Below are 72,089 nucleotides of genomic sequence, written 5' to 3' on the forward strand. Positions count from 1 at the left end.
TGTCATAATGCAAAATTCCATTATGATGTCATAATGCAAAATTCCATTATGATGTAATAATGTAAAATTCCATTATGATGTCATAATGTAAAACTTCATTATGATGTCATTATGTACATTCAATTATGATGATATAAAGCAAAATTCCATTATGATGTCATAATGCAAAATTCCATTATGATGTCATAATGCAACATTCCATTATGATGTCATAATGCAACATTCCATTATGATGTCATAATGCAACATTCCATTATGATGTCATAATGCAAAATTCCATTATGTCATAATGTAAAATTCCATTATGATGTCATAATGCAAATTTCCATTATGATGTCATAATGTAAAATTCCATTATGATGTCATAATGTAAAATTCCATTATGATGTCATAATGCTAAATTACATTATGATGTCATAATGTAACATTCCATTATGATGTCATAATGTAACATTCCATTATGATGTAATATAAAATTCCATTATGATGTCATAATGTAGCATTCTATTATGATGTCATAATGTAAAATTCCATTATGATGTCATAATGTTAAAATTCCATTATGATGTCATAATGCAAAATTCTATTATGATGTCATAATGTAAAACTCCATTATGATGTCATAATGCAAAATTCCATTATGATGTCATAATGTAAAACTCCATTATGATGTCATAATGTAAAATTCCATTATGATGTCATAATGTAAAATTCCATTATGATGTCATAATGCAAAATTCCATTATGATGTCATAATGTAACATTCCATTATTATGTCATAATGTAACATTCCATTATGATGTCATAATGCAAAATTCCATTATGATGTCATAATGTAACATTCCATTATGTTGTCATAATGCAAAATTCCATTATGATGTCATAATGTAAAATTCCATTATGATGTCATAATGCAAAATTCCATTATGATGTCATAATGTAAAATTCCATTATGATGTCATAATGTAAAACTCCATTATGATGTCATAATGCAAAATTCCATTATGATGTCATAATGTAATATTCCATTATGATGTCATAATGCAAAATTCCATTATGATGTCATAATGTAAAACTCCATTATGATGTCATAATGTAAAATTCTATTATGATGCCATAATGTAACATTCCAATATGATGTCATAATGCAAAATTCCATTATGATGTCATAATGCAAAATTCCATTATGATGTCATAATGTAAAATTCCATTATGATGTCATAATGTAAAACTTCATTAAGATGTCACAATGCAAAATTCCATTATGATGTCATAATGTAACATTCCATTATGATGTCATAATGTAAAATTCCATTATGATGTAATAATGCAAAATTCCATTATGATGTCATAATGTAACATTCCATTATGATGTCATAATGTAACATTCCATTATGATGTCATAATGCAAATTCCATTATGATGTCATAATGTAACATTCCATTATGTTGTCATAATGCAAAATTCCATTATGATGTCATAATGTAAAATTCCATTATGATGTCATAATGCAAAATTCCATTTTGATGTCATAATGTAAAATTCCATTATGATGTCATAATGTAAAACTCCATTATGATGTCATAATGCAAAATTCCATTATGATGTCATAATGTAACGTTCCATTATGATGTCATAATGCAAAATTCCATTATGATGTCATAATGTAAAACTCCATTATGATGTCATAATGTAAAATTCTATTATGATGTCATAATGTAACATTCCAATATGATGTCATAATGCAAAATTCCATTATGATGTCATAATGCAAAATTCCATTATGATGTCATAATGTAAAATTCCATTATGATGTCATAATGTAAAACTTCATTATGATGTCATAATGCAAAATTCTATTATGATGTCATAATGTAACATTCCATTATGATGTCATAATGCAAAATTTCGTTATGATGTCATAATGTAAAACTCCATTATGATGTCATAATGTAAAATTCTATTATGATGTCATAATGTAACATTCCAATATGATGTCATAATGCAAAATTCCATTATGATGTCATAATGCAAAATTCCATTATGATGTCATAATGTAAAATTCCATTATGATGTCATAATGTAAAACTTCATTATGATGTCATAATGCAAAATTCTATTATGATGTCATAATGTAACATTCCATTATGATGTCATAATGCAAAATTCCGTTATGATGTCATAATGTAAAACTCCATTATGATGTCATAATGTAAAATTCTATTATGATGTCATAATGTAACATTCCATTATGATGTCATAATGGAAAATTCCATTATGATGTCATAATGCAAAATTCCATTATGATGTCATAATGTACATTCAATTATGATGTCATAATGCAAAATTCCATTATGATGTCATAATGTAACATTCAATTATGATGTCATAATGCAAAATTCCATAATGATGTCATAATGCAAAATTCCATTATGATGTCATAATGCAACATTCCATTATGATGTCATAATGCAAAATTCCATTATGATGTCATAATGCAACATTCCATTATGATGCCATAATGCAACATTCTATTATGATGTCATAATGTAACATTCCATTATGATGTCATAATGCAAAATTCCATTATGATGTCATAATGTAACATTCCATTATGATGTCATAATGCAAAATTCCATTATGATGTCATAATGTAACATTCAATTATGATGTCATAATGTAACATTCAATTATGATGTCATAATGCAAAATTCCATTATGATGACATAATGCAATATTCCATTATGATATCATAATGCAACATTCCATTATGATGTCATAATGCAAAATTCCATTATGATGTCATAATGCAAAATTCCATTATGATATCATAATGTAAAACTCCATTATGATGTCATAATGCAAAATTCCATTATGATGTCATAATCTAATATTCTATTATGATGTCATAATGCAAAATTCCATTATGATGTCATAATGTAAAACTCCATTATGATGTCATAATGTAAAATTCTATTATGATGCCATAATGTAACATTCCAATATGATGTCATAATGCAAAATTCCATTATGATGTCATAATGCAAAATTCCATTATGATGTCATAATGTAAAATTCCATTATGATGTCATAATGTAAAACTTCATTAAGATGTCACAATGCAAAATTCCATTATGATGCCATAATGTAACATTCCATTATGATGTCATAATGTAAAATTCCATTATGATGTAATAATGCAAAATTCCATTATGATGTCATAATGTAACATTCCATTATGATGTCATAATGTAACATTCCATTATGATGTCATAATGCAAATTCCATTATGATGTCATAATGTAACATTCCATTATGTTGTCATAATGCAAAATTCCATTATGATGTCATAATGTAAAATTCCATTATGATGTCATAATGCAAAATTCCATTTTGATGTCATAATGTAAAATTCCATTATGATGTCATAATGTAAAACTCCATTATGATGTCATAATGCAAAATTCCATTATGATGTCATAATGTAACGTTCCATTATGATGTCATAATGCAAAATTCCATTATGATGTCATAATGTAAAACTCCATTATGATGTCATAATGTAAAATTCTATTATGATGTCATAATGTAACATTCCAATATGATGTCATAATGCAAAATTCCATTATGATGTCATAATGCAAAATTCCATTATGATGTCATAATGTAAAATTCCATTATGATGTCATAATGTAAAACTTCATTATGATGTCATAATGCAAAATTCTATTATGATGTCATAATGTAACATTCCATTATGATGTCATAATGCAAAATTTCGTTATGATGTCATAATGTAAAACTCCATTATGATGTCATAATGTAAAATTCTATTATGATGTCATAATGTAACATTCCAATATGATGTCATAATGCAAAATTCCATTATGATGTCATAATGCAAAATTCCATTATGATGTCATAATGTAAAATTCCATTATGATGTCATAATGTAAAACTTCATTATGATGTCATAATGCAAAATTCTATTATGATGTCATAATGTAACATTCCATTATGATGTCATAATGCAAAATTCCGTTATGATGTCATAATGTAAAACTCCATTATGATGTCATAATGTAAAATTCTATTATGATGTCATAATGTAACATTCCATTATGATGTCATAATGGAAAATTCCATTATGATGTCATAATGCAAAATTCCATTATGATGTCATAATGTACATTCAATTATGATGTCATAATGCAAAATTCCATTATGATGTCGTAATGTAACATTCAATTATGATGTCATAATGCAAAATTCCATAATGATGTCATAATGCAAAATTCCATTATGATGTCATAATGCAACATTCCATTATGATGTCATAATGCAAAATTCCATTATGATGTCATAATGCAACATTCCATTATGATGCCATAATGCAACATTCTATTATGATGTCATAATGTAACATTCCATTATGATGTCATAATGCAAAATTCCATTATGATGTCATAATGTAACATTCCATTATGATGTCATAATGCAAAATTCCATTATGATGTCATAATGTAACATTCAATTATGATGTCATAATGTAACATTCAATTATGATGTCATAATGCAAAATTCCATTATGATGACATAATGCAATATTCCATTATGATATCATAATGCAACATTCCATTATGATGTCATAATGCAAAATTCCATTATGATGTCATAATGTAACATTCCATTATGATGTCATAATGTAACATTCCATTATGATGTCATAATGTAAAACTCCATTATGATGTCATAATGTAAAACTCCATTATGATGTCATAATGTAAAATTCCATTATGATGTCATAATGCAAAACTCCATTATGATGTCATAATGTAAAATTCCATTATGATGTCATAATGTAAAATTCCATTATGATGTCATAATGTAAAAAAAATTCCATTATGATGTCATAATGAAAAACTCCATTATGATGTCATAATGCAAAATTCCATTATGATGTCATAATGTAACATTCCATTATGATGTCATAATGCAAAATTCCATTATGATGTCATAATGTATAACTCCATTATGATGTCATACTGTAAAATTCTATTATGATGTCATAATGTAACAATCCATTATGATGTCATAATGGAAAATTCCATTATGATGTCATAATGCAAAATTCCATTATGATGTCATAATGTACATTCAATTATGATGTCATAATGCAAAATTCCATTATGATGTCATAATGTAACATTCAATTATGATGTCATAATGCAAAATTCCATAATGATGTCATAATGCAAAATTCCATTATGATGTCATAATGTAACATTCCATTATGATGTCATAATGCAAATTCCATTATGATGTCATAATGTAACATTCCATTATGTTGTCATAATGCAAAATTCCATTATGATGTCATAATGTAAAATTCCATTATGATGTCATAATGCAAAATTCCATTTTGATGTCATAATGTAAAATTCCATTATGATGTCATAATGTAAAACTCCATTATGATGTCATAATGCAAAATTCCATTATGATATCATAATGTAACATTCCATTATGATGTCATAATGCAAAATTCCATTATGATGTCATAATGTAAAACTCCATTATGATGTCATAATGTAAAATTCTATTATGATGTCATAATGTAACATTCCAATATGATGTCATAATGCAAAATTCCATTATGATGTCATAATGCAAAATTCCATTATGATGTCATAATGTAAAATTCCATTATGATGTCATAATGTAAAACTTCATTATGATGTCATAATGCAAAATTCTATTATGTCATAATGTAAAATTCCATTATGATGTCATAATGCAATTTTCCATTATGATGTCATAATGTAAAATTCCATTATGATGTCATAATGTAAAATTCCATTATGATGTCATAATGTAAAACTCCATTATGATGTCATAATGCAAAATTCCATTATGATGTCATAATCTAATATTCCATTATGATGTCATAATGCAAAATTCCATTATGATGTCATAATGTAAAACTCCATTATGATGTCATAATGTAAAATTCTATTATGATGCCATAATGTAACATTCCAATATGATGTCATAATGCAAAATTCCATTATGATGTCATAATGCAAAATTCCATTATGATGTCATAATGTAAAATTCCATTATGATGTCATAATGTAAAACTTCATTAAGATGTCACAATGCAAAATTCCATTATGATGCCATAATGTAACATTCCATTATGATGTCATAATGTAAAATTCCATTATGATGTAATAATGCAAAATTCCATTATGATGTCATAATGTAACATTCCATTATGATGTCATAATGTAACATTCCATTATGATGTCATAATGCAAATTCCATTATGATGTCATAATGTAACATTCCATTATGTTGTCATAATGCAAAATTCCATTATGATGTCATAATGTAAAATTCCATTATGATGTCATAATGCAAAATTCCATTTTAATGTCATAATGTAAAATTCCATTATGATGTCATAATGTAAAACTCCATTATGATGTCATAATGCAAAATTCCATTATGATGTCATAATGTAACATTCCATTATGATGTCATAATGCAAAATTCCATTATGATGTCATAATGTAAAACTCCATTATGATGTCATAATGTAAAATTCTATTATGATGTCATAATGTAACATTCCAATATGATGTCATAATGCAAAATTCCATTATGATGTCATAATGCAAAATTCCATTATGATGTCATAATGTAAAATTCCATTATGATGTCATAATGTAAAACTTCATTATGATGTCATAATGCAAAATTCTATTATGATGTCATAATGTAACATTCCATTATGATGTCATAATGCAAAATTCCGTTATGATGTCATAATGTAAAACTCCATTATGATGTCATAATGTAAAATTCTATTATGATGTCATAATGTAACATTCCATTATGATGTCATAATGGAAAATTCCATTATGATGTCATAATGCAAAATTCCATTATGATGTCATAATGTACATCCAATTATGATGTCATAATGCAAAATTCCATTATGATGTCATAATGTAACATTCAATTATGATGTCATAATGCAAAATTCCATAATGATGTCATAATGCAAAATTCCATTATGATGTCATAATGCAACATTCCATTATGATGTCATAATGCAAAATTCCATTATGATGTCATAATGCAACATTCCATTATGATGTCATAATGCAACATTCTATTATGATGTCATAATGTAACATTCCATTATGATGTCATAATGCAAAATTCCATTATGATGTCATAATGTAACATTCCATTATGATGTCATAATGCAAAATTCCATTATGATGTCATAATGTAACATTCAATTATGATGTCATAATGTAACATTCAATTATGATGTCATAATGCAAAATTCCATTATGATGACATAATGCAATATTCCATTATGATATCATAATGCAACATTCCATTATGATGTCATAATGCAAAATTCCATTATGATGTCATAATGTAACATTCCATTATGATGTCATAATGTAACATTCCATTATGATGTCATAATGTAAAACTCCATTATGATGTCATAATGTAAAACTCCATTATGATGTCATAATGTAAAATTCCATTATGATGTCATAATGCAAAACTCCATTATGATGTCATAATGTAAAATTCCATTATGATGTCATAATGTAAAATTCCATTATGATGTCATAATGTAAAAAAAATTCCATTATGATGTCATAATGAAAAACTCCATTATGATGTCATAATGCAAAATTCCATTATGATGTCATAATGTAACATTCCATTATGATGTCATAATGCAAAATTCCATTATGATGTCATAATGTATAACTCCATTATGATGTCATACTGTAAAATTCTATTATGATGTCATAATGTAACAATCCATTATGATGTCATAATGGAAAATTCCATTATGATGTCATAATGCAAAATTCCATTATGATGTCATAATGTACATTCAATTATGATGTCATAATGCAAAATTCCATTATGATGTCATAATGTAACATTCAATTATGATGTCATAATGCAAAATTCCATAATGATGTCATAATGCAAAATTCCATTATGATGTCATAATGCAACATTCCATTATGATGTCATAATGCAAAATTCCATTATGATGTCATAATGCAAAATTCCATTATGATGTCATACTGTAAAATTCTATTATGATGTCATAATGTAACATTCCAATATGATGTCATAATGCAAAATTCCATTATGATGTCATAATGCAAAATTCCATTATGATGTAATAATGTAAAATTCCATTATGATGTCATAATGTAAAACTTCAATATGATGTCATAATGTACATTCAATTATGATGATATAAAGCAAAATTCCATTATGATGTCATAATGCAAAATTCCATTATGATGTCATAATGCAACATTCCATTATGATGTCATAATGCAACATTCCATTATGATGTCATAATGCAACATTCCATTATGATGTCATAATGTAACATTCCATTATGATGTCATAATGTAAAATTCCATTATGATGTCACAATGTAAAATTCCATTATGATGTCATAATGCAAAATTCCATTATGTCATAATGTAAAATTCCATTATGATGTCATCATGCAAATTTCCATTATGATGTCATAATGTAAAACTCCATTATGATGTCATAATGTAAAATTCCATTATGATGTCATAATGTAAAATTCCATTATGATGTCATAATGCAAAATTCCATTATGATGTCATAATGTAACATTCCATTATTATGTCATAATGTAACATTCCATTATGATGTCATAATGCAAAATTCCATTATGATGTCATAATGTAACATTCCATTATGTTGTCATAATGCAAAATTCCATTATGATGTCATAATGTAAAATTCCATTATGATGTCATAATGCAAAATTCCATTATGATGTCATAATGTAAAATTCCATTATGATGTCATAATGTAAAACTCCATTATGATGTCATAATGCAAAATTCCATTATGATGTCATAATGTAATATTCCATTATGATGTCATAATGCAAAATTCCATTATGATGTCATAATGTAAAACTCCATTATGATGTCATAATGTAAAATTCTATTATGATGCCATAATGTAACATTCCAATATGATGTCATAATGCAAAATTCCATTATGATGTCATAATGCAAAATTCCATTATGATGTCATAATGTAAAATTCCATTATGATGTCATAATGTAAAACTTCATTAAGATGTCACAATGCAAAATTCCATTATGATGTCATAATGTAACATTCCATTATGATGTCATAATGTAAAATTCCATTATGATGTAATAATGCAAAATTCCATTATGATGTCATAATGTAACATTCCATTATGATGTCATAATGTAACATTCCATTATGATGTCATAATGCAAATTCCATTATGATGTCATAATGTAACATTCCATTATGTTGTCATAATGCAAAATTCCATTATGATGTCATAATGTAAAATTCCATTATGATGTCATAATGCAAAATTCCATTTTGATGTCATAATGTAAAATTCCATTATGATGTCATAATGTAAAACTCCATTATGATGTCATAATGCAAAATTCCATTATGATGTCATAATGTAACGTTCCATTATGATGTCATAATGCAAAATTCCATTATGATGTCATAATGTAAAACTCCATTATGATGTCATAATGTAAAATTCTATTATGATGTCATAATGTAACATTCCAATATGATGTCATAATGCAAAATTCCATTATGATGTCATAATGCAAAATTCCATTATGATGTCATAATGTAAAATTCCATTATGATGTCATAATGTAAAACTTCATTATGATGTCATAATGCAAAATTCTATTATGATGTCATAATGTAACATTCCATTATGATGTCATAATGCAAAATTTCGTTATGATGTCATAATGTAAAACTCCATTATGATGTCATAATGTAAAATTCTATTATGATGTCATAATGTAACATTCCAATATGATGTCATAATGCAAAATTCCATTATGATGTCATAATGCAAAATTCCATTATGATGTCATAATGTAAAATTCCATTATGATGTCATAATGTAAAACTTCATTATGATGTCATAATGCAAAATTCTATTATGATGTCATAATGTAACATTCCATTATGATGTCATAATGCAAAATTCCGTTATGATGTCATAATGTAAAACTCCATTATGATGTCATAATGTAAAATTCTATTATGATGTCATAATGTAACATTCCATTATGATGTCATAATGGAAAATTCCATTATGATGTCATAATGCAAAATTCCATTATGATGTCATAATGTACATTCAATTATGATGTCATAATGCAAAATTCCATTATGATGTCATAATGTAACATTCAATTATGATGTCATAATGCAAAATTCCATAATGATGTCATAATGCAAAATTCCATTATGATGTCATAATGCAACATTCCATTATGATGTCATAATGCAAAATTCCATTATGATGTCATAATGCAACATTCCATTATGATGCCATAATGCAACATTCTATTATGATGTCATAATGTAACATTCCATTATGATGTCATAATGCAAAATTCCATTATGATGTCATAATGTAACATTCCATTATGATGTCATAATGCAAAATTCCATTATGATGTCATAATGTAACATTCAATTATGATGTCATAATGTAACATTCAATTATGATGTCATAATGCAAAATTCCATTATGATGACATAATGCAATATTCCATTATGATATCATAATGCAACATTCCATTATGATGTCATAATGCAACATTCCATTATGATGTCATAATGCAAAATTCCATTATGTCATAATGTAAAATTCCATTATGATGTCATAATGCAAATTTCCATTATGATGTCATAATGTAAAATTCCATTATGATGTCATAATGTAAAATTCCATTATGATGTCATAATGCTAAATTACATTATGATGTCATAATGTAACATTCCATTATGATGTCATAATGTAACATTCCATTATGATGTAATATAAAATTCCATTATGATGTCATAATGTAGCATTCTATTATGATGTCATAATGTAACATTCCATTATGATGTCATAATGTAAAACTCCATTATGATGTCATAATGTAAAACTCCATTATGAGGTCATAATGTAAAACTCCATTATGATGTCATAATGTAAAATTCCATTATGATGTCATAATGTTAAAATTCCATTATGATGTCATAATGCAAAATTCTATTATGATGTCATAATGTAAAACTCCATTATGATGTCATAATGCAAAATTCCATTATGATGTCATAATGTAAAACTCCATTATGATGTCATAATTTAAAATTCCATTATGATGTCATAATGTAAAATTCCATTATGATGTCATAATGCAAAATTCCATTATGATGTCATAATGTAACATTCCATTATTATGTCATAATGTAACATTCCATTATGATGTCATAATGCAAAATTCCATTATGATGTCATAATGTAACATTCCATTATGTTGTCATAATGCAAAATTCCATTATGATGTCATAATGTAAAATTCCATTATGATGTCATAATGCAAAATTCCATTATGATGTCATAATGTAAAATTCCATTATGATGTCATAATGCAAAATTACATTATGATGTCATAATGCAACATACCATTATGATGTCATAATGCAACATACCATTATGATGTCATAATGTAACATTCTATTATGATGTCATAATGTAACATTCCATTATGATGTCATAATGTAAAACTCCATTATGATGTCATAATGTAAAACTCCATTATGATGTCATAATGTAAAATTCCATTATGATGTCATAATGCAAAACTCCATTATGATGTCATAATGTAAAATTCCATTGTGATGTCATAATGTAAAATTCCATTATGATGTCATAATGTAAAAAAAATTCCATTATGATGTCATAATGAAAAACTCCATTATGATGTCATAATGCAAAATTCCATTATGATGTCATAATGTATAACTCCATTATGATGTCATACTGTAAAATTCTATTATGATGTCATAATGTAACATTCCATTATGATGTCATAATGAAAAATTCCATTATGATGTCATAATGCAAAATTCCATTATGATGTCATAATGTACATTCAATTATGATGTCATAATGCAAAATTCCATTATGATGTCATAATGTTACATTCAATTATGATGTCATAATGCAAAATTCCATAATGATGTCATAATGCAAAATTCCATTATGATGTCATAATGCAACATTCCATTATGATGTCATAATGCAAAATTCCATTATGATGTCATAATGCAAAATTCCATTATGATGTCATACTGTAAAATTCTATTATGATGTCATAATGTAACATTCCAATATGATGTCATAATGCAAAATTCCATTATGATGTCATAATGCAAAATTCCATTATGATGTAATAATGTAAAATTCCATTATGATGTCATAATGTAAAACTTCATTATGATGTCATTATGTACATTCAATTATGATGATATAAAGCAAAATTCCATTATGATGTCATAATGCAAAATTCCATTATGATGTCATAATGCAACATTCCATTATGATGTCATAATGCAACATTCCATTATGATGTCATAATGCAACATTCCATTATGATGTCATAATGCAAAATTCCATTATGTCATAATGTAAAATTCCATTATGATGTCATAATGCAAATTTCCATTATGATGTCATAATGTAAAATTCCATTATGATGTCATAATGTAAAATTCCATTATGATGTCATAATGCTAAATTACATTATGATGTCATAATGTAACATTCCATTATGATGTCATAATGTAACATTCCATTATGATGTAATATAAAATTCCATTATGATGTCATAATGTAGCATTCTATTATGATGTCATAATGTAACATTCCATTATGATGTCATAATGTAAAACTCCATTATGATGTCATAATGTAAAACTCCATTATGAGGTCATAATGTAAAACTCCATTATGATGTCATAATGTAAAATTCCATTATGATGTCATAATGTTAAAATTCCATTATGATGTCATAATGCAAAATTCTATTATGATGTCATAATGTAAAACTCCATTATGATGTCATAATGCAAAATTCCATTATGATGTCATAATGTAAAACTCCATTATGATGTCATAATTTAAAATTCCATTATGATGTCATAATGTAAAATTCCATTATGATGTCATAATGCAAAATTCCATTATGATGTCATAATGTAACATTCCATTATTATGTCATAATGTAACATTCCATTATGATGTCATAATGCAAAATTCCATTATGATGTCATAATGTAACATTCCATTATGTTGTCATAATGCAAAATTCCATTATGATGTCATAATGTAAAATTCCATTATGATGTCATAATGCAAAATTCCATTATGATGTCATAATGTAAAATTCCATTATGATGTCATAATGCAAAATTACATTATGATGTCATAATGCAACATACCATTATGATGTCATAATGCAACATACCATTATGATGTCATAATGTAACATTCTATTATGATGTCATAATGTAACATTCCATTATGATGTCATAATGTAAAACTCCATTATGATGTCATAATGTAAAACTCCATTATGATGTCATAATGTAAAATTCCATTATGATGTCATAATGCAAAACTCCATTATGATGTCATAATGTAAAATTCCATTGTGATGTCATAATGTAAAATTCCATTATGATGTCATAATGTAAAAAAAATTCCATTATGATGTCATAATGAAAAACTCCATTATGATGTCATAATGCAAAATTCCATTATGATGTCATAATGTATAACTCCATTATGATGTCATACTGTAAAATTCTATTATGATGTCATAATGTAACATTCCATTATGATGTCATAATGAAAAATTCCATTATGATGTCATAATGCAAAATTCCATTATGATGTCATAATGTACATTCAATTATGATGTCATAATGCAAAATTCCATTATGATGTCATAATGTTACATTCAATTATGATGTCATAATGCAAAATTCCATAATGATGTCATAATGCAAAATTCCATTATGATGTCATAATGCAACATTCCATTATGATGTCATAATGCAAAATTCCATTATGATGTCATAATGCAAAATTCCATTATGATGTCATACTGTAAAATTCTATTATGATGTCATAATGTAACATTCCAATATGATGTCATAATGCAAAATTCCGTTATGATGTCATAATGTAAAATTCTATTATGATGTCATAATGTAACATTCCATTATGATGTCATAATGGAAAATTCCATTATGATGTCATAATGCAAAATTCCATTATGATGTCATAATGTACATTCAATTATGATGTCATAATGCAAAATTCCATTATGATGTCATAATGTAACATTCAATTATGATGTCATAATGCAAAATTCCATAATGATGTCATAATGCAAAATTCCATTATGATGTCATAATGCAACATTCCATTATGATGTCATAATGCAAAATTCCATTATGATGTCATAATGCAACATTCCATTATGATGTCATAATGCAACATTCTATTATGATGTCATAATGTAAAACTCCATTATGATGTCATAATGTAAAATTCTATTATGATGTCATAATGTAACATTCCAATATGATGTCATAATGCAAAATTCCATTATGATGTCATAATGCAAAATTCCATTATGATGTCATAATGTAAAATTCCATTATGATGTCATAATGTAAAACTCCATTATGATGTCATAATGCAAAATTCCATTATGATGTCATAATGTAACATTCCATTATGATGTCATAATGCAAAATTCCATTATGATGTCATAATGCAACATACCATTATGATGTCATAATGCAACATACCATTATGATGTCATAATGTAACATTCTATTATGATGTCATAATGTAACATTCCATTATGATGTCATAATGTAAAACTCCATTATGATGTCATAATGTAAAACTCCATTATGATGTCATAATGTAAAATTCCATTATGATGTCATAATGCAAAACTCCATTATGATGTCATAATGTAAAATTCCATTATGATGTCATAATGTAAAATTCCATTATGATGTCATAATGTAAAAAAAATTCCATTATGATGTCATAATGAAAAACTCCATTATGATGTCATAATGCAAAATTCCATTATGATGTCATAATGTAACATTCCATTATGATGTCATAATGCAAAATTCCATTATGATGTCATAATGTATAACTCCATTATGATGTCATACTGTAAAATTCTATTATGATGTCATAATGTAACATTCCATTATGATGTCATAATGGAAAATTCAATTATGATGTCATAATGCAAAATTCCATTATGATGTCATAATGTTACATTCAATTATGATGTCATAATGCAAAATTCCATAATGATGTCATAATGCAAAATTCCATTATGATGTCATAATGCAACATTCCATTATGATGTCATAATGCAAAATTCCATTATGATGTCATAATGCAAAATTCCATTATGATGTCATACTGTAAAATTCTATTATGATGTCATAATGTAACATTCCAATATGATGTCATAATGCAAAATTCCATTATGATGTCATAATGCAAAATTCCATTATGATGTAATAATGTAAAATTCCATTATGATGTCATAATGTAAAACTTCATTATGATGTCATTATGTACATTCAATTATGATGATATAAAGCAAAATTCCATTATGATGTCATAATGCAAAATTCCATTATGATGTCATAATGCAACATTCCATTATGATGTCATAATGCAACATTCCATTATGATGTCATAATGCAACATTCCATTATGATGTCATAATGCAAAATTCCATTATGTCATAATGTAAAATTCCATTATGATGTCATAATGCAAATTTCCATTATGATGTCATAATGTAAAATTCCATTATGATGTCATAATGTAAAATTCCATTATGATGTCATAATGCTAAATTACATTATGATGTCATAATGTAACATTCCATTATGATGTCATAATGTAACATTCCATTATGATGTAATATAAAATTCCATTATGATGTCATAATGTAGCATTCTATTATGATGTCATAATGTAACATTCCATTATGATGTCATAATGTAAAACTCCATTATGATGTCATAATGTAAAACTCCATTATGAGGTCATAATGTAAAACTCCATTATGATGTCATAATGTAAAATTCCATTATGATGTCATAATGTTAAAATTCCATTATGATGTCATAATGCAAAATTCTATTATGATGTCATAATGTAAAACTCCATTATGATGTCATAATGCAAAATTCCATTATGATGTCATAATGTAAAACTCCATTATGATGTCATAATTTAAAATTCCATTATGATGTCATAATGTAAAATTCCATTATGATGTCATAATGCAAAATTCCATTATGATGTCATAATGTAACATTCCATTATTATGTCATAATGTAACATTCCATTATGATGTCATAATGCAAAATTCCATTATGATGTCATAATGTAACATTCCATTATGTTGTCATAATGCAAAATTCCATTATGATGTCATAATGTAAAATTCCATTATGATGTCATAATGCAAAATTCCATTATGATGTCATAATGTAAAATTCCATTATGATGTCATAATGTAAAACTCCATTATGATGTCATAATGCAAAATTCCATTATGATGTCATAATGTAATATTCCATTATGATGTCATAATGCAAAATTCCATTATGATGTCATAATGTAAAACTCCATTATGATGTCATAATGTAAAATTCTATTATGATGCCATAATGTAACATTCCAATATGATGTCATAATGCAAAATTCCATTATGATGTCATAATGCAAAATTCCATTATGATGTCATAATGTAAAATTCCATTATGATGTCATAATGTAAAACTTCATTAAGATGTCACAATGCAAAATTCCATTATGATGTCATAATGTAACATTCCATTATGATGTCATAATGTAAAATTCCATTATGATGTAATAATGCAAAATTCCATTATGATGTCATAATGTAACATTCCATTATGATGTCATAATGTAACATTCCATTATGATGTCATAATGCAAATTCCATTATGATGTCATAATGTAACATTCCATTATGTTGTCATAATGCAAAATTCCATTATGATGTCATAATGTAAAATTCCATTTTGATGTCATAATGTAAAATTCCATTATGATGTCATAATGTAAAACTCCATTATGATGTCATAATGCAAAATTCCATTATGATGTCATAATGTAACATTCCATTATGATGTCATAATGTAACATTCCATTATGATGTCATAATGCAAATTCCATTATGATGTCATAATGTAACATTCCATTATGTTGTCATAATGCAAAATTCCATTATGATGTCATAATGCAAAATTCCATTTTGATGTCATAATGTAAAATTCCATTATGATGTCATAATGTAAAACTCCATTATGATGTCATAATGCAAAATTCCATTATGATATCATAATGTAACATTCCATTATGATGTCATAATGCAAAATTCCATTATGATGTCATAATGTAAAACTCCATTATGATGTCATAATGTAAAATTCTATTATGATGTCATAATGTAACATTCCAATATGATGTCATAATGCAAAATTCCATTATGATGTCATAATGCAAAATTCCATTATGATGTCATAATGTAAAATTCCATTATGATGTCATAATGTAAAACTCCATTATGATGTCATAATGCAAAATTCCATTATGATGTCATAATGTAACATTCCATTATGATGTCATAATGCAAAATTCCATTATGATGTCATAATGTAAAACTCCATTATGATGTCATAATGTAAAATTCTATTATGATGTCATAATGTAACATTCCAATATGATGTCATAATGCAAAATTCCATTATGATGTCATAATGCAAAATTCCATTATGATGTCATAATGTAAAATTCCATTATGATGTCATAATGTAAAACTTCATTATGATGTCATAATGCAAAATTCTATTATGATGTCATAATGTAACATTCCATTATGATGTCATAATGCAAAATTCCGTTATGATGTCATAATGTAAAATTCTATTATGATGTCATAATGTAACATTCCATTATGATGTCATAATGGAAAATTCCATTATGATGTCATAATGCAAAATTCCATTATGATGTCATAATGTACATTCAATTATGATGTCATAATGCAAAATTCCATTATGATGTCATAATGTAACATTCAATTATGATGTCGAAATGCAAAATTCCATAATGATGTCATAATGCAAAATTCCATTATGATGTCATAATGCAACATTCCATTATGATGTCATAATGCAAAATTCCATTATGATGTCATAATGCAACATTCCATTATGATGTCATAATGCAACATTCTATTATGATGTCATAATGTAACATTCCATTATGATGTCATAATGTAAAACTCCATTATGATGTCATAATGTAAAACTCCATTATGAGGTCATAATGTAAAACTCCATTATGATGTCATAATGTAAAATTCCATTATGATGTCATAATGCAAAACTCCATTATGATGTCATAATGTAAAATTCCATTATGATGTCATAATGTTAAAATTCCATTATGATGTCATAATGCAAAATTCCATTATGATGTCATAATGTAACATTCTATTATGATGTCATAATGCAACGTTACATTATGATGTCATAATGCAAAATTCCATTTTGATGTCATAATGTAAAATTCCATTATTATGTCATAATGTAACATTCTATTATGATGTCATAATGCAAAATTCCATTATGATGTCATAATGTAACATTCCATTATGATGCCATAATGCAAAATTCCATTATGATGTCATAATGCAACATACCATTATGATGTCATAATGTAACATTCTATTATGATGTCATAATGTAACATTCCATTATGATGTCATAATGTAACATTCCATTATGATGTCATAATGCAAAATTCCATTATGATGTCATAATGCAACATACCATTATGATGTCATAATGCAACATACCATTATGATGTCATAATGTAACATTCTATTATGATGTCATAATGTAACATTCCATTATGATGTCATAATGTAAAACTCCATTATGATGTCATAATGTAAAACTCCATTATGATGTCATAATGTAAAATTCCATTATGATGTCATAATGCAAAACTCCATTATGATGTCATAATGTAAAATTCCATTATGATGTCATAATGTAAAATTCCATTATGATGTCATAATGTAAAAAAAATTCCATTATGATGTCATAATGAAAAACTCCATTATGATGTCATAATGCAAAATTCCATTATGATGTCATAATGTAACATTCCATTATGATGTCATAATGCAAAATTCCATAATGATGTCATAATGCAAAATTCCATTATGATGTCATAATGCAACATTCCATTATGATGTCATAATGCAAAATTCCATTATGATGTCATAATGCAAAATTCCATTATGATGTCATACTGTAAAATTCTTATATGATGTCATAATGTAACATTCCAATATGATGTCATAATGCAAAATTCCATTATGATGTCATAATGCAAAATTCCATTATGATGTAATAATGTAAAATTCCATTATGATGTCATAATGTAAAACTTCATTATGATGTCATTATGTACATTCAATTATGATGATATAAAGCAAAATTCCATTATGATGTCATAATGCAAAATTCCATTATGATGTCATAATGCAACATTCCATTATGATGTCATAATGCAACATTCCATTATGATGTCATAATGCAACATTCCATTATGATGTCATAATGCAAAATTCCATTATGTCATAATGTAAAATTCCATTATGATGTCATAATGCAAATTTCCATTATGATGTCATAATGTAAAATTCCATTATGATGTCATAATGTAAAATTCCATTATGATGTCATAATGCTAAATTACATTATGATGTCATAATGTAACATTCCATTATGATGTCATAATGTAACATTCCATTATGATGTAATATAAAATTCCATTATGATGTCATAATGTAGCATTCTATTATGATGTCATAATGTAACATTCCATTATGATGTCATAATGTAAAACTCCATTATGATGTCATAATGTAAAACTCCATTATGAGGTCATAATGTAAAACTCCATTATGATGTCATAATGTAAAATTCCATTATGATGTCATAATGTTAAAATTCCATTATGATGTCATAATGCAAAATTCTATTATGATGTCATAATGTAAAACTCCATTATGATGTCATAATGCAAAATTCCATTATGATGTCATAATGTAAAACTCCATTATGATGTCATAATGTAAAATTCCATTATGATGTCATAATGTAAAATTCCATTATGATGTCATAATGCAAAATTCCATTATGATGTCATAATGTAACATTCCATTATTATGTCATAATGTAACATTCCATTATGATGTCATAATGCAAAATTCCATTATGATGTCATAATGTAACATTCCATTATGTTGTCATAATGCAAAATTCCATTATGATGTCATAATGTAAAATTCCATTATGATGTCATAATGCAAAATTCCATTATGATGTCATAATGTAAAATTCCATTATGATGTCATAATGTAAAACTCCATTATGATGTCATAATGCAAAATTCCATTATGATGTCATAATGTAATATTCCATTATGATGTCATAATGCAAAATTCCATTATGATGTCATAATGTAAAACTCCATTATGATGTCATAATGTAAAATTCTATTATGATGCCATAATGTAACATTCCAATATGATGTCATAATGCAAAATTCCATTATGATGTCATAATGCAAAATTCCATTATGATGTCATAATGTAAAATTCCATTATGATGTCATAATGTAAAACTTCATTAAGATGTCACAATGCAAAATTCCATTATGATGTCATAATGTAACATTCCATTATGATGTCATAATGTAAAATTCCATTATGATGTAATAATGCAAAATTCCATTATGATGTCATAATGTAACATTCCATTATGATGTCATAATGTAACATTCCATTATGATGTCATAATGCAAATTCCATTATGATGTCATAATGTAACATTCCATTATGTTGTCATAATGCAAAATTCCATTATGATGTCATAATGTAAAATTCCATTATGATGTCATAATGCAAAATTCCATTTTGATGTCATAATGTAAAATTCCATTATGATGTCATAATGTAAAACTCCATTATGATGTCATAATGCAAAATTCCATTATGATATCATAATGTAACATTCCATTATGATGTCATAATGCAAAATTCCATTATGATGTCATAATGTAAAACTCCATTATGATGTCATAATGTAAAATTCTATTATGATGTCATAATGTAACATTCCAATATGATGTCATAATGCAAAATTCCATTATGATGTCATAATGCAAAATTCCATTATGATGTCATAATGTAAAATTCCATTATGATGTCATAATGTAAAACTTCATTATGATGTCATAATGCAAAATTCTATTATGTCATAATGTAAAATTCCATTATGATGTCATAATGCAATTTTCCATTATGATGTCATAATGTAAAATTCCATTATGATGTCATAATGTAAAATTCCATTATGATGTCATAATGTAAAACTCCATTATGATGTCATAATGCAAAATTCCATTATGATGTCATAATCTAATATTCCATTATGATGTCATAATGCAAAATTCCATTATGATGTCATAATGTAAAACTCCATTATGATGTCATAATGTAAAATTCTATTATGATGCCATAATGTAACATTCCAATATGATGTCATAATGCAAAATTCCATTATGATGTCATAATGTAAAATTCCATTATGATGTCATAATGTAAAACTTCATTATGATGTCATAATGCAAAATTCTATTATGTCATAATGTAAAATTCCATTATGATGTCATAATGCAAATTTCCATTATGATGTCATAATGTAAAATTCCATTATGATGTCATAATGTAAAATTCCATTATGATGTCATAATGTAAAACTCCATTATGATGTCAAAATGCAAAATTCCATTATGATGTCATAATCTAATATTCCATTATGATGTCATAATGCAAAATTCCATTATGATGTCATAATGTAAAACTCCATTATGATGTCATAATGTAAAATTCTATTATGATGCCATAATGTAACATTCCAATATGATGTCATAATGCAAAATTCCATTATGATGTCATAATGCAAAATTCCATTATGATGTCATAATGTAAAATTCCATTATGATGTCAAAATGTAAAACTTCATTAAGATGTCACAATGCAAAATTCCATTATGATGTCATAATGTAACATTCCATTATGATGTCATAATGTAAAATTCCATTATGATGTAATAATGCAAAATTCCATTATGATGTCATAATGTAACATTCCATTATGATGTCATAATGTAACATTCCATTATGATGTCATAATGCAAATTCCATTATGATGTCATAATGTAACATTCCATTATGTTGTCATAATGCAAAATTCCATTATGATGTCATAATGTAAAATTCCATTATGATGTCATAATGCAAAATTCCATTTTGATGTCATAATGTAAAATTCCATTATGATGTCATAATGTAAAACTCCATTATAATGTCATAATGCAAAATTCCATTATGATGTCATAATGTAACGTTCCATTATGATGTCATAATGCAAAATTCCATTATGATGTCATAATGTAAAACTCCATTATGATGTCATAATGTAACATTCCAATATTATGTCATAATGTAAAAAAAATTCCATTATGATGTCATAATGAAAAACTCCATCATGATGTCATAATGCAAAATTCCATTATGATGTCATAATGTAACATTCCAATATTATGTCATAATGCAAAATTCCATTATGATGTCATAATGTAAAACTCCATTATGATGTCATAATGTAAAATTCTATTATGATGTCATAATGTAACATTCCAATATGATGTCATAATGCAAAATTCCATTATGATGTCATAATGCAAAATTCCATTATGATGTCATAATGTAAAATTCCATTATGATGTCATAATGCAAAATTCCATTATGATGTCATAATGCAAAATTCCATTATGATGTCATAATGTAAAATTCCATTATGATGTCATAATGTAAAACTTCATTATGATGTCATAATGCAAAATTCTATTATGATGTCATAATGTAACATTCCATTATGATGTCATAATGCAAAATTCCATTATGATGTCATAATGTAAAACTCCATTATGATGTCATAATGTAAAATTCTATTATGATGCCATAATGTAACATTCCAATATGATGTCATAATGCAAAATTCCATTATGATGTCATAATGCAAAATTCCATTATGATGTCATAATGTAAAATTCCATTATGATGTCATAATGTAAAACTTCATTAAGATGTCACAATGCAAAATTCCATTATGATGTCATAATGTAACATTCCATTATGATGTCATAATGTAAAATTCCATTATGATGTAATAATGCAAAATTCCATTATGATGTCATAATGTAACATTCCATTATGATGTCATAATGTAACATTCCATTATGATGTCATAATGCAAATTCCATTATGATGTCATAATGTAACATTCCATTATGTTGTCATAATGCAAAATTCCATTATGATGTCATAATGTAAAATTCCATTATGATGTCATAATGCAAAATTCCATTTTGATGTCATAATGTAAAATTCCATTATGATGTCATAATGTAAAACTCCATTATGATGTCATAATGCAAAATTCCATTATGATATCATAATGTAACATTCCATTATGATGTCATAATGCAAAATTCCATTATGATGTCATAATGTAAAACTCCATTATGATGCCATAATGTAAAATTCTATTATGATGTCATAATGTAACATTCCAATATGATGTCATAATGCAAAATTCCATTATGATGTCATAATGCAAAATTCCATTATGATGTCATAATGTAAAATTCCATTATGATGTCATAATGTAAAACTTCATTATGATGTCATAATGCAAAATTCTATTATGATGTCATAATGTAACATTCCATTATGATGTCATAATGCAAAATTCCGTTATGATGTCATAATGTAAAACTCCATTATGATGTCATAATGTAAAATTCTATTATGATGTCATAATGTAACATTCCATTATGATGTCATAATGGAAAATTCCATTATGATGTCATAATGCAACATTCCATTATGATGTCATAATGCAACATTCTATTATGATGTCATAATGTAACATTCCATTATGATGTCATAATGCAAAATTCCATTATGATGTCATAATGTAACATTCCATTATGATGTCATAATGCAAAATTCCATTATGATGTCATAATGTAACATTCAATTATGATGTCATAATGTAACATTCAATTATGATGTCATAATGCAAAATTCCATTATGATGACATAATGCAATATTCCATTATGATATCATAATGCAACATTCCATTATGATGTCATAATGCAAAATTCCATTATGATGTCATAATGTAACATTCCATTATGATGTCATAATGTAACATTCCATTATGATGTCATAATGTAAAACTCCATTATGATGTCATAATGTAAAACTCCATTATGATGTCATAATGTAAAATTCCATTATGATGTCATAATGCAAAACTCCATTATGATGTCATAATGTAAAATTATATTATGATGTCATAATGTAAAATTCCATTATGATGTCATAATGTAAAAAAAATTCCATTATGATGTCATAATGAAAAACTCCATCATGATGTCATAATGCAAAATTCCATTATGATGTCATAATGTAACATTCCAATATTATGTCATAATGCAAAATTCCATTATGATGTCATAATGCAAATATCCATTATGATGTCATAATGTAAAATTCCATTATGATGTCATAATGTAAAACTTCATTATGATGTCATAATGCAAAATTCTATTATGATGTCATAATGTAACATTCCATTATGATGTCATAATGCAAAATGCCATTATAATGTCATAATGTAACATTCCATTATTATGTCATAATGTAACATTCCATTATGATGTCATAATGCAAAATTCCATTATGATGTCATAATGTAACATTCCATTATGTTGTCATAATGCAAAATTCCATTATGATGTCATAATGCAAAATTCCATTATGATGTCATAATGTAAAATTCCATTATGATGTCATAATGTAAAACTCCATTATGATGTCATAATGCAAAATTCCATTATGATGTCATAATCTAATATTCCATTATGATGTCATAATGCAAAATTCCATTATGAAGTCATAATGTAAAACTCCATTATGATGTCATAATGTAAAATTCTATTATGATGCCATAATGTAACATTCCAATATGATGTCATAATGCAAAATTCCATTATGATGTCATAATGCAAAATTCCATTATGATGTCATAATGTAAAATTCCATTATGATGTCATAATGTAAAACTTCATTAAGATGTCACAATGCAAAATTCCATTATGATGTCATAATGTAACATTCCATTATGATGTCATAATGTAAAATTCCATTATGATGTAATAATGCAAAATTCCATTATGATGTCATAATGTAACATTCCATTATGATGTCATAATGTAACATTCCATTATGATGTCATAATGCAAATTCCATTATGATGTCATAATGTAACATTCCATTATGTTGTCATAATGCAAAATTCCATTATGATGTCATAATGTAAAATTCCATTATGATGTCATAATGCAAAATTCCATTTTGATGTCATAATGTAAAATTCCATTATGATGTCATAATGTAAAACTCCATTATGATGTCATAATGCAAAATTCCATTATGATGTCATAATGTAACATTCCATTATGATGTCATAATGCAAAATTCCATTATGATGTCATAATGTAAAACTCCATTATGATGTCATAATGTAAAATTCTATTATGATGTCATAATGTAACATTCCAATATGATGTCATAATGCAAAATTCCATTATGATGTCATAATGCAAAATTCCATTATGATGTCATAATGTAAAATTCCATTATGATGTCATAATGTAAAACTTCATTATGATGTCATAATGCAAAATTCTATTATGATGTCATAATGTAACATTCCATTATGATGTCATAATGCAAAATTCCGTTATGATGTCATAATGTAAAACTCCATTATGATGTCATAATGTAAAATTCTATTATGATGTCATAATGTAACATTCCATTATGATGTCATAATGGAAAATTCCATTATGATGTCATAATGTAACATTCAATTATGATGTCATAATGCAAAATTCCATAATGATGTCATAATGCAAAATTCCATTATGATGTCATAATGCAACATTCCATTATGATGTCATAATGCAAAATTCCATTATGATGTCATAATGCAACATTCCATTATGATGTCATAATGCAACATTCTATTATGATGTCATAATGTAACATTCCATTATGATGTCATAATGCAAAATTCCATTATGATGTCATAATGTAACATTCCATTATGATGTCATAATGCAAAATTCCATTATGATGTCATAATGTAACATTCAATTATGATGTCATAATGTAACATTCAATTATGATGTCATAATGCAAAATTCCATTATGATGACATAATGCAATATTCCATTATGATATCATAATGCAACATTCCATTATGATGTCATAATGCAAAATTCCATTATGATGTCATAATGTAACATTCCATTATGATGTCATAATGTAACATTCCATTATGATGTCATAATGTAAAACTCCATTATGATGTCATAATGTAAAACTCCATTATGATGTCATAATGCAAAATTCCATTATGATGTCATAATGTAAAACTCCATTATGATGTCATAATGTAAAATTCTATTATGATGCCATAATGTAACATTCCAATATGATGTCATAATGCAAAATTCCATTATGATGTCATAATGCAAAATTCCATTATGATGTCATAATGTAAAATTCCATTATGATGTCATAATGTAAAACTTCATTAAGATGTCACAATGCAAAATTCCATTATGATGTCATAATGTAACATTCCATTATGATGTCATAATGTAAAATTCCATTATGATGTAATAATGCAAAATTCCATTATGATGTCATAATGTAACATTCCATTATGATGTCATAATGTAACATTCCATTATGATGTCATAATGCAAATTCCATTATGATGTCATAATGTAACATTCCATTATGTTGTCATAATGCAAAATTCCATTATGATGTCATAATGCAAAATTCCATTTTGATGTCATAATGTAAAATTCCATTATGATGTCATAATGTAAAACTCCATTATGATGTCATAATGCAAAATTCCATTATGATGTCATAATGTAACATTCCATTATGATGTCATAATGCAAAATTCCATTATGATGTCATAATGTAAAACTCCATTATGATGTCATAATGTAAAATTCTATTATGATGTCATAATGTAACATTCCAATATGATGTCATAATGCAAAATTCCATTATGATGTCATAATGCAAAATTCCATTATGATGTCATAATGTAAAATTCCATTATGATGTCATAATGTAAAACTTCATTATGATGTCATAATGCAAAATTCTATTATGATGTCATAATGTAACATTCCATTATGATGTCATAATGCAAAATTCCGTTATGATGTCATAATGTAAAACTCCATTATGATGTCATAATGTAAAATTCTATTATGATGTCATAATGTAACATTCCATTATGATGTCATAATGGAAAATTCCATTATGATGTCATAATGCAAAATTCCATTATGATGTCATAATGTACATTCAATTATGATGTCATAATGCAAAATTCCATTATGATGTCATAATGTAACATTCAATTATGATGTCATAATGCAAAATTCCATAATGATGTCATAATGCAAAATTCCATTATGTCATAATGCAACATTCCATTATGATGTCATAATGCAAAATTCCATTATGATGTCATAATGCAACATTCCATTATGATGTCATAATGCAACATTCTATTATGATGTCATAATGTAACATTCCATTATGATGTCATAATGCAAAATTCCATTATGATGTCATAATGTAACATTCCATTATGATGTCATAATGCAAAATTCCATTATGATGTCATAATGTAACATTCAATTATGATGGCATAATGTAACATTCAATTATGATGTCATAATGCAAAATTCCATTATGATGACATAATGCAATATTCCATTATGATATCATAATGCAACATTCCATTATGATGTCATAATGCAAAATTCCATTATGATGTCATAATGTAACATTCCATTATGATGTCATAATGTAACATTCCATTATGATGTCATAATGTAAAACTCCATTATGATGTCATAATGTAAAACTCCATTATGATGTCATAATGCAAAATTCCATTATGATGTCATAATGTAAAACTCCATTATGATGTCATAATGTAAAATTCCATTATGATGTCATAATGTAAAATTCCATTATGATGTCATAATGCAAAATTCCATTATGATGTCATAATGTAACATTCCATTATTATGTCATAATGTAACATTCCATTATGATGTCATAATGCAAAATTCCATTATGATGTCATAATGTAACATTCCATTATGTTGTCATAATGCAAAATTCCATTATGATGTCATAATGTAAAATTCCATTATGATGTCATAATGCAAAATTCCATTATGATGTCATAATGTAAAATTCCATTATGATGTCATAATGTAAAACTCCATTATGATGTCATAATGCAAAATTCCATTATGATGTCATAATCTAATATTCCATTATGATGTCATAATGCAAAATTCCATTATGAAGTCATAATGTAAAACTCCATTATGATGTCATAATGTAAAATTCTATTATGATGCCATAATGTAACATTCCAATATGATGTCATAATGCAAAATTCCATTATGATGTCATAATGCAAAATTCCATTATGATGTCATAATGTAAAATTCCATTATGATGTCATAATGTAAAACTTCATTAAGATGTCACAATGCAAAATTCCATTATGATGTCATAATGTAACATTCCATTATGATGTCATAATGTAAAATTCCATTATGATGTAATAATGCAAAATTCCATTATGATGTCATAATGTAACATTCCATTATGATGTCATAATGTAACATTCCATTATGATGTCATAATGCAAATTCCATTATGATGTCATAATGTAACATTCCATTATGTTGTCATAATGCAAAATTCCATTATGATGTCATAATGTAAAATTCCATTATGATGTCATAATGCAAAATTCCATTTTGATGTCATAATGTAAAATTCCATTATGATGTCATAATGTAAAACTCCATTATGATGTCATAATGCAAAATTCCATTATGATATCATAATGTAAAATTCCATTATGATGTCATAATGCAAAATTCCATTATGATGTCATAATGTAAAACTCCATTATGATGTCATAATGTAAAATTCTATTATGATGTCATAATGTAACATTCCAATATGATGTCATAATGCAAAATTCCATTATGATGTCATAATGCAAAATTCCATTATGATGTCATAATGTAAAATTCCATTATGATGTCATAATGTAAAACTTCATTATGATGTCATAATGCAAAATTCTATTATGATGTCATAATGTAACATTCCATTATGATGTCATAATGCAAAATTCCGTTATGATGTCATAATGTAAAACTCCATTATGATGTCATAATGTAAAATTCTATTATGATGTCATAATGTAACATTCCATTATGATGTCATAATGGAAAATTCCATTATGATGTCATAATGCAACATTCCATTATGATGTCATAATGCAACATTCTATTATGATGTCATAATGTAACATTCCATTATGATGTCATAATGCAAAATTCCATTATGATGTCATAATGTAACATTCCATTATGATGTCATAATGCAAAATTCCATTATGATGTCATAATGTAACATTCAATTATGATGTCATAATGTAACATTCAATTATGATGTCATAATGCAAAATTCCATTATGATGACATAATGCAATATTCCATTATGATATCATAATGCAACATTCCATTATGATGTCATAATCCAAAATTCCATTATGATGTCATAATGTAACATTCCATTTTGATGTCATAATGTAGCATTCCATTATGATGTCATAATGTAAAACTCCATTATGATGTCATAATGTAAAACTCCATTATGATGTCATAATGTAAAATTCCATTATGATGTCATAATGCAAAACTCCATTATGATGTCATAATGTAAAATTCTATTATGATGTCATAATGTAAAATTCCATTATGATGTCATAATGTAAAAAAAATTCCATTATGATGTCATAATGAAAAACTCCATTATGATGTCATAATGCAAAATTCCATTATGATGTCATAATGTAACATTCCAATATTATGTCATAATGCAAAATTCCATTCTGATGTCATAATGCAAATATCCATTATGATGTCATAATGTAAAATTCCATTATGATGTCATAATGTAAAACTTCATTATGATGTCATAATGCAAAATTCTATTATGATGTCATAATGTAACATTCCATTATGATGTCATAATGCAAAATTCCATTATGATGTCATAATGTAACATTCCATTATTATGTCCTAATGTAACATTCCATTATGATGTCATAATGCAAAATTCCATTATGATGTCATAATGTAACATTCCATTATGTTGTCATAATGCAAAATTCCATTATGATGTCATAATGTAAAATTCCATTATGATGTCATAATGCAAAATTCCATTATGATGTCATAATGTAAAATTCCATTATGATGTCATAATGTAAAACTCCATTATGATGTCATAATGCAAAATTCCATTATGATGTCATAATCTAATATTCCATTATGATGTCATAATGCAAAATTCCATTATGAAGTCATAATGTAAAACTCCATTATGATGTCATAATGTAAAATTCTATTATGATGTCATAATGTAACATTCCAATATGATGTCATAATGCAAAATTCCATTATGATGTCATAATGCAAAATTCCATTATGATGTCATAATGTAAAATTCCATTATGATGTCATAATGTAACATTCGATTATGATGTCATAATGCAAAATTCCATTATGATGACATAATGCAATATTCCATTATGATATCATAATGCAACATTCCATTATGATGTCATAATCCAAAATTCCATTATGATGTCATAATGTAACATTCCATTTTGATGTCATAATGTAGCATTCCATTATGATGTCATAATGTAAAACTCCATTATGATGTCATAATGTAAAACTCCATTATGATGTCATAATGTAAAATTCCATTATGATGTCATAATGCAAAACTCCATTATGATGTCATAATGTAAAATTCTATTATGATGTCATAATGTAAAATTCCATTATGATGTCATAATGTAAAAAAAATTCCATTATGATGTCATAATGAAAAACTCCATTATGATGTCATAATGCAAAATTCCATTATGATGTCATAATGTAACATTCCAATATTATGTCATAATGCAAAATTCCATTATGATGTCATAATGCAAATATCCATTATGATGTCATAATGTAAAATTCCATTATGATGTCATAATGTAAAACTTCATTATGATGTCATAATGCAAAATTCTATTATGATGTCATAATGTAACATTCCATTATGATGTCATAATGCAAAATTACATTATGATGTCATAATGTAACATTCCATTATTATGTCATAATGTAACATTCCATTATGATGTCATAATGCAAAATTCCATTATGATGTCATAATGTAACATTCCATTATGTTGTCATAATGCAAAATTCCATTATGATGTCATAATGTAAAATTCCATTATGATGTCATAATGCAAAATTCCATTATGATGTCATAATGTAAAATTCCATTATGATGTCATAATGTAAAACTCCATTATGATGTCATAATGCAAAATTCCATTATGATGTCATAATCTAATATTCCATTATGATGTCATAATGCAAAATTCCATTATGAAGTCATAATGTAAAACTCCATTATGATGTCATAATGTAAAATTCTATTATGATGTCATAATGTAACATTCCAATATGATGTCATAATGCAAAATTCCATTATGATGTCATAATGCAAAATTCCATTATGATGTCATAATGTAAAATTCCATTATGATGTCATAATGTAAAACTTCATTATGATGTCATAATGCAAAATTCTATTATGATGTCATAATGTAACATTCCATTATGATGTCATAATGCAAAATTCCGTTATGATGTCATAATGTAAAACTCCATTATGATGTCATAATGTAAAATTCTATTATGATGTCATAATGTAACATTCCATTATGATGTCATAATGGAAAATTCCATTATGATGTCATAATGCAACATTCCATTATGATGTCATAATGCAACATTCTATTATGATGTCATAATGTAACATTCCATTATGATGTCATAATGCAAAATTCCATTATGATGTCATAATGTAACATTCCATTATGATGTCATAATGCAAAATTCCATTATGATGTCATAATGTAACATTCAATTATGATGTCATAATGTAACATTCAATTATGATGTCATAATGCAAAATTCCATTATGATGACATAATGCAATATTCCATTATGATATCATAATGCAACATTCCATTATGATGTCATAATGCAAAATTCCATTATGATGTCATAATGTAACATTCCATTATGATGTCATAATGTAACATTCCATTATGATGTCATAATGTAAAACTCCATTATGATGTCATAATGTAAAACTCCATTATGATGTCATAATGTAAAATTCCATTATGATGTCATAATGCAAAACTCCATTATGATGTCATAATGTAAAATTCTTTTATGATGTCATAATGTAAAATTCCATTATGATGTCATAATGTAAAAAAAATTCCATTATGATGTCATAATGAAAAACTCCATTATGATGTCATAATGCAAAATTCCATTATGATGTCATAATGTAACATTCCAATATTATGTCATAATGCAAAATTCCATTATGATGTCATAATGCAAATATCCATTATGATGTCATAATGTAAAATTCCATTATGATATAATGTAAAACTTCATTATGATGTCATAATGCAAAATTCTATTACGATGTCATAATGTAACATTCCATTATGATGTCATAATGCAAAATTCCATTATGATGTCATAATGTAACATTCCATTATTATGTCATAATGTAACATTCCATTATGATGTCATAATGCAAAATTCCATTATGATGTCATAATGTAACATTCCATTATGTTGTCATAATGCAAAATTCCATTATGATGTCATAATGCAAAATTCCATTATGATGTCATAATGTAAAATTCCATTATGATGTCATAATGTAAAACTCCATTATGATGTCATAATGCAAAATTCCATTATGATGTCATAATCTAATATTCCATTATGATGTCATAATGCAAAATTCCATTATGAAGTCATAATGTAAAACTCCATTATGATGTCATAATGTAAAATTCTATTATGATGCCATAATGTAACATTCCAATATGATGTCATAATGCAAAATTCCATTATGATGTCATAATGCAAAATTCCATTATGATGTCATAATGTAAAATTCCATTATGATGTCATAATGTAAAACTTCATTAAGATGTCACAATGCAAAATTCCATTATGATGTCATAATGTAACATTCCATTATGATGTCATAATGTAAAATTCCATTATGATGTAATAATGCAAAATTCCATTATGATGTCATAATGTAACATTCCATTATGATGTCATAATGTAACATTCCATTATGATGTCATAATGCAAATTCCATTATGATGTCATAATGTAACATTCCATTATGTTGTCATAATGCAAAATTCCATTATGATGTCATAATGTAAAATTCCATTATGATGTCATAATGCAAAATTCCATTTTGATGTCATAATGTAAAATTCCATTATGATGTCATAATGTAAAACTCCATTATGATGTCATAATGCAAAATTCCATTATGATGTCATAATGTAACATTCCATTATGATGTCATAATGCAAAATTCCATTATGATGTCATAATGTAAAACTCCATTATGATGTCATAATGTAAAATTCTATTATGATGTCATAATGTAACATTCCAATATGATGTCATAATGCAAAATTCCATTATGATGTCATAATGCAAAATTCCATTATGATGTCATAATGTAAAATTCCATTATGATGTCATAATGTAAAACTTCATTATGATGTCATAATGCAAAATTCTATTATGATGTCATAATGTAACATTCCATTATGATGTCATAATGCAAAATTCCGTTATGATGTCATAATGTAAAACTCCATTATGATGTCATAATGTAAAATTCTATTATGATGTCATAATGTAACATTCCATTATGATGTCATAATGGAAAATTCCATTATGATGTCATAATGCAAAATTCCATTATGATGTCATAATGTACATTCAATTATGATGTCATAATGCAAAATTCCATTATGATGTCATAATGTAACATTCAATTATGATGTCATAATGCAAAATTCCATAATGATGTCATAATGCAAAATTCCATTATGATGTCATAATGCAACATTCCATTATGATGTCATAATGCAAAATTCCATTATGATGTCATAATGCAACATTCCATTATGATGTCATAATGCAACATTCTATTATGATGTCATAATGTAACATTCCATTATGATGTCATAATGCAAAATTCCATTATGATGTCATAATGTAACATTCCATTATGATGTCATAATGCAAAATTCCATTATGATGTCATAATGTAACATTCAATTATGATGTCATAATGTAACATTCAATTATGATGTCATAATGCAAAATTCCATTATGATGACATAATGCAATATTCCATTATGATATCATAATGCAACATTCCATTATGATGTCATAATGCAAAATTCCATTATGATGTCATAATGTAACATTCCATTATGATGTCATAATGTAACATTCCATTATGATGTCATAATGTAAAACTCCATTATGATGTCATAATGTAAAACTCCATTATGATGTCATATTGTAAAATTCCATTATGATGTCATAATGCAAAACTCCATTATGATGTCATAATGTAAAATTCTATTATGATGTCATAATGTAAAATTCCATTATGATGTCATAATGTAAAAAAAATTCCATTATGATGTCATAATGAAAAACTCCATTATGATGTCATAATGCAAAATTCCATTATGATGTCATAATGTAACATTCCATTATGATGTCATAATGCAAAATTCCATTATGATGTCATAATGTATAACTCCATTATGATGTCATACTGTAAAATTCTATTATGATGTCATAATGTAACATTCCAATATGATGTCATAATGCAAAATTCCATTATGATGTCATAATGCAAATATCCATTATGATGTCATAATGTAAAATTCCATTATGATGTCATAATGTAAAACTTCATTATGATGTCATAATGCAAAATTCTATTATGATGTCATAATGTAACATTCCATTATGATGTCATAATGCAAAATTCCATTATGATGTCATAATGCAAAACTACAATATGATGTCATAATGCAAAATTACATTATGATGTCATAATGTAACATTCCATTATGATGTCATAATGTAACATTCCATTATGATGTCGTAATGTAAAATTCCATTATGATGTCATAATGCAAAACTCCATTATGATGTCATAATGTAAAATTCCATTATGATGTCATAATGCAAAATTCCATTATGATGTCATAATGTAAAATTCCATTATGATGTCATAATGTAAAACTCCATTATGATGTCATAATGTAAAATTCCATTATGATGTCATAACGTAAAATTCCATTATGATGTCATAATGCAAAATTCCATTATGATGTCATAATGTAACATTCCATTATGATATCATAATGTTACATTCCATTTTGATATCATAATGCAAAATTCCATTATGATGTCATAATGTAACATTCCATTATGTTGTCATAATGCAAAATTCCACTATGATGTCATAATGTAAAATTCCATTATGATGTCATAGTGCAAAATTCCATTATGATGTCATAATGTAAAACTCCATTATGATGTCATAATGTAAAACTCCATTATGATGTCATAATGTAAAATTCTATTATGAAGTCATAATGTAACATTCCAATATGATGTCATAATGCAAAATTCCATTATGATGTCATAATGCAAAATTCCATTATGATGTCATAATGTAAAATTCCATTATGATGTCATAATGTAAAACTTCATTATGATGTCATAATGCAAAATTCCATTATGACGTCATAATGTAACATTCCATTATGATGTCATAATGTAAAATTCCATTATGATGTCATAATGCAAAATTCCATTATGATGTCATAATGTAACATTCCATTATGTCATAATGCAAAATTCCATTATGATGTCATAATGTAAAATTCCATTATGATGTCATAATGCAAAATTCCATTTTGATGTCATAATGTAAAATTCCATTATGATGTCATAATGTAAAACTCCATTATGATGTCATAATGCAAAATTCCATTATGATGTCATAATGTAACATTCCATTATGATGTCATAATGCAAAATTCCATTATGATGTCATATTATATAACTCCATTATGATGTCATACTGTAAAATTCTATTATGATGTCATAATGTAACATTCCAATATGATGTCATAATGCAAAATTCCATTATGATGTCATAATGCAAAATTCCATTATGATGTCATAATTCAACATTCCATTATGATGTCATAATGCAAAATTCCATTATGATGTCATAATGCAACATTCCATTATGATGTCATAATGCAACATTCCATTATGATGTCATAATGTAACATTCCATTATGATGTCATAATGTAAAATTCCATTATGATGTCACAATGTAAAATTCCATTATGATGTCATAATGCAAAATTCCATTATGTCATAATGTAAAATTCCATTATGATGTCATAATGCAAATTTCCATTATGATGTCATAATGTAAAATTCCATTATGTCATAATGTAAAATTCCATTATGATGTCATAATGCAAAATTACATTATGATGTCATAATGTAACATTCCATTATGATGTCATAATGTAACATTTCATTATGATGTAATATAAAATTCCAATATGATGTCATAATGTAACATTCTATTATGTTGTCATAATGTAACATTCCATTATGATGTCATAATGTAAAACTCCATTATGATGTCATAATGTAAAACTCCATTATGAGGTCATAATGTAACATTCCATTATGATGTCATAATGTAAAATTCCATTATGATGTCATAATGCAAAACTCCATTATGATGTCATAATGTAAAATTCCATTATGATGTCATAATGTTAAAATTCCATTATGATGTCATAATGCAAAATTCCATTATGATGTCATAATGTAAAACTCCATTATGATGTCATAATGCAAAATTCCATTATGATGTCATAATGTAAAACTCTATTATGATGTCATAATGTAAAATTCCATTATGATGTCATAATGTAAAATTCCATTATGATGTCATAATGCAAAATTCCATTATGAGGTCATAATGTAACATTCCATTATTATGTCATAATGTAACATTCCATTATGATGTCATAATGCAAAATTCCATTATGATGTCATAATGTAACATTCCATTATGTTGTCATAATGCAAAATTCCATTATGATGTCATAATGTAAAATTCCATTATGATGTCATAATGTAAAACTCCATTATGATGTCATAATGCAAAATTCCATTATGATGTCATAATGTAATATTCCATTATGATGTCATAATGCAAAATTCCATTATGATGTCATAATGTAAAACTCCATTATGATGTCATAATGTAAAATTCTATTATGATGCCATAATGTAACATTCCAATATGATGTCAGAATGCAAAATTCCATTATGATGTCATAATGCAAAATTCCATTATGATGTCATAATGTAAAATTCCATTATGATGTCATAATGTAAAACTTCATTATGATGTCACAATGCAAAATTCCATTATGATGTCATAATGTAACATTCCATTATGATGTCATAATGTAAAATTCCATTATGATGTAATAATGCAAAATTCCATTATGATGTCATAATGTAGCATTCCATTATGACGTCATAATGTAAAATTCCATTATGATGTCATAATGCAAAATTCCATTATGATGTCATAATGTAAAATTCCATTATGATGTCATAATGTAAAACTCCATTATGATGTCATAATGTAAAATTCCATTATGATGTCATAATGTAAAACTCCATTATGATGTCATAATGTAAAACTCCATTATGATGTCATAATGTAAAATTTTATTATGATGTCATAATGTAACATTCCAATATGATGTCATAATGCAAAATTCCATTATGATGTCATAATGCAAAATTCCATTATGATGTCATAATGTAAAATTCCATTATGATGTCATAATGTAAAACTTCATTATGATGTCATAATGCAAAATTCTATTATGATGTCATAATGTAACATTCCATTATGATGTCATAATGCAAAATTCCGTTATGATGTCATAATGTAAAACTCCATTATGATGTCATAATGTAAAATTCTATTATGATGTCATAATGTAACATTCCAATATGATGTCATAATGCAAAATTCCATTATGATGTCATAATGCAAAATTCCATTATGATGTCATAATGTAAAATTCCATTATGATGTCATAATGTAAAACTTCATTATGATGTCATAATGCAAAATTCTATTATGATGTCATAATGTAACATTCCATTATGATGTCATAATGCAAAATTCCGTTATGATGTCATAATGTAAAACTCCATTATGATGTCATAATGTAAAATTCTATTATGATGTCATAATGTAACATTCCATTATGATGTCATAATGGAAAATTCCATTATGATGTCATAATGCAAAATTCCATTATGATGTCATAATGTACATTCAATTATGATGTCATAATGCAAAATTCCATTATGATGTCATAATGTAAAATTCCATTATGATGTCATAATGCAAATTTCCATTATGATGTCATAATGTAAAATTCCATTATGATGTCATAATGTAAAATTCCATTATGATGTCATAATGTAAAACTCCATTATGATGTCATAATGCAAAATTCCATTATGATGTCATAATCTAATATTCTATTATGATGTCATAATGCAAAATTCCATTATGATGTCATAATGTAAAACTCCATTATGATGTCATAATGTAAAATTCTATTATGATGCCATAATGTAACATTCCAATATGATGTCATAATGCAAAATTCCATTATGATGTCATAATGCAAAATTCCATTATGATGTCATAATGTAAAATTCCATTATGATGTCATAATGTAAAACTTCATTAAGATGTCGCAATGCAAAATTCCATTATGATGCCATAATGTAACATTCCATTATGATGTCATAATGCAAAATTCCGTTATGATGTCATAATGTAAAATTCTATTATGATGTCATAATGTAACATTCCATTATGATGTCATAATGGAAAATTCCATTATGATGTCATAATGCAAAATTCCATTATGATGTCATAATGTACATTCAATTATGATGTCATAATGCAAAATTCCATTATGATGTCATAATGTAACATTCAATTATGATGTCGAAATGCAAAATTCCATAATGATGTCATAATGCAAAATTCCATTATGATGTCATAATGCAACATTCCATTATGATGTCATAATGCAAAATTCCATTATGATGTCATAATGCAACATTCCATTATGATGTCATAATGCAACATTCTATTATGATGTCATAATGTAACATTCCATTATGATGTCATAATGTAAAACTCCATTATGATGTCATAATGTAAAACTCCATTATGAGGTCATAATGTAAAACTCCATTATGATGTCATAATGTAAAATTCCATTATGATGTCATAATGCAAAACTCCATTATGATGTCATAATGTAAAATTCCATTATGATGTCATAATGTTAAAATTCCATTATGATGTCATAATGCAAAATTCCATTATGATGTCATAATGTAACATTCTATTATGATGTCATAATGCAACGTTACATTATGATGTCATAATGCAAAATTCCATTTTGATGTCATAATGTAAAATTCCATTATTATGTCATAATGTAACATTCTATTATGATGTCATAATGCAAAATTCCATTATGATGTCATAATGTAACATTCCATTATGATGCCATAATGCAAAATTCCATTATGATGTCATAATGCAACATACCATTATGATGTCATAATGTAACATTCTATTATGATGTCATAATGTAACATTCCATTATGATGTCATAATGTAACATTCCATTATGATGTCATAATGCAAAATTCCATTATGATGTCATAATGCAACATACCATTATGATGTCATAATGCAACATACCATTATGATGTCATAATGTAACATTCTATTATGATGTCATAATGTAACATTCCATTATGATGTCATAATGTAAAACTCCATTATGATGTCATAATGTAAAACTCCATTATGATGTCATAATGTAAAATTCCATTATGATGTCATAATGCAAAACTCCATTATGATGTCATAATGTAAAATTCCATTATGATGTCATAATGTAAAATTCCATTATGATGTCATAATGTAAAAAAAATTCCATTATGATGTCATAATGAAAAACTCCATTATGATGTCATAATGCAAAATTCCATTATGATGTCATAATGTAACATTCCATTATGATGTCATAATGCAAAATTCCATAATGATGTCATAATGCAAAATTCCATTATGATGTCATAATGCAACATTCCATTATGATGTCATAATGCAAAATTCCATTATGATGTCATAATGCAAAATTCCATTATGATGTCATACTGTAAAATTCTTATATGATGTCATAATGTAACATTCCAATATGATGTCATAATGCAAAATTCCATTATGATGTCATAATGCAAAATTCCATTATGATGTAATAATGTAAAATTCCATTATGATGTCATAATGTAAAACTTCATTATGATGTCATTATGTACATTCAATTATGATGATATAAAGCAAAATTCCATTATGATGTCATAATGCAAAATTCCATTATGATGTCATAATGCAACATTCCATTATGATGTCATAATGCAACATTCCATTATGATGTCATAATGCAACATTCCATTATGATGTCATAATGCAAAATTCCATTATGTCATAATGTAAAATTCCATTATGATGTCATAATGCAAATTTCCATTATGATGTCATAATGTAAAATTCCATTATGATGTCATAATGTAAAATTCCATTATGATGTCATAATGCTAAATTACATTATGATGTCATAATGTAACATTCCATTATGATGTCATAATGTAACATTCCATTATGATGTAATATAAAATTCCATTATGATGTCATAATGTAGCATTCTATTATGATGTCATAATGTAACATTCCATTATGATGTCATAATGTAAAACTCCATTATGATGTCATAATGTAAAACTCCATTATGAGGTCATAATGTAAAACTCCATTATGATGTCATAATGTAAAATTCCATTATGATGTCATAATGTTAAAATTCCATTATGATGTCATAATGCAAAATTCTATTATGATGTCATAATGTAAAACTCCATTATGATGTCATAATGCAAAATTCCATTATGATGTCATAATGTAAAACTCCATTATGATGTCATAATGTAAAATTCCATTATGATGTCATAATGTAAAATTCCATTATGATGTCATAATGCAAAATTCCATTATGATGTCATAATGTAACATTCCATTATTATGTCATAATGTAACATTCCATTATGATGTCATAATGCAAAATTCCATTATGATGTCATAATGTAACATTCCATTATGTTGTCATAATGCAAAATTCCATTATGATGTCATAATGTAAAATTCCATTATGATGTCATAATGCAAAATTCCATTATGATGTCATAATGTAAAATTCCATTATGATGTCATAATGTAAAACTCCATTATGATGTCATAATGCAAAATTCCATTATGATGTCATAATGTAATATTCCATTATGATGTCATAATGCAAAATTCCATTATGATGTCATAATGTAAAACTCCATTATGATGTCATAATGTAAAATTCTATTATGATGCCATAATGTAACATTCCAATATGATGTCATAATGCAAAATTCCATTATGATGTCATAATGCAAAATTCCATTATGATGTCATAATGTAAAATTCCATTATGATGTCATAATGTAAAACTTCATTAAGATGTCACAATGCAAAATTCCATTATGATGTCATAATGTAACATTCCATTATGATGTCATAATGTAAAATTCCATTATGATGTAATAATGCAAAATTCCATTATGATGTCATAATGTAACATTCCATTATGATGTCATAATGTAACATTCCATTATGATGTCATAATGCAAATTCCATTATGATGTCATAATGTAACATTCCATTATGTTGTCATAATGCAAAATTCCATTATGATGTCATAATGTAAAATTCCATTATGATGTCATAATGCAAAATTCCATTTTGATGTCATAATGTAAAATTCCATTATGATGTCATAATGTAAAACTCCATTATGATGTCATAATGCAAAATTCCATTATGATATCATAATGTAACATTCCATTATGATGTCATAATGCAAAATTCCATTATGATGTCATAATGTAAAACTCCATTATGATGTCATAATGTAAAATTCTATTATGATGTCATAATGTAACATTCCAATATGATGTCATAATGCAAAATTCCATTATGATGTCATAATGCAAAATTCCATTATGATGTCATAATGTAAAATTCCATTATGATGTCATAATGTAAAACTTCATTATGATGTCATAATGCAAAATTCTATTATGTCATAATGTAAAATTCCATTATGATGTCATAATGCAATTTTCCATTATGATGTCATAATGTAAAATTCCATTATGATGTCATAATGTAAAATTCCATTATGATGTCATAATGTAAAACTCCATTATGATGTCATAATGCAAAATTCCATTATGATGTCATAATCTAATATTCCATTATGATGTCATAATGCAAAATTCCATTATGATGTCATAATGTAAAACTCCATTATGATGTCATAATGTAAAATTCTATTATGATGCCATAATGTAACATTCCAATATGATGTCATAATGCAAAATTCCATTATGATGTCATAATGTAAAATTCCATTATGATGTCATAATGTAAAACTTCATTATGATGTCATAATGCAAAATTCTATTATGTCATAATGTAAAATTCCATTATGATGTCATAATGCAAATTTCCATTATGATGTCATAATGTAAAATTCCATTATGATGTCATAATGTAAAATTCCATTATGATGTCATAATGTAAAACTCCATTATGATGTCAAAATGCAAAATTCCATTATGATGTCATAATCTAATATTCCATTATGATGTCATAATGCAAAATTCCATTATGATGTCATAATGTAAAACTCCATTATGATGTCATAATGTAAAATTCTATTATGATGCCATAATGTAACATTCCAATATGATGTCATAATGCAAAATTCCATTATGATGTCATAATGCAAAATTCCATTATGATGTCATAATGTAAAATTCCATTATGATGTCAAAATGTAAAACTTCATTAAGATGTCACAATGCAAAATTCCATTATGATGTCATAATGTAACATTCCATTATGATGTCATAATGTAAAATTCCATTATGATGTAATAATGCAAAATTCCATTATGATGTCATAATGTAACATTCCATTATGATGTCATAATGTAACATTCCATTATGATGTCATAATGCAAATTCCATTATGATGTCATAATGTAACATTCCATTATGTTGTCATAATGCAAAATTCCATTATGATGTCATAATGTAAAATTCCATTATGATGTCATAATGCAAAATTCCATTTTGATGTCATAATGTAAAATTCCATTATGATGTCATAATGTAAAACTCCATTATAATGTCATAATGCAAAATTCCATTATGATGTCATAATGTAACGTTCCATTATGATGTCATAATGCAAAATTCCATTATGATGTCATAATGTAAAACTCCATTATGATGTCATAATGTAACATTCCAATATTATGTCATAATGTAAAAAAAATTCCATTATGATGTCATAATGAAAAACTCCATCATGATGTCATAATGCAAAATTCCATTATGATGTCATAATGTAACATTCCAATATTATGTCATAATGCAAAATTCCATTATGATGTCATAATGTAAAACTCCATTATGATGTCATAATGTAAAATTCTATTATGATGTCATAATGTAACATTCCAATATGATGTCATAATGCAAAATTCCATTATGATGTCATAATGCAAAATTCCATTATGATGTCATAATGTAAAATTCCATTATGATGTCATAATGCAAAATTCCATTATGATGTCATAATGCAAAATTCCATTATGATGTCATAATGTAAAATTCCATTATGATGTCATAATGTAAAACTTCATTATGATGTCATAATGCAAAATTCTATTATGATGTCATAATGTAACATTCCATTATGATGTCATAATGCAAAATTCCATTATGATGTCATAATGTAAAACTCCATTATGATGTCATAATGTAAAATTCTATTATGATGCCATAATGTAACATTCCAATATGATGTCATAATGCAAAATTCCATTATGATGTCATAATGCAAAATTCCATTATGATGTCATAATGTAAAATTCCATTATGATGTCATAATGTAAAACTTCATTAAGATGTCACAATGCAAAATTCCATTATGATGTCATAATGTAACATTCCATTATGATGTCATAATGTAAAATTCCATTATGATGTAATAATGCAAAATTCCATTATGATGTCATAATGTAACATTCCATTATGATGTCATAATGTAACATTCCATTATGATGTCATAATGCAAATTCCATTATGATGTCATAATGTAACATTCCATTATGTTGTCATAATGCAAAATTCCATTATGATGTCATAATGTAAAATTCCATTATGATGTCATAATGCAAAATTCCATTTTGATGTCATAATGTAAAATTCCATTATGATGTCATAATGTAAAACTCCATTATGATGTCATAATGCAAAATTCCATTATGATATCATAATGTAACATTCCATTATGATGTCATAATGCAAAATTCCATTATGATGTCATAATGTAAAACTCCATTATGATGTCATAATGTAAAATTCTATTATGATGTCATAATGTAACATTCCAATATGATGTCATAATGCAAAATTCCATTATGATGTCATAATGCAAAATTCCATTATGATGTCATAATGTAAAATTCCATTATGATGTCATAATGTAAAACTTCATTATGATGTCATAATGCAAAATTCTATTATGATGTCATAATGTAACATTCCATTATGATGTCATAATGCAAAATTCCGTTATGATGTCATAATGTAAAACTCCATTATGATGTCATAATGTAAAATTCTATTATGATGTCATAATGTAACATTCCATTATGATGTCATAATGGAAAATTCCATTATGATGTCATAATGCAACATTCCATTATGATGTCATAATGCAACATTCTATTATGATGTCATAATGTAACATTCCATTATGATGTCATAATGCAAAATTCCATTATGATGTCATAATGTAACATTCCATTATGATGTCATAATGCAAAATTCCATTATGATGTCATAATGTAACATTCAATTATGATGTCATAATGTAACATTCAATTATGATGTCATAATGCAAAATTCCATTATGATGACATAATGCAATATTCCATTATGATATCATAATGCAACATTCCATTATGATGTCATAATGCAAAATTCCATTATGATGTCATAATGTAACATTCCATTATGATGTCATAATGTAACATTCCATTATGATGTCATAATGTAAAACTCCATTATGATGTCATAATGTAAAACTCCATTATGATGTCATAATGTAAAATTCCATTATGATGTCATAATGCAAAACTCCATTATGATGTCATAATGTAAAATTATATTATGATGTCATAATGTAAAATTCCATTATGATGTCATAATGTAAAAAAAATTCCATTATGATGTCATAATGAAAAACTCCATCATGATGTCATAATGCAAAATTCCATTATGATGTCATAATGTAACATTCCAATATTATGTCATAATGCAAAATTCCATTATGATGTCATAATGCAAATATCCATTATGATGTCATAATGTAAAATTCCATTATGATGTCATAATGTAAAACTTCATTATGATGTCATAATGCAAAATTCTATTATGATGTCATAATGTAACATTCCATTATGATGTCATAATGCAAAATGCCATTATAATGTCATAATGTAACATTCCATTATTATGTCATAATGTAACATTCCATTATGATGTCATAATGCAAAATTCCATTATGATGTCATAATGTAACATTCCATTATGTTGTCATAATGCAAAATTCCATTATGATGTCATAATGCAAAATTCCATTATGATGTCATAATGTAAAATTCCATTATGATGTCATAATGTAAAACTCCATTATGATGTCATAATGCAAAATTCCATTATGATGTCATAATCTAATATTCCATTATGATGTCATAATGCAAAATTCCATTATGAAGTCATAATGTAAAACTCCATTATGATGTCATAATGTAAAATTCTATTATGATGCCATAATGTAACATTCCAATATGATGTCATAATGCAAAATTCCATTATGATGTCATAATGCAAAATTCCATTATGATGTCATAATGTAAAATTCCATTATGATGTCATAATGTAAAACTTCATTAAGATGTCACAATGCAAAATTCCATTATGATGTCATAATGTAACATTCCATTATGATGTCATAATGTAAAATTCCATTATGATGTAATAATGCAAAATTCCATTATGATGTCATAATGTAACATTCCATTATGATGTCATAATGTAACATTCCATTATGATGTCATAATGCAAATTCCATTATGATGTCATAATGTAACATTCCATTATGTTGTCATAATGCAAAATTCCATTATGATGTCATAATGTAAAATTCCATTATGATGTCATAATGCAAAATTCCATTTTGATGTCATAATGTAAAATTCCATTATGATGTCATAATGTAAAACTCCATTATGATGTCATAATGCAAAATTCCATTATGATGTCATAATGTAACATTCCATTATGATGTCATAATGCAAAATTCCATTATGATGTCATAATGTAAAACTCCATTATGATGTCATAATGTAAAATTCTATTATGATGTCATAATGTAACATTCCAATATGATGTCATAATGCAAAATTCCATTATGATGTCATAATGCAAAATTCCATTATGATGTCATAATGTAAAATTCCATTATGATGTCATAATGTAAAACTTCATTATGATGTCATAATGCAAAATTCTATTATGATGTCATAATGTAACATTCCATTATGATGTCATAATGCAAAATTCCGTTATGATGTCATAATGTAAAACTCCATTATGATGTCATAATGTAAAATTCTATTATGATGTCATAATGTAACATTCCATTATGATGTCATAATGGAAAATTCCATTATGATGTCATAATGTAACATTCAATTATGATGTCATAATGCAAAATTCCATAATGATGTCATAATGCAAAATTCCATTATGATGTCATAATGCAACATTCCATTATGATGTCATAATGCAAAATTCCATTATGATGTCATAATGCAACATTCCATTATGATGTCATAATGCAACATTCTATTATGATGTCATAATGTAACATTCCATTATGATGTCATAATGCAAAATTCCATTATGATGTCATAATGTAACATTCCATTATGATGTCATAATGCAAAATTCCATTATGATGTCATAATGTAACATTCAATTATGATGTCATAATGTAACATTCAATTATGATGTCATAATGCAAAATTCCATTATGATGACATAATGCAATATTCCATTATGATATCATAATGCAACATTCCATTATGATGTCATAATGCAAAATTCCATTATGATGTCATAATGTAACATTCCATTATGATGTCATAATGTAACATTCCATTATGATGTCATAATGTAAAACTCCATTATGATGTCATAATGTAAAACTCCATTATGATGTCATAATGCAAAATTCCATTATGATGTCATAATGTAAAACTCCATTATGATGTCATAATGTAAAATTCTATTATGATGCCATAATGTAACATTCCAATATGATGTCATAATGCAAAATTCCATTATGATGTCATAATGCAAAATTCCATTATGATGTCATAATGTAAAATTCCATTATGATGTCATAATGTAAAACTTCATTAAGATGTCACAATGCAAAATTCCATTATGATGTCATAATGTAACATTCCATTATGATGTCATAATGTAAAATTCCATTATGATGTAATAATGCAAAATTCCATTATGATGTCATAATGTAACATTCCATTATGATGTCATAATGTAACATTCCATTATGATGTCATAATGCAAATTCCATTATGATGTCATAATGTAACATTCCATTATGTTGTCATAATGCAAAATTCCATTATGATGTCATAATGCAAAATTCCATTTTGATGTCATAATGTAAAATTCCATTATGATGTCATAATGTAAAACTCCATTATGATGTCATAATGCAAAATTCCATTATGATGTCATAATGTAACATTCCATTATGATGTCATAATGCAAAATTCCATTATGATGTCATAATGTAAAACTCCATTATGATGTCATAATGTAAAATTCTATTATGATGTCATAATGTAACATTCCAATATGATGTCATAATGCAAAATTCCATTATGATGTCATAATGCAAAATTCCATTATGATGTCATAATGTAAAATTCCATTATGATGTCATAATGTAAAACTTCATTATGATGTCATAATGCAAAATTCTATTATGATGTCATAATGTAACATTCCATTATGATGTCATAATGCAAAATTCCGTTATGATGTCATAATGTAAAACTCCATTATGATGTCATAATGTAAAATTCTATTATGATGTCATAATGTAACATTCCATTATGATGTCATAATGGAAAATTCCATTATGATGTCATAATGCAAAATTCCATTATGATGTCATAATGTACATTCAATTATGATGTCATAATGCAAAATTCCATTATGATGTCATAATGTAACATTCAATTATGATGTCATAATGCAAAATTCCATAATGATGTCATAATGCAAAATTCCATTATGTCATAATGCAACATTCCATTATGATGTCATAATGCAAAATTCCATTATGATGTCATAATGCAACATTCCATTATGATGTCATAATGCAACATTCTATTATGATGTCATAATGTAACATTCCATTATGATGTCATAATGCAAAATTCCATTATGATGTCATAATGTAACATTCCATTATGATGTCATAATGCAAAATTCCATTATGATGTCATAATGTAACATTCAATTATGATGGCATAATGTAACATTCAATTATGATGTCATAATGCAAAATTCCATTATGATGACATAATGCAATATTCCATTATGATATCATAATGCAACATTCCATTATGATGTCATAATGCAAAATTCCATTATGATGTCATAATGTAACATTCCATTATGATGTCATAATGTAACATTCCATTATGATGTCATAATGTAAAACTCCATTATGATGTCATAATGTAAAACTCCATTATGATGTCATAATGCAAAATTCCATTATGATGTCATAATGTAAAACTCCATTATGATGTCATAATGTAAAATTCCATTATGATGTCATAATGTAAAATTCCATTATGATGTCATAATGCAAAATTCCATTATGATGTCATAATGTAACATTCCATTATTATGTCATAATGTAACATTCCATTATGATGTCATAATGCAAAATTCCATTATGATGTCATAATGTAACATTCCATTATGTTGTCATAATGCAAAATTCCATTATGATGTCATAATGTAAAATTCCATTATGATGTCATAATGCAAAATTCCATTATGATGTCATAATGTAAAATTCCATTATGATGTCATAATGTAAAACTCCATTATGATGTCATAATGCAAAATTCCATTATGATGTCATAATCTAATATTCCATTATGATGTCATAATGCAAAATTCCATTATGAAGTCATAATGTAAAACTCCATTATGATGTCATAATGTAAAATTCTATTATGATGCCATAATGTAACATTCCAATATGATGTCATAATGCAAAATTCCATTATGATGTCATAATGCAAAATTCCATTATGATGTCATAATGTAAAATTCCATTATGATGTCATAATGTAAAACTTCATTAAGATGTCACAATGCAAAATTCCATTATGATGTCATAATGTAACATTCCATTATGATGTCATAATGTAAAATTCCATTATGATGTAATAATGCAAAATTCCATTATGATGTCATAATGTAACATTCCATTATGATGTCATAATGTAACATTCCATTATGATGTCATAATGCAAATTCCATTATGATGTCATAATGTAACATTCCATTATGTTGTCATAATGCAAAATTCCATTATGATGTCATAATGTAAAATTCCATTATGATGTCATAATGCAAAATTCCATTTTGATGTCATAATGTAAAATTCCATTATGATGTCATAATGTAAAACTCCATTATGATGTCATAATGCAAAATTCCATTATGATGTCATAATGTAACATTCCATTATGATGTCATAATGCAAAATTCCATTATGATGTCATAATGTAAAACTCCATTATGATGTCATAATGTAAAATTCTATTATGATGTCATAATGTAACATTCCAATATGATGTCATAATGCAAAATTCCATTATGATGTCATAATGCAAAATTCCATTATGATGTCATAATGTAAAATTCCATTATGATGTCATAATGTAAAACTTCATTATGATGTCATAATGCAAAATTCTATTATGATGTCATAATGTAACATTCCATTATGATGTCATAATGCAAAATTCCGTTATGATGTCATAATGTAAAACTCCATTATGATGTCATAATGTAAAATTCTATTATGATGTCATAATGTAACATTCCATTATGATGTCATAATGGAAAATTCCATTATGATGTCATAATGTAACATTCAATTATGATGTCATAATGCAAAATTCCATAATGATGTCATAATGCAAAATTCCATTATGATGTCATAATGCAACATTCCATTATGATGTCATAATGCAAAATTCCATTATGATGTCATAATGCAACATTCCATTATGATGTCATAATGCAACATTCTATTATGATGTCATAATGTAACATTCCATTATGATGTCATAATGCAAAATTCCATTATGATGTCATAATGTAACATTCCATTATGATGTCATAATGCAAAATTCCATTATGATGTCATAATGTAACATTCAATTATGATGTCATAATGTAACATTCAATTATGATGTCATAATGCAAAATTCCATTATGATGACATAATGCAATATTCCATTATGATATCATAATGCAACATTCCATTATGATGTCATAATGCAAAATTCCATTATGATGTCATAATGTAACATTCCATTATGATGTCATAATGTAACATTCCATTATGATGTCATAATGTAAAACTCCATTATGATGTCATAATGTAAAACTCCATTATGATGTCATAATGCAAAATTCCATTATGATGTCATAATGTAAAACTCCATTATGATGTCATAATGTAAAATTCTATTATGATGCCATAATGTAACATTCCAATATGATGTCATAATGCAAAATTCCATTATGATGTCATAATGCAAAATTCCATTATGATGTCATAATGTAAAATTCCATTATGATGTCATAATGTAAAACTTCATTAAGATGTCACAATGCAAAATTCCATTATGATGTCATAATGTAACATTCCATTATGATGTCATAATGTAAAATTCCATTATGATGTAATAATGCAAAATTCCATTATGATGTCATAATGTAACATTCCATTATGATGTCATAATGTAACATTCCATTATGATGTCATAATGCAAATTCCATTATGATGTCATAATGTAACATTCCATTATGTTGTCATAATGCAAAATTCCATTATGATGTCATAATGCAAAATTCCATTTTGATGTCATAATGTAAAATTCCATTATGATGTCATAATGTAAAACTCCATTATGATGTCATAATGCAAAATTCCATTATGATGTCATAATGTAACATTCCATTATGATGTCATAATGCAAAATTCCATTATGATGTCATAATGTAAAACTCCATTATGATGTCATAATGTAAAATTCTATTATGATGTCATAATGTAACATTCCAATATGATGTCATAATGCAAAATTCCATTATGATGTCATAATGCAAAATTCCATTATGATGTCATAATGTAAAATTCCATTATGATGTCATAATGTAAAACTTCATTATGATGTCATAATGCAAAATTCTATTATGATGTCATAATGTAACATTCCATTATGATGTCATAATGCAAAATTCCGTTATGATGTCATAATGTAAAACTCCATTATGATGTCATAATGTAAAATTCTATTATGATGTCATAATGTAACATTCCATTATGATGTCATAATGGAAAATTCCATTATGATGTCATAATGCAAAATTCCATTATGATGTCATAATGTACATTCAATTATGATGTCATAATGCAAAATTCCATTATGATGTCATAATGTAACATTCAATTATGATGTCATAATGCAAAATTCCATAATGATGTCATAATGCAAAATTCCATTATGTCATAATGCAACATTCCATTATGATGTCATAATGCAAAATTCCATTATGATGTCATAATGCAACATTCCATTATGATGTCATAATGCAACATTCTATTATGATGTCATAATGTAACATTCCATTATGATGTCATAATGCAAAATTCCATTATGATGTCATAATGTAACATTCCATTATGATGTCATAATGCAAAATTCCATTATGATGTCATAATGTAACATTCAATTATGATGGCATAATGTAACATTCAATTATGATGTCATAATGCAAAATTCCATTATGATGACATAATGCAATATTCCATTATGATATCATAATGCAACATTCCATTATGATGTCATAATGCAAAATTCCATTATGATGTCATAATGTAACATTCCATTATGATGTCATAATGTAACATTCCATTATGATGTCATAATGTAAAACTCCATTATGATGTCATAATGTAAAACTCCATTATGATGTCATAATGCAAAATTCCATTATGATGTCATAATGTAAAACTCCATTATGATGTCATAATGTAAAATTCCATTATGATGTCATAATGTAAAATTCCATTATGATGTCATAATGCAAAATTCCATTATGATGTCATAATGTAACATTCCATTATTATGTCATAATGTAACATTCCATTATGATGTCATAATGCAAAATTCCATTATGATGTCATAATGTAACATTCCATTATGTTGTCATAATGCAAAATTCCATTATGATGTCATAATGTAAAATTCCATTATGATGTCATAATGCAAAATTCCATTATGATGTCATAATGTAAAATTCCATTATGATGTCATAATGTAAAACTCCATTATGATGTCATAATGCAAAATTCCATTATGATGTCATAATCTAATATTCCATTATGATGTCATAATGCAAAATTCCATTATGAAGTCATAATGTAAAACTCCATTATGATGTCATAATGTAAAATTCTATTATGATGCCATAATGTAACATTCCAATATGATGTCATAATGCAAAATTCCATTATGATGTCATAATGCAAAATTCCATTATGATGTCATAATGTAAAATTCCATTATGATGTCATAATGTAAAACTTCATTAAGATGTCACAATGCAAAATTCCATTATGATGTCATAATGTAACATTCCATTATGATGTCATAATGTAAAATTCCATTATGATGTAATAATGCAAAATTCCATTATGATGTCATAATGTAACATTCCATTATGATGTCATAATGTAACATTCCATTATGATGTCATAATGCAAATTCCATTATGATGTCATAATGTAACATTCCATTATGTTGTCATAATGCAAAATTCCATTATGATGTCATAATGTAAAATTCCATTATGATGTCATAATGCAAAATTCCATTTTGATGTCATAATGTAAAATTCCATTATGATGTCATAATGTAAAACTCCATTATGATGTCATAATGCAAAATTCCATTATGATATCATAATGTAAAATTCCATTATGATGTCATAATGCAAAATTCCATTATGATGTCATAATGTAAAACTCCATTATGATGTCATAATGTAAAATTCTATTATGATGTCATAATGTAACATTCCAATATGATGTCATAATGCAAAATTCCATTATGATGTCATAATGCAAAATTCCATTATGATGTCATAATGTAAAATTCCATTATGATGTCATAATGTAAAACTTCATTATGATGTCATAATGCAAAATTCTATTATGATGTCATAATGTAACATTCCATTATGATGTCATAATGCAAAATTCCGTTATGATGTCATAATGTAAAACTCCATTATGATGTCATAATGTAAAATTCTATTATGATGTCATAATGTAACATTCCATTATGATGTCATAATGGAAAATTCCATTATGATGTCATAATGCAACATTCCATTATGATGTCATAATGCAACATTCTATTATGATGTCATAATGTAACATTCCATTATGATGTCATAATGCAAAATTCCATTATGATGTCATAATGTAACATTCCATTATGATGTCATAATGCAAAATTCCATTATGATGTCATAATGTAACATTCAATTATGATGTCATAATGTAACATTCAATTATGATGTCATAATGCAAAATTCCATTATGATGACATAATGCAATATTCCATTATGATATCATAATGCAACATTCCATTATGATGTCATAATCCAAAATTCCATTATGATGTCATAATGTAACATTCCATTTTGATGTCATAATGTAGCATTCCATTATGATGTCATAATGTAAAACTCCATTATGATGTCATAATGTAAAACTCCATTATGATGTCATAATGTAAAATTCCATTATGATGTCATAATGCAAAACTCCATTATGATGTCATAATGTAAAATTCTATTATGATGTCATAATGTAAAATTCCATTATGATGTCATAATGTAAAAAAAATTCCATTATGATGTCATAATGAAAAACTCCATTATGATGTCATAATGCAAAATTCCATTATGATGTCATAATGTAACATTCCAATATTATGTCATAATGCAAAATTCCATTCTGATGTCATAATGCAAATATCCATTATGATGTCATAATGTAAAATTCCATTATGATGTCATAATGTAAAACTTCATTATGATGTCATAATGCAAAATTCTATTATGATGTCATAATGTAACATTCCATTATGATGTCATAATGCAAAATTCCATTATGATGTCATAATGTAACATTCCATTATTATGTCCTAATGTAACATTCCATTATGATGTCATAATGCAAAATTCCATTATGATGTCATAATGTAACATTCCATTATGTTGTCATAATGCAAAATTCCATTATGATGTCATAATGTAAAATTCCATTATGATGTCATAATGCAAAATTCCATTATGATGTCATAATGTAAAATTCCATTATGATGTCATAATGTAAAACTCCATTATGATGTCATAATGCAAAATTCCATTATGATGTCATAATCTAATATTCCATTATGATGTCATAATGCAAAATTCCATTATGAAGTCATAATGTAAAACTCCATTATGATGTCATAATGTAAAATTCTATTATGATGTCATAATGTAACATTCCAATATGATGTCATAATGCAAAATTCCATTATGATGTCATAATGCAAAATTCCATTATGATGTCATAATGTAAAATTCCATTATGATGTCATAATGTAACATTCGATTATGATGTCATAATGCAAAATTCCATTATGATGACATAATGCAATATTCCATTATGATATCATAATGCAACATTCCATTATGATGTCATAATCCAAAATTCCATTATGATGTCATAATGTAACATTCCATTTTGATGTCATAATGTAGCATTCCATTATGATGTCATAATGTAAAACTCCATTATGATGTCATAATGTAAAACTCCATTATGATGTCATAATGTAAAATTCCATTATGATGTCATAATGCAAAACTCCATTATGATGTCATAATGTAAAATTCTATTATGATGTCATAATGTAAAATTCCATTATGATGTCATAATGTAAAAAAAATTCCATTATGATGTCATAATGAAAAACTCCATTATGATGTCATAATGCAAAATTCCATTATGATGTCATAATGTAACATTCCAATATTATGTCATAATGCAAAATTCCATTATGATGTCATAATGCAAATATCCATTATGATGTCATAATGTAAAATTCCATTATGATGTCATAATGTAAAACTTCATTATGATGTCATAATGCAAAATTCTATTATGATGTCATAATGTAACATTCCATTATGATGTCATAATGCAAAATTACATTATGATGTCATAATGTAACATTCCATTATTATGTCATAATGTAACATTCCATTATGATGTCATAATGCAAAATTCCATTATGATGTCATAATGTAACATTCCATTATGTTGTCATAATGCAAAATTCCATTATGATGTCATAATGTAAAATTCCATTATGATGTCATAATGCAAAATTCCATTATGATGTCATAATGTAAAATTCCATTATGATGTCATAATGTAAAACTCCATTATGATGTCATAATGCAAAATTCCATTATGATGTCATAATCTAATATTCCATTATGATGTCATAATGCAAAATTCCATTATGAAGTCATAATGTAAAACTCCATTATGATGTCATAATGTAAAATTCTATTATGATGTCATAATGTAACATTCCAATATGATGTCATAATGCAAAATTCCATTATGATGTCATAATGCAAAATTCCATTATGATGTCATAATGTAAAATTCCATTATGATGTCATAATGTAAAACTTCATTATGATGTCATAATGCAAAATTCTATTATGATGTCATAATGTAACATTCCATTATGATGTCATAATGCAAAATTCCGTTATGATGTCATAATGTAAAACTCCATTATGATGTCATAATGTAAAATTCTATTATGATGTCATAATGTAACATTCCATTATGATGTCATAATGGAAAATTCCATTATGATGTCATAATGCAACATTCCATTATGATGTCATAATGCAACATTCTATTATGATGTCATAATGTAACATTCCATTATGATGTCATAATGCAAAATTCCATTATGATGTCATAATGTAACATTCCATTATGATGTCATAATGCAAAATTCCATTATGATGTCATAATGTAACATTCAATTATGATGTCATAATGTAACATTCAATTATGATGTCATAATGCAAAATTCCATTATGATGACATAATGCAATATTCCATTATGATATCATAATGCAACATTCCATTATGATGTCATAATGCAAAATTCCATTATGATGTCATAATGTAACATTCCATTATGATGTCATAATGTAACATTCCATTATGATGTCATAATGTAAAACTCCATTATGATGTCATAATGTAAAACTCCATTATGATGTCATAATGTAAAATTCCATTATGATGTCATAATGCAAAACTCCATTATGATGTCATAATGTAAAATTCTTTTATGATGTCATAATGTAAAATTCCATTATGATGTCATAATGTAAAAAAAATTCCATTATGATGTCATAATGAAAAACTCCATTATGATGTCATAATGCAAAATTCCATTATGATGTCATAATGTAACATTCCAATATTATGTCATAATGCAAAATTCCATTATGATGTCATAATGCAAATATCCATTATGATGTCATAATGTAAAATTCCATTATGATATAATGTAAAACTTCATTATGATGTCATAATGCAAAATTCTATTACGATGTCATAATGTAACATTCCATTATGATGTCATAATGCAAAATTCCATTATGATGTCATAATGTAACATTCCATTATTATGTCATAATGTAACATTCCATTATGATGTCATAATGCAAAATTCCATTATGATGTCATAATGTAACATTCCATTATGTTGTCATAATGCAAAATTCCATTATGATGTCATAATGCAAAATTCCATTATGATGTCATAATGTAAAATTCCATTATGATGTCATAATGTAAAACTCCATTATGATGTCATAATGCAAAATTCCATTATGATGTCATAATCTAATATTCCATTATGATGTCATAATGCAAAATTCCATTATGAAGTCATAATGTAAAACTCCATTATGATGTCATAATGTAAAATTCTATTATGATGCCATAATGTAACATTCCAATATGATGTCATAATGCAAAATTCCATTATGATGTCATAATGCAAAATTCCATTATGATGTCATAATGTAAAATTCCATTATGATGTCATAATGTAAAACTTCATTAAGATGTCACAATGCAAAATTCCATTATGATGTCATAATGTAACATTCCATTATGATGTCATAATGTAAAATTCCATTATGATGTAATAATGCAAAATTCCATTATGATGTCATAATGTAACATTCCATTATGATGTCATAATGTAACATTCCATTATGATGTCATAATGCAAATTCCATTATGATGTCATAATGTAACATTCCATTATGTTGTCATAATGCAAAATTCCATTATGATGTCATAATGTAAAATTCCATTATGATGTCATAATGCAAAATTCCATTTTGATGTCATAATGTAAAATTCCATTATGATGTCATAATGTAAAACTCCATTATGATGTCATAATGCAAAATTCCATTATGATGTCATAATGTAACATTCCATTATGATGTCATAATGCAAAATTCCATTATGATGTCATAATGTAAAACTCCATTATGATGTCATAATGTAAAATTCTATTATGATGTCATAATGTAACATTCCAATATGATGTCATAATGCAAAATTCCATTATGATGTCATAATGCAAAATTCCATTATGATGTCATAATGTAAAATTCCATTATGATGTCATAATGTAAAACTTCATTATGATGTCATAATGCAAAATTCTATTATGATGTCATAATGTAACATTCCATTATGATGTCATAATGCAAAATTCCGTTATGATGTCATAATGTAAAACTCCATTATGATGTCATAATGTAAAATTCTATTATGATGTCATAATGTAACATTCCATTATGATGTCATAATGGAAAATTCCATTATGATGTCATAATGCAAAATTCCATTATGATGTCATAATGTACATTCAATTATGATGTCATAATGCAAAATTCCATTATGATGTCATAATGTAACATTCAATTATGATGTCATAATGCAAAATTCCATAATGATGTCATAATGCAAAATTCCATTATGATGTCATAATGCAACATTCCATTATGATGTCATAATGCAAAATTCCATTATGATGTCATAATGCAACATTCCATTATGATGTCATAATGCAACATTCTATTATGATGTCATAATGTAACATTCCATTATGATGTCATAATGCAAAATTCCATTATGATGTCATAATGTAACATTCCATTATGATGTCATAATGCAAAATTCCATTATGATGTCATAATGTAACATTCAATTATGATGTCATAATGTAACATTCAATTATGATGTCATAATGCAAAATTCCATTATGATGACATAATGCAATATTCCATTATGATATCATAATGCAACATTCCATTATGATGTCATAATGCAAAATTCCATTATGATGTCATAATGTAACATTCCATTATGATGTCATAATGTAACATTCCATTATGATGTCATAATGTAAAACTCCATTATGATGTCATAATGTAAAACTCCATTATGATGTCATATTGTAAAATTCCATTATGATGTCATAATGCAAAACTCCATTATGATGTCATAATGTAAAATTCTATTATGATGTCATAATGTAAAATTCCATTATGATGTCATAATGTAAAAAAAATTCCATTATGATGTCATAATGAAAAACTCCATTATGATGTCATAATGCAAAATTCCATTATGATGTCATAATGTAACATTCCATTATGATGTCATAATGCAAAATTCCATTATGATGTCATAATGTATAACTCCATTATGATGTCATACTGTAAAATTCTATTATGATGTCATAATGTAACATTCCAATATGATGTCATAATGCAAAATTCCATTATGATGTCATAATGCAAATATCCATTATGATGTCATAATGTAAAATTCCATTATGATGTCATAATGTAAAACTTCATTATGATGTCATAATGCAAAATTCTATTATGATGTCATAATGTAACATTCCATTATGATGTCATAATGCAAAATTCCATTATGATGTCATAATGCAAAACTACAATATGATGTCATAATGCAAAATTACATTATGATGTCATAATGTAACATTCCATTATGATGTCATAATGTAACATTCCATTATGATGTCGTAATGTAAAATTCCATTATGATGTCATAATGCAAAACTCCATTATGATGTCATAATGTAAAATTCCATTATGATGTCATAATGCAAAATTCCATTATGATGTCATAATGTAAAATTCCATTATGATGTCATAATGTAAAACTCCATTATGATGTCATAATGTAAAATTCCATTATGATGTCATAACGTAAAATTCCATTATGATGTCATAATGCAAAATTCCATTATGATGTCATAATGTAACATTCCATTATGATATCATAATGTTACATTCCATTTTGATATCATAATGCAAAATTCCATTATGATGTCATAATGTAACATTCCATTATGTTGTCATAATGCAAAATTCCACTATGATGTCATAATGTAAAATTCCATTATGATGTCATAGTGCAAAATTCCATTATGATGTCATAATGTAAAACTCCATTATGATGTCATAATGTAAAACTCCATTATGATGTCATAATGTAAAATTCTATTATGAAGTCATAATGTAACATTCCAATATGATGTCATAATGCAAAATTCCATTATGATGTCATAATGCAAAATTCCATTATGATGTCATAATGTAAAATTCCATTATGATGTCATAATGTAAAACTTCATTATGATGTCATAATGCAAAATTCCATTATGACGTCATAATGTAACATTCCATTATGATGTCATAATGTAAAATTCCATTATGATGTCATAATGCAAAATTCCATTATGATGTCATAATGTAACATTCCATTATGTCATAATGCAAAATTCCATTATGATGTCATAATGTAAAATTCCATTATGATGTCATAATGCAAAATTCCATTTTGATGTCATAATGTAAAATTCCATTATGATGTCATAATGTAAAACTCCATTATGATGTCATAATGCAAAATTCCATTATGATGTCATAATGTAACATTCCATTATGATGTCATAATGCAAAATTCCATTATGATGTCATATTATATAACTCCATTATGATGTCATACTGTAAAATTCTATTATGATGTCATAATGTAACATTCCAATATGATGTCATAATGCAAAATTCCATTATGATGTCATAATGCAAAATTCCATTATGATGTCATAATTCAACATTCCATTATGATGTCATAATGCAAAATTCCATTATGATGTCATAATGCAACATTCCATTATGATGTCATAATGCAACATTCCATTATGATGTCATAATGTAACATTCCATTATGATGTCATAATGTAAAATTCCATTATGATGTCACAATGTAAAATTCCATTATGATGTCATAATGCAAAATTCCATTATGTCATAATGTAAAATTCCATTATGATGTCATAATGCAAATTTCCATTATGATGTCATAATGTAAAATTCCATTATGTCATAATGTAAAATTCCATTATGATGTCATAATGCAAAATTACATTATGATGTCATAATGTAACATTCCATTATGATGTCATAATGTAACATTTCATTATGATGTAATATAAAATTCCAATATGATGTCATAATGTAACATTCTATTATGTTGTCATAATGTAACATTCCATTATGATGTCATAATGTAAAACTCCATTATGATGTCATAATGTAAAACTCCATTATGAGGTCATAATGTAACATTCCATTATGATGTCATAATGTAAAATTCCATTATGATGTCATAATGCAAAACTCCATTATGATGTCATAATGTAAAATTCCATTATGATGTCATAATGTTAAAATTCCATTATGATGTCATAATGCAAAATTCCATTATGATGTCATAATGTAAAACTCCATTATGATGTCATAATGCAAAATTCCATTATGATGTCATAATGTAAAACTCTATTATGATGTCATAATGTAAAATTCCATTATGATGTCATAATGTAAAATTCCATTATGATGTCATAATGCAAAATTCCATTATGAGGTCATAATGTAACATTCCATTATTATGTCATAATGTAACATTCCATTATGATGTCATAATGCAAAATTCCATTATGATGTCATAATGTAACATTCCATTATGTTGTCATAATGCAAAATTCCATTATGATGTCATAATGTAAAATTCCATTATGATGTCATAATGTAAAACTCCATTATGATGTCATAATGCAAAATTCCATTATGATGTCATAATGTAATATTCCATTATGATGTCATAATGCAAAATTCCATTATGATGTCATAATGTAAAACTCCATTATGATGTCATAATGTAAAATTCTATTATGATGCCATAATGTAACATTCCAATATGATGTCAGAATGCAAAATTCCATTATGATGTCATAATGCAAAATTCCATTATGATGTCATAATGTAAAATTCCATTATGATGTCATAATGTAAAACTTCATTATGATGTCACAATGCAAAATTCCATTATGATGTCATAATGTAACATTCCATTATGATGTCATAATGTAAAATTCCATTATGATGTAATAATGCAAAATTCCATTATGATGTCATAATGTAGCATTCCATTATGACGTCATAATGTAAAATTCCATTATGATGTCATAATGCAAAATTCCATTATGATGTCATAATGTAAAATTCCATTATGATGTCATAATGTAAAACTCCATTATGATGTCATAATGTAAAATTCCATTATGATGTCATAATGTAAAACTCCATTATGATGTCATAATGTAAAACTCCATTATGATGTCATAATGTAAAATTTTATTATGATGTCATAATGTAACATTCCAATATGATGTCATAATGCAAAATTCCATTATGATGTCATAATGCAAAATTCCATTATGATGTCATAATGTAAAATTCCATTATGATGTCATAATGTAAAACTTCATTATGATGTCATAATGCAAAATTCTATTATGATGTCATAATGTAACATTCCATTATGATGTCATAATGCAAAATTCCGTTATGATGTCATAATGTAAAACTCCATTATGATGTCATAATGTAAAATTCTATTATGATGTCATAATGTAACATTCCAATATGATGTCATAATGCAAAATTCCATTATGATGTCATAATGCAAAATTCCATTATGATGTCATAATGTAAAATTCCATTATGATGTCATAATGTAAAACTTCATTATGATGTCATAATGCAAAATTCTATTATGATGTCATAATGTAACATTCCATTATGATGTCATAATGCAAAATTCCGTTATGATGTCATAATGTAAAACTCCATTATGATGTCATAATGTAAAATTCTATTATGATGTCATAATGTAACATTCCATTATGATGTCATAATGGAAAATTCCATTATGATGTCATAATGCAAAATTCCATTATGATGTCATAATGTACATTCAATTATGATGTCATAATGCAAAATTCCATTATGATGTCATAATGTAAAATTCCATTATGATGTCATAATGCAAATTTCCATTATGATGTCATAATGTAAAATTCCATTATGATGTCATAATGTAAAATTCCATTATGATGTCATAATGTAAAACTCCATTATGATGTCATAATGCAAAATTCCATTATGATGTCATAATCTAATATTCTATTATGATGTCATAATGCAAAATTCCATTATGATGTCATAATGTAAAACTCCATTATGATGTCATAATGTAAAATTCTATTATGATGCCATAATGTAACATTCCAATATGATGTCATAATGCAAAATTCCATTATGATGTCATAATGCAAAATTCCATTATGATGTCATAATGTAAAATTCCATTATGATGTCATAATGTAAAACTTCATTAAGATGTCGCAATGCAAAATTCCATTATGATGCCATAATGTAACATTCCATTATGATGTCATAATGTAAAATTCCATTATGATGTAATAATGCAAAATTCCATTATGATGTCATAATGTAACATTCCATTATGATGTCATAATGTAACATTCCATTATGATGTCATAATGCAAATTCCATTATGATGTCATAATGTAACATTCCATTATGTTGTCATAATGCAAAATTCCATTATGATGTCATAATGTAAAATTCCATTATGATGTCATAATGCAAAATTCCATTTTGATGTCATAATGTAAAATTCCATTATGATGTCATAATGTAAAACTCCATTATGATGTCATAATGCAAAATTCCATTATGATGTCATAATGTAACGTTCCATTATGATGTCATAATGCAAAATTCCATTATGATGTCATAATGTAAAACTCCATTATGATGTCATAATGTAAAATTCTATTATGATGTCATAATGTAACATTCCAATATGATGTCATAATGCAAAATTCCATTATGATGTCATAATGCAAAATTCCATTATGATGTCATAATGTAAAATTCCATTATGATGTCATAATGTAAAACTTCATTATGATGTCATAATGCAAAATTCTATTATGATGTCATAATGTAACATTCCATTATGATGTCATAATGCAAAATTTCGTTATGATGTCATAATGTAAAACTCCATTATGATGTCATAATGTAAAATTCTATTATGATGTCATAATGTAACATTCCAATATGATGTCATAATGCAAAATTCCATTATGATGTCATAATGCAAAATTCCATTATGATGTCATAATGTAAAATTCCATTATGATGTCATAATGTAAAACTTCATTATGATGTCATAATGCAAAATTCTATTATGATGTCATAATGTAACATTCCATTATGATGTCATAATGCAAAATTCCGTTATGATGTCATAATGTAAAACTCCATTATGATGTCATAATGTAAAATTCTATTATGATGTCATAATGTAACATTCCATTATGATGTCATAATGGAAAATTCCATTATGATGTCATAATGCAAAATTCCATTATGATGTCATAATGTACATTCAATTATGATGTCATAATGCAAAATTCCATTATGATGTCATAATGTAACATTCAATTATGATGTCATAATGCAAAATTCCATAATGATGTCATAATGCAAAATTCCATTATGATGTCATAATGCAACATTCCATTATGATGTCATAATGCAAAATTCCATTATGATGTCATAATGCAACATTCCATTATGATGCCATAATGCAACATTCTATTATGATGTCATAATGTAACATTCCATTATGATGTCATAATGCAAAATTCCATTATGATGTCATAATGTAACATTCCATTATGATGTCATAATGCAAAATTCCATTATGATGTCATAATGTAACATTCAATTATGATGTCATAATGTAACATTCAATTATGATGTCATAATGCAAAATTCCATTATGATGACATAATGCAATATTCCATTATGATATCATAATGCAACATTCCATTATGATGTCATAATGCAAAATTCCATTATGATGTCATAATGCAAAATTCCATTATGATATCATAATGTAAAACTCCATTATGATGTCATAATGCAAAATTCCATTATGATGTCATAATCTAATATTCTATTATGATGTCATAATGCAAAATTCCATTATGATGTCATAATGTAAAACTCCATTATGATGTCATAATGTAAAATTCTATTATGATGCCATAATGTAACATTCCAATATGATGTCATAATGCAAAATTCCATTATGATGTCATAATGCAAAATTCCATTATGATGTCATAATGTAAAATTCCATTATGATGTCATAATGTAAAACTTCATTAAGATGTCACAATGCAAAATTCCATTATGATGCCATAATGTAACATTCCATTATGATGTCATAATGTAAAATTCCATTATGATGTAATAATGCAAAATTCCATTATGATGTCATAATGTAACATTCCATTATGATGTCATAATGTAACATTCCATTATGATGTCATAATGCAAATTCCATTATGATGTCATAATGTAACATTCCATTATGTTGTCATAATGCAAAATTCCATTATGATGTCATAATGTAAAATTCCATTATGATGGCATAATGCAAAATTCCATTTTGATGTCATAATGTAAAATTCCATTATGATGTCATAATGTAAAACTCCATTATGATGTCATAATGCAAAATTCCATTATGATGTCATAATGTAACGTTCCATTATGATGTCATAATGCAAAATTCCATTATGATGTCATAATGTAAAACTCCATTATGATGTCATAATGTAAAATTCTATTATGATGTCATAATGTAACATTCCAATATGATGTCATAATGCAAAATTCCATTATGATGTCATAATGCAAAATTCCATTATGATGTCATAATGTAAAATTCCATTATGATGTCATAATGTAAAACTTCATTATGATGTCATAATGCAAAATTCTATTATGATGTCATAATGTAACATTCCATTATGATGTCATAATGCAAAATTTCGTTATGATGTCATAATGTAAAACTCCATTATGATGTCATAATGTAAAATTCTATTATGATGTCATAATGTAACATTCCAATATGATGTCATAATGCAAAATTCCATTATGATGTCATAATGCAAAATTCCATTATGATGTCATAATGTAAAATTCCATTATGATGTCATAATGTAAAACTTCATTATGATGTCATAATGCAAAATTCTATTATGATGTCATAATGTAACATTCCATTATGATGTCATAATGCAAAATTCCGTTATGATGTCATAATGTAAAACTCCATTATGATGTCATAATGTAAAATTCTATTATGATGTCATAATGTAACATTCCATTATGATGTCATAATGGAAAATTCCATTATGATGTCATAATGCAAAATTCCATTATGATGTCATAATGTACATTCAATTATGATGTCATAATGCAAAATTCCATTATGATGTCATAATGTAACATTCAATTATGATGTCATAATGCAAAATTCCATAATGATGTCATAATGCAAAATTCCATTATGATGTCATAATGCAACATTCCATTATGATGTCATAATGCAAAATTCCATTATGATGTCATAATGCAACATTCCATTATGATGCCATAATGCAACATTCTATTATGATGTCATAATGTAACATTCCATTATGATGTCATAATGCAAAATTCCATTATGATGTCATAATGTAACATTCCATTATGATGTCATAATGCAAAATTCCATTATGATGTCATAATGTAACATTCAATTATGATGTCATAATGTAACATTCAATTATGATGTCATAATGCAAAATTCCATTATGATGACATAATGCAATATTCCATTATGATATCATAATGCAACATTCCATTATGATGTCATAATGCAAAATTCCATTATGATGTCATAATGTAACATTCCATTATGATGTCATAATGTAACATTCCATTATGATGTCATAATGTAAAACTCCATTATGATGTCATAATGTAAAACTCCATTATGATGTCATAATGTAAAATTCCATTATGATGTCATAATGCAAAACTCCATTATGATGTCATAATGTAAAATTCCATTATGATGTCATAATGTAAAATTCCATTATGATGTCATAATGTAAAAAAAATTCCATTATGATGTCATAATGAAAAACTCCATTATGATGTCATAATGCAAAATTCCATTATGATGTCATAATGTAACATTCCATTATGATGTCATAATGCAAAATTCCATTATGATGTCATAATGTATAACTCCATTATGATGTCATACTGTAAAATTCTATTATGATGTCATAATGTAACAATCCATTATGATGTCATAATGGAAAATTCCATTATGATGTCATAATGCAAAATTCCATTATGATGTCATAATGTACATTCAATTATGATGTCATAATGCAAAATTCCATTATGATGTCATAATGTAACATTCAATTATGATGTCATAATGCAAAATTCCATAATGATGTCATAATGCAAAATTCCATTATGATGTCATAATGTAACATTCCATTATGATGTCATAATGCAAATTCCATTATGATGTCATAATGTAACATTCCATTATGTTGTCATAATGCAAAATTCCATTATGATGTCATAATGTAAAATTCCATTATGATGTCATAATGCAAAATTCCATTTTGATGTCATAATGTAAAATTCCATTATGATGTCATAATGTAAAACTCCATTATGATGTCATAATGCAAAATTCCATTATGATATCATAATGTAACATTCCATTATGATGTCATAATGCAAAATTCCATTATGATGTCATAATGTAAAACTCCATTATGATGTCATAATGTAAAATTCCATTATGATGTCATAATGTAAAATTCCATTATGATGTCATAATGTAAAACTCCATTATGATGTCATAATGCAAAATTCCATTATGATGTCATAATCTAATATTCTATTATGATGTCATAATGCAAAATTCCATTATGATGTCATAATGTAAAACTCCATTATGATGTCATAATGTAAAATTCTATTATGATGCCATAATGTAACATTCCAATATGATGTCATAATGCAAAATTCCATTATGATGTCATAATGCAAAATTCCATTATGATGTCATAATGTAAAATTCCATTATGATGTCATAATGTAAAACTTCATTAAGATGTCGCAATGCAAAATTCCATTATGATGCCATAATGTAACATTCCATTATGATGTCATAATGTAAAATTCCATTATGATGTAATAATGCAAAATTCCATTATGATGTCATAATGTAACATTCCATTATGATGTCATAATGTAAAATTCCATTATGATGTCATAATGCAAATTCCATTATGATGTCATAATGTAACATTCCATTATGTTGTCATAATGCAAAATTCCATTATGATGTCATAATGTAAAATTCCATTATGATGTCATAATGCAAAATTCCATTTTGATGTCATAATGTAAAATTCCATTATGATGTCATAATGTAAAACTCCATTATGATGTCATAATGCAAAATTCCATTATGATGTCATAATGTAACGTTCCATTATGATGTCATAATGCAAAATTCCATTATGATGTCATAATGTAAAACTCCATTATGATGTCATAATGTAAAATTCTATTATGATGTCATAATGTAACATTCCAATATGATGTCATAATGCAAAATTCCATTATGATGTCATAATGCAAAATTCCATTATGATGTCATAATGTAAAATTCCATTATGATGTCATAATGTAAAACTTCATTATGATGTCATAATGCAAAATTCTATTATGATGTCATAATGTAACATTCCATTATGATGTCATAATGCAAAATTTCGTTATGATGTCATAATGTAAAACTCCATTATGATGTCATAATGTAAAATTCTATTATGATGTCATAATGTAACATTCCAATATGATGTCATAATGCAAAATTCCATTATGATGTCATAATGCAAAATTCCATTATGATGTCATAATGTAAAATTCCATTATGATGTCATAATGTAAAACTTCATTATGATGTCATAATGCAAAATTCTATTATGATGTCATAATGTAACATTCCATTATGATGTCATAATGCAAAATTCCGTTATGATGTCATAATGTAAAACTCCATTATGATGTCATAATGTAAAATTCTATTATGATGTCATAATGTAACATTCCATTATGATGTCATAATGGAAAATTCCATTATGATGTCATAATGCAAAATTCCATTATGATGTCATAATGTACATTCAATTATGATGTCATAATGCAAAATTCCATTATGATGTCATAATGTAACATTCAATTATGATGTCATAATGCAAAATTCCATAATGATGTCATAATGCAAAATTCCATTATGATGTCATAATGCAACATTCCATTATGATGTCATAATGCAAAATTCCATTATGATGTCATAATGCAACATTCCATTATGATGCCATAATGCAACATTCTATTATGATGTCATAATGTAACATTCCATTATGATGTCATAATGCAAAATTCCATTATGATGTCATAATGTAACATTCCATTATGATGTCATAATGCAAAATTCCATTATGATGTCATAATGTAACATTCAATTATGATGTCATAATGTAACATTCAATTATGATGTCATAATGCAAAATTCCATTATGATGACATAATGCAATATTCCATTATGATATCATAATGCAACATTCCATTATGATGTCATAATGCAAAATTCCATTATGATGTCATAATGCAAAATTCCATTATGATATCATAATGTAAAACTCCATTATGATGTCATAATGCAAAATTCCATTATGATGTCATAATCTAATATTCTATTATGATGTCATAATGCAAAATTCCATTATGATGTCATAATGTAAAACTCCATTATGATGTCATAATGTAAAATTCTATTATGATGCCATAATGTAACATTCCAATATGATGTCATAATGCAAAATTCCATTATGATGTCATAATGCAAAATTCCATTATGATGTCATAATGTAAAATTCCATTATGATGTCATAATGTAAAACTTCATTAAGATGTCACAATGCAAAATTCCATTATGATGCCATAATGTAACATTCCATTATGATGTCATAATGTAAAATTCCATTATGATGTAATAATGCAAAATTCCATTATGATGTCATAATGTAACATTCCATTATGATGTCATAATGTAACATTCCATTATGATGTCATAATGCAAATTCCATTATGATGTCATAATGTAACATTCCATTATGTTGTCATAATGCAAAATTCCATTATGATGTCATAATGTAAAATTCCATTATGATGTCATAATGCAAAATTCCATTTTGATGTCATAATGTAAAATTCCATTATGATGTCATAATGTAAAATTCCATTATGATGTCATAATGTAAAACTCCATTATGATGTCATAATGCAAAATTCCATTATGATGTCATAATCTAATATTCCATTATGATGTCATAATGCAAAATTCCATTATGAAGTCATAATGTAAAACTCCATTATGATGTCATAATGTAAAATTCTATTATGATGTCATAATGTAACATTCCAATATGATGTCATAATGCAAAATTCCATTATGATGTCATAATGCAAAATTCCATTATGATGTCATAATGTAAAATTCCATTATGATGTCATAATGTAACATTCGATTATGATGTCATAATGCAAAATTCCATTATGATGACATAATGCAATATTCCATTATGATATCATAATGCAACATTCCATTATGATGTCATAATCCAAAATTCCATTATGATGTCATAATGTAACATTCCATTTTGATGTCATAATGTAGCATTCCATTATGATGTCATAATGTAAAACTCCATTATGATGTCATAATGTAAAACTCCATTATGATGTCATAATGTAAAATTCCATTATGATGTCATAATGCAAAACTCCATTATGATGTCATAATGTAAAATTCTATTATGATGTCATAATGTAAAATTCCATTATGATGTCATAATGTAAAAAAAATTCCATTATGATGTCATAATGAAAAACTCCATTATGATGTCATAATGCAAAATTCCATTATGATGTCATAATGTAACATTCCAATATTATGTCATAATGCAAAATTCCATTATGATGTCATAATGCAAATATCCATTATGATGTCATAATGTAAAATTCCATTATGATGTCATAATGTAAAACTTCATTATGATGTCATAATGCAAAATTCTATTATGATGTCATAATGTAACATTCCATTATGATGTCATAATGCAAAATTACATTATGATGTCATAATGTAACATTCCATTATTATGTCATAATGTAACATTCCATTATGATGTCATAATGCAAAATTCCATTATGATGTCATAATGTAACATTCCATTATGTTGTCATAATGCAAAATTCCATTATGATGTCATAATGTAAAATTCCATTATGATGTCATAATGCAAAATTCCA

This window comes from Eleutherodactylus coqui, chromosome 2 (assembly GCF_035609145.1).
Source record: "Eleutherodactylus coqui strain aEleCoq1 chromosome 2, aEleCoq1.hap1, whole genome shotgun sequence".
NCBI lineage: Eukaryota > Metazoa > Chordata > Amphibia > Anura > Eleutherodactylidae > Eleutherodactylus > Eleutherodactylus coqui.